Raw genomic sequence first — 70,993 nt, forward strand, 5'->3', positions numbered from 1 at the left:
ATGCAACAACTTGGATGAATCTCAACACTTTGTGAAATTTTGAAAAAAACAAACTGAAAAAAGGCATTCTCAAAAAGTCACATACAGTATAATTCTATTATATAACATCCTCAAAATGACAAAATTATAAAAATGGGAAACGCATCAGAGTGTCGCTGGGTGAGAATGCGGGCGCGGTGTGACTGTAAAGTAGAAGCATGAGGGAGATCTTGCGGGGGATGGGATGCTAACTCGTTCTCTATCTTGACTGCAATCTCGGCTACAAGAGCCAACACAACATGGCAGGGACCCCCTACTTCTCTGTACTAACTTCCTATGGATCTATAAGTATTTAAACGTGAAAAAGGTTGTAGAGTCGTTTTGTGTCTTACTTCTCAACTAAACTGTGAGCCCTTCATGCCCAAGCCTCAAGTGGGAGGGGGCCTCCGACTCCTCACACGGCCATGTTCACGGTAGGCTCTTATCAAATGCTTGTTCAGGGTAACGATCCTGGTGTTATGTGGACACAGCTCTGGAATGTCCTGCAGCCAAACCTTTCCAAAAATGTCCCATCTTTCTCCCAGGAAACCAGTCTGGCCTCTGGGAAGGACCCTTCTTTGTCCAGGGAAGAAAGGTGAGAAGACGGGGAGGCTGGCGGTGGCAGCCACATGCTATCCCACTAGGGGGCAGCAGAGGATGGAGAACCATTCCGAGCTCCGCGCTGGCAGCCTGTCCCACCCAGGAGTCCTCTGCCCACACAAAGGGCTGCAAGTGCAAAACCAGTTTGAACAGCCCCCGTGTTTGGGAAAGAGAGAAGCCCTCCCAAGCAGGGGTCTCCGACCTGGGGAGTAAAGAAGGGGAAGAAGCATTGAGGTGGGCTCTGTAAGTCATCCCATGCCTTCCCTTCTTCCACGCCATCTGGGGCTGCAGGAGCTCCCACTCAGTACCTCACACTCAGGAATGAGGCTTCTCCACCAGCCTGAACCTCGGCGAGGGGACAGAAACCCCTGACAAACCTCCCCATCCCCCCCACCTCCCCCACCCCCCCCTCCCCCCCCCCCCCGCACACACACACACACTCACCCCCCACCCCCCGGGGAGCATGCAGCATGCAGGACAGACCAGAGTGGAACGCGTCTCAACCTGCAGACCATGGGCCCGTCTGAAATGGGCTCACATGGGACGAGGAGAAAGGACCTTGAAACATTCCCAGGGACAGATCTGGAAGCTTGGCGCTGAAAACATTTTCTGGATGAGTCTTCAGGGCCCAAGGGAGACAGGGCTTCCTAGAATGCAAAGCCAATGTTTTCCTCTCCAAGAGAGAGTGTGAGAGTAAATCACTGCCTCTTACTAGCTCTATGTTCTTAGACAAAATGCACTGCCTCCCTTGGCCCCAACTTCCTCCTCTGTCTAATGAGGGGAATGGTTGTGCTCTCTCCCGAAGTTACTCTGATGGTTAAAGCAAGTGAAGGGCCTTGCACAGCTGTACCTGGCACCTGGCACCTGGCAAGCCATTACTAAGCCGGTTCCTGCGCCCCCTACCTTCCTTGGTTGGGTTCTGCATCTTGTACCGACCGAGCTGCAGTATCTTCCTTGGCCTCTGGTGGGCGGTGTGGGATCACGATGCCAGCTGAGCGTGCAACCAGATTTAATCTGGGGAAAAGAATTCGAAGCAACAGATTTGGAGCGTTGGAGACTGGGTCTTCCCTTTTGGAGTCTTCTTGCCCTCTCTGTCTCCGACACTCGGAAAAGGCCCAGGATAGGCAGGGCAAAGGCAGCAGGTGGGGTGGGGAGTCAGGAAGTGGAAACGCCTGAGATCCCAAGGCTAGGGCTCCAGGAGTCCTCCCCCTCAGCCCAGATTCCTGACCTGGCAGCGTCAGAGAGCCTTCCCACCATCCCATTCTGGCACCTGCCTGGAGGTCTGACCGCTGGTCTCCTGCGCCTGCTGGGGCAGTCCTGCCTACATGTGTTTATGTGACACTGTGGACTGGGACACATTGGAGATCTCGGTTAAGAAACTCACAAACCTGGAAACCATGACAAACGTGTTAAATTCTCTTTGTTTATCATTTAAAAGACACACAAACCAAGTTGTGTTAGTCCCTTTTTAAAAAAAAAAAAAAAAAAAAAACAACTCTCCAGTGGCTTCCCAATCACACCTAGCACATAATCCAAAACTCCCACCACCAAAGCTGGGCTGACTTCCCTTTACCGCCTTCCTCTCCCCTCGCTGTCAGGCTGCGCTCCAGGCCCCCTGGCACCTCCACCACGGACCGCCAGCTCCCTCTGCCTGGGGCCCTGTCCCTCCAGAAGTTTGCACGGCTCATTCCCTCACGTCATTCTGCCTCCTCCCAGAGAGGCCCTCTAACCAGCTTAACCTTCCTTTCACAGCACAGGGACTAAACGTCACACTGTGTGTCTGCGTTTCCTGGTGAGTGTGAGTGCCCCAGGGCCAGGCTCCGTGTCTCCTGTTTCTCTGTCGCTTAGTAGGAGCGCACTAAGTATTTGTTGGATGAATACATGACTTAACCTACAAAACGCAGAGGCTCGGGAAGGGCGTGATGGTGACAGGTCTTTGTACATGTAATTCAGTATATTCCCGTGCGCCGATTTTGTGCCCACGGCTCGGGCATCATCTCTTTATTCATTGTCGTACAGAGAAGGTGGTGGGAAATATATCTGATCCGGGCCCAAAATGCAGGCCGCAGGCGCTATCCACCCTCTTGCTGCTCTTCCCATTCCAGGAGCCGCAGGCAGCCCTGGTGCAGCGCAGAGCAAAGCGCCGCGGGCACCAGAGAGGCTCAGGGGGCGGCGGCCCCTCTGCACGGCCCCTGCCCGCTGAGCCTGGAGTCCCCGAGAAGCCCAGACGCGGAGAAATGCCCCTGTCCTCCTCCATCCCCATCCCCATCCCGGGCCGCGGCACCCGGTCCTGTCCCCCTGGGCGCCCGGCAGTCGGGGACTTGTGCCTGAGTTCAGCCTCGGCGGTTCGCGGCTGGAGTCACAGGACACGCGAAGGGAAGCACCGGCCTGAGGCACCGCGTTCCGCTGCAGAAGGTGAAGGACGAGAGGGGCCCGAGGCCCGCGGGAGTGGGTGTTGGCGAGCCCGGGGAGGGGACTCCGTGGAGAGACGACGCTCGCGGAGGGAAGATTCGCGGCAGGAGAGAGCGGAGAGCAGCCCGCTCCTGCACGACGCGGGCGGGGGCTCCTCCGCGAGTCCCCGCGGTTGTGAACACGAGTAACAAGTGTGCAATTACGTGTGCAACTGGCGTGTGCGCGTGGGCACTTACATGCTCCTGAAGAGGCCAGATGCGAGGATCTTCACTGTTCACACAAAGAACTCATAGACGGGGAAACATCTAAATGGGTGTGGGGGCCGTGTGGGGAGCCTGGAGGATTTGGGGAGCGATCCCGGCCGGGTGTGGGGCGCCGCGGCTCGGCTAGGGGACCCGCCAGGGCGCGAAGCGCGACGAGGGCGAGCGCCGGGGCCCGCTGCTCGCCCGTTCGCCGCAGAACTTTCCCCCTCCCTCCTCCCTCGCTCTGCCTCTCTCGGGGCGGTCTCCGGGGACTGTCTCTCACATCCATTCTCCTTTCCTCCTTGATTTATGCTGCAGAGTGGAACGACCTTCCCTGACCTCATTTTCATGACGGCGCGAGCACGCCCGGGGCCGGCGACGCACATTCCGGAGCAGGCGCGCCGCCGCGCACTCACACTCACACCGCCCCGCCGGCCGCCGGACCCCGCGGTCCCTCCTCCCCGCCGCCTCGGCCGCCGCTCCGGGCACCGGCGGGGCTGCGGACGCTCGCAGAGTAGAGCCTCATTAGCATCTTGCTTTGAATATCATTTGCATTTTATTCATTTCACGTCAAAACGCTCAGAACTCTCCCCAGCCCGCACCTCTCCCCAGAGCCTGAGAGTCGTGGGCCTCTAGCTCCAGCCTTCTCCCGGCGGGCCGCCCACTAGCTGGCTGCTCCCACCCCCACTCCCCGGCGCGTGGCCCCAACACCATTAACCACCCTCAGCCGCCCCCACAAGAGCCCGCCGCCTCCGAGCAAATTCCGGGCCCCCGCTAAGGGGTTCTGTGAACGGTCTCCTTTAGTCCTTACCACAACCCAAAGAACTAACCACTGCGCTGTACCCATTTGAGAATCGGGGAAACTGAGTCACAAAGACTACTTGCTGAAGGTCATGGAGCTTAAAAAAAAAAAGAGAGAGAGAGAGAGAGAGGAAGCGGAACTGAAATCCCAGGCCGCCGGGCGCCTAAGCGCAAAACTTAACCATTGCGCCGCCCGCCGCTCTCACGGTCAAAGCTAAGGTAACGGCGCCTGGAGAAAGTGTGCTTTCCTGCGAGGAGGAAAGTCGTTCTCTGCCCCACCGAGACCCTTCCCCCAACCCGGCCGCGGGGGAGCCTGGGCGCATTCCCTCTCGTCGGGCCGACCCCGGCCCTGACCCCTTCCCAGCGAGGGCTCGGCGGGTCCGGCCGCCGCGCTCTAGGGTCGTCTGTCGGCGCGGGCTAGTTAAGAAAAATAAACAACGTTCCAAATGGAGGCGATTTCTTTCAACCCGAGCCCCGCCGCCTGCCAGAGAAATGCAAACAGCGGGGGACGGCCCGAGTCGGCCCGGCCTCCGCGCCCGAGCTGCGGGTGGGAGGGCCGGGCCGCGGTAACCTGAGCCGCCGCGCCGACTCCCCGCGCGCTGTCCTCCGCCTGCCCCTTCGCCCCTGACCCCGACGGCGGCGCGCCCGGCTCGCGCCCGCCTTCCCCGGCGTCCCCCACGGGGCCAGGACCCCTGCGCGCCGTCCTGGGCTCTCCAAACTGCCCTCCCCCAGTGCTCGGCTCCGGCCCATTCCGACCCGCACCCGGGCAGCAACCCCCCGTCCAGTCCCGCTTCCTCGCGGCCACACGGCTCCCGTCAGCAACGTTCCCCAGGGGAGGCCGCGCGCCAGGCCTTGGTCCTGGGGTCATTAAACTCCAAGAGGGAAAAAAAAAATGGGCGTGGGGTGTCAGAAACCCGCCTAGCAAACTAGTGTCTAGTGCGTGACTGGGATGGGGGTCTGCTTTCAGATCTAGGCCGCCGCGGGCCCGGCGAAGCTGAAGGGGCAGCGCCTGTTGCAGCGGGTGCCCAGCCGGGAGGACCCACCCGGTGAGCCAAGTTTCTCTCTCGGAGCCAGGTTTCCCCCAGGTCATTCGCCTGGAAAAACCTGCGTACGGGGCCGCCAGGGGGAGCCGATGGGCGCGTGAGGATGACCCGCTCGCATCCAAGTACCGCTTGGAGGACACGCGTCTGGGCGTGAAGTCCACACACGGCAAAACTTCATCTTTATTGCTGCGCGAATGCCTTCAGGGAGACGCGGTGGCCGCTTGTGGTCGGGGACGCGGGAAGGTGTCTGGAACAGCCCCCAGGGCCGGGCGCGGGACTCAGAAGGAATCCCGTACCGGGCACTGTGGCCTCGCCGACTCGACCAGGAGGTCGCCGAGCCTCCGGCTTGACGGCCCCGCGGGTCAGAGTGATCCAGGGATTAGCCGGGCGTCACTCCTCTTGGGACCCGAGGCAGGCACCCTCCAGGCCCCCATCAGAGGGCCCGGGGTTTCCGGGCCTGGAGGGGAGGGGAGGAGCAGTGGCGCACCCGCTTCCTCCGAATTCTTTCATTTCAAAGCTGGGCAGCGCCAAGGGCGGAGGCGGGCAGCGGGGGGGATGCCCGAGAACGCTTCCGTCTGCTTCGTAAGAGTCGGGGACCCGTGAAGTCGGCGCCCGACGGACGTCTGGCTCCCTCTATCCCCGGTGCCTTTGGGCAGGACCGGCGGTCGGTCTGTCTTCGGTGCGGCGAACCTGCGTCCCTCTCCAGGCGGCCAGGCGGCCTCCCGGGAGCGGCGCTGACACACGTGCGCACTCGCGAACCACACACTCGCCCGCATTTCCAAGTCGGAGGGCGCCGGGGTCCCTCCACGCCGCTGCGGCGCGCGGCTGGTTGGCTGCGGCAGTTCAAACCCCTCTCGAGCTCCGGGTCTTGATTTTCCCCAGGTCCCGGACCCGAGCAGCCGCCAGTACGCGTTAGGTGTGCGGGGACGGCTCGCGGGCCTCCACCTGCCCCCCGCACACACGTATACACACCGCACTCGAGATTCCGTCTCACACTTCCGTGCAGGGGCGACATGTGACACCGAGAAAACCCTTCTTTCCTCGAGGATTCCCCATCTGGATTTTGAATGGGTATTTTTTCCCCTCGTTGTAGTGAAAGGGGAAGAGGAGTTTGCTTAGAGTGAAGTGGAGGGGGGGGGGGGTCGACATGAACAGCACCCGCCATCCCGCCCCGGCTTCCTAATTCGGTTCCTTTCCGCCCGCTGAAACCGAGCGATTCGGCCACCGAGCAAATCGGTGCCTTCGAAAAGGGCCACTTTGGAGGCGGGCGACAAGTCGGCGCGGCCGGAAGCCGTGCCTCTTCCCCAGCATCGCTCCCGCCGGCCCGGCCCGGAGACGCGACTGGAAAGAGCCCCCGAGGGAGCAGGTTTGAAAGCCCAGCTCCAAGTTCCCGGGCAGCGCTTGACAGGTCAGCCCCTCGCTCTCCTCCTTCCCCCACCCCCGCCCCCCTCCTGCCGCCCCCTCCTCCCCGCACCCCGACCCCGGGGCGAAGACGCGGCTGACAGTTAAATTGCGCGAAGTAGGCCGAGGGGGGAAAGGGACCGCGTCGCTAACGGCCCTGCAGACAAAGCGTCTCCCCGAGCCGAGCCGGGCGCAGCCGCGCGCAGACCTGTCAGCGCGTCTCCCGCGTTTGGGAGAGAGTTTGCAAAGTCATAATTATATCTCTTAACCTGTCTTGCTCTCTGCAGAAGAAGGTCCCATTATATTGAAATGAGATTATTAGCCATCAAATACTTTCTTTCTTGGGAGGTTTTTTTTTTTTTTTTTAATTCAAATACCTTAACAACTTGCCAATGCATTTTGATCAGATCTAGTTGGCGCCCCAGCCCGGCGCGGGAGCCGGGGCGGGAAGGCAGATGGTTGGGGAGGGAAGAGGGGGCGCCCCAAGAGTTGGCAAAGGAAGCAACCTCTCTGTTATCCTCCTCTTAGGTCTCACCTACCCGGTGGGGACCTGGAGGCCTGCGGAGAGGGTGTGCCACAAGGGAAGTTGGCTTGAGCAAGCCACTTCTCTCCAAATGAAGCTGAATTTCAGGCGGGAGGATGTGGACGGTGGGCGGAGACCGGGAGACGGAAGTTGGAGGGCCGCAGACGCAGGGGTGGGTCTGAGGCACCAGGTGAGGACCGAGGCCCGGGCTGGCAGTCGCCGGGCTTGGCTGTTTCCGCTGGAGGTTGGTTGGCTCAAGGCTCCCTCCAGGTTCCTGGTGGATGGAATTTCAGTGCGTAATAAATGGGGGTTAGCTCTACGCCCAAGGTCTGTCTGGTTTTACCAAAGATTGTGAGCCCCTTGAGGGGGAAGCCCATCTTGTTTCCAGACCTTGGAACTCCTGTCTCTACTGCCAGCAGAGCGCCCCCCCCCCCCCCACCTTTTCCCTGGACTGGGGGAGGGGGGATGTGAGGTAGAAGATTTTCCAGACTCTAATTGTAAAGCTCCTCACTTTGACTTCCCCTGGTGGGAGGAGCGGCCAGGCTTGTGTTTGCCTTGGCTTCAGCCCAGACTCAGGGAAAATGTAGGGAGCAAGACAGCTCCCCAGTTCCACCTCCCCCACACACACTCAGTTCTCCGGCTTTATATAGTCCTGGTGGGTCCGATCTGGACCAAGCTCCACCCCTCACCTTCCAGATGAGCATCTCTCTTCAGGTATTCAGAAAGCAAAATGGGGACCCAGCACCCAGAAACTTGGCTTCTAGGCCAAGCTAGAGCCCCACCACCTTGCACCGGAGCCTCCGTTTCTCCCGGTGCATAATGAAAGCCTTGGACTTGAGATCTGTATGGGCCCTCTCATCTCTGACATTATTCTCCTATAAAGAAGGCTCCTTGGGTAGGCGTGGTCATCTGGAAGATTCCTAGGAGGCCATACCCCCCCCCCCTCTCCTATCTCTTCAGAAAAGCAGTCGGGGGAGGGGGCAGTGGGAGCATTTTATTTAAAAGCTTCCAAATACAAAAGCTGGCGGAGGGGGGGGGGCGGAATTGCCGCTGGGCAGTGTCTACCTAAGCTGAAGCATGCTCGCCTGTGACCCAGCAGTTCCATAGGCAGGCATTACCCCAACAGAAATGGGAACTGTGTCCCCCGAGGACACGTGCTAACGTTCACAGCGGAGCTCTGCACAGGAGCCCCAAACCGGAACCTACCCGGTGCCCATTACCAATAGGATGGATAAAGGAACTGTGGTAGAATCACCCAACCGAATATTACAGAGGCAAGGGAAAGCGTGAACTATCGCTGCAGGCGGCAGCATGGATGATGCTCACAAGGTCAGGCAAAAGCAACCAGACACCAGGAACTACACACTCCACGGTCCCATTGAGTAAAAGTCCAAAAACAAGCAAAATGAAATCATAGCATTAGAAGGTGAGACGGTGGCTTCTTCAAGAGAGGGGGACTGGAAGGGAGGGAGGTTTCTGGGCCCAGGGTGATCTTCTGATTCTTAATCTGGTTACGCAAGTGTGTTCGGTTTGTGAAAATTCATGAGACCCGCACCTACGTTAAATGCATTTTGTGGATATCTATATATATAAAAGCCAAGCAACCTGAATGCCAGAACGACTGGAACAACCAGAATGACTGGTTGCTATGATGCCCACTGCGGCCAGCAAACCAACCAGCCTAATAGGGGGGCAGCACCTCCTGCCGGTGGGCCTGGCCCCTGATCGCCCCCCCCCCGCCCCCGCAATCGAGGGCAGGGCTAGCCAGCCAACCGCCCACAGCCCCTCCCCAGCACTGGCCCTGCCCGATCAGCCCCCATCAAGGGGGGGCCAGTCAGACCCCACCTGTGCACGAATTTGTGCACCAGGCCTCTAGTATATTATATTTAAGCCTCCACTTGGAAATTCCTTCTCCCCAGTTCTCAATTTCATGCACAGACTCACACATTCTAATGTCCCGAACTCGATTTTGGCAGGAAATCAATAACTAAAGTCATATTTGGTCCTCCGGCCCTGTACTCAGCACCATGGATCATTCATAAACGTACTTGAGTCCCTGCCCTTAAAGGGTTTGCAGTTGGGTTTGGGAACCGTCCAGTGGGCCAGTGAGTGGTTTGTGAGCCTGTGCGTCAGACGGCCTGGATTTGAATCCCAGATCCACCACTTGCCAGCTGTGTGACCTCAGACAGGCGATTTCACCTCTCTGGGCCCGAGTATCTGAAACATGGAGAGGACCACACAGGTGTTTACTCACAGGGCTGTTGTGGAGATTACATCAGATCGCCGTGCAACAGCGTGGGGGTCAGTGCTCCACTGATGCTGGACACTGTTCTCACCTGCGTGCGGCAGCCTGGGCCGCTCAGCGTTCAGAGGGAGATGAGCGTGAGCTGGGAGCGGCAGGAGGGCCTGCCGAGGGAGGGACAATGTAGTCTGGGAGAGGCTGATGGAAAGGGGGCTTTCGGAAGACGATGGGAGCAATGGTTCTCAGCCAGTGGCTGCTCCCCGTGAGGGGACACAAATGTCTGGAGACATTTCTGGTTGTCACAACTCGGGCTGGGCTGGCGGTGCTGCTACGATCTAGTAGGTGGAGGTCAGAGATGTTGCTAATCGTCCTGCACAGGGCAGCCCCACAAGCAAAGAACTATCCAGTCCAAAATGTCCGTGGTGCCAAGGTTAAAAAAACCTTGATCTGGAGGACAGCGAGGATTTGGTGGCAATGGCAAGGCTCTCCAGGAGAGAGGACGGTGAGTTCTGGAAGTCCCGATATGAACTGAGGGTGGGCGGCATTGGGGGGGGGGGGGGTGCCTGGAGGTGTCCCTGTTTCAGTCTTCATATCTCGGGCTGCAAGCTCCTCATTCACCTCCAATTTCAGAACGTACTAAGGATTAGAAGGCTCATCCTGGACCTGGATTTTTAAAAAATATATCTTCATTGATTTCAGAGAGGAAAGGAGAGGGAGAGAGAGAGAGAGAAACATCAATGATGAGAGAGAATCATTGATCAGCTGTCTCCTGCACGTCCCCTACTGGGGACCGAGCCCACAACCCAGGCATGTGGCCTTGACCAGAACTGAACCTGGGACCCTTCAGTCCCCAGGCTGGCGCTCTATCCACTGCAAAACCGGCTAGGGCTGGACCTGGACTTTTGCTGATCTCAGGAAACACTTGGATCAAGCAGAGTGGATTCTCATGCAAAGCTGATGTGGAATTTTCACTTTCTTTCACAACAGATGCCGTCAAACTAAAATGTAAGGAAGAATAAAAACCATTTTATCTGTGTATTCAGAATCACATGCAAGTTACCTTTACAGTTCAGTTTACTATATAGAAATCATTTGGGTGTGGAGGTTTGCGAGGCCACGAGCATCATGTCTGCCTTGAAACCACAACAGAGGGGGACCCCCAGGGTCTCAGGGGCTCAGAGGAGGAGGGACCTGTGCACCTTCTCGCAGTGCAGCTGGGAATGCAGACTCTGCCCTGGGGCTCTGTTCTTGATGCCCAGCATCAAGGGGAGAAAGGGTGACAGATATTGATTAAATAATTGAGAAGGGGAAAATATGACACTTGTTAAAAGTCAAAAGGAAAGTTGGCACTGAACTTCGGAAGTGCCCAAGAGAATTATGTGATTCTCCAGGGGCAAGTATAATTCTAGGCCCTAAAACCATGCTTCATAGCCATAGGGTTCTGGAAAAGAGGGATTTAACATTGATTAACCTAAACATTTCTTTCCTGAAGCCATTGCTATATGCCAGGCACTGTTCTAAACACTAGGGCTGCAGCAGTGAACAGCAGAGCAAAGCAAACCCTCATGGGGCATATACTATATACAGGGGGAGGAGGAGGATAAATAAAACAATGTAGCCCTAACCGGTTTGGCTGAGTGGATAGAGCGTCAGCCTGTGGACTCAAGGGTCCCGGGTTCGATTCTGGTCAAGAGCATGTACCTTGGTTGCAGGCACATCCACAGTAGGGGGTGTGCAGGAGGCAGCTGATCTATGTTTCTCTCTCATCGATGTTTCTAACTCTCTCTCCCTCTCCCTTCCTCTCTGTAAAAAAATCAATAAAATATATTTTTAAAAAACAACAATGTATAATGTTATACCAGACATTAAGTTGAGCATCTACTATGGGTTCATTGTTCCTTATAAATCTCCTCAATTTCATAAGAAACTAAGATAGAAATTCCTTCCCCCAATTTAAGATGGAGAAACTGGAGTTCAAAGAAGGTAAGTGACTCCCCCAAAGCAGACTGACCAATAAGTGGAAGACTCAGGATTTGGACTCAGGATGGCAAGATTTAACCAGTTCATGACAGAAAACACTAAATAACTTCTAGGGAACTTCCTTCCCTGGAGAAAGACTATCTACAAACAAGCGAAGCCCCCTGCAACCATCAGATTTAGTGATGAAGTAATGAAAGCATCCTCCTTGGGGTGAGGACAAGATACGGGCGTCCACTCTCAGCACTTCTATTCCACACCGCATGAGCCGTCTTAGCCCGGACACTGAGGCAAGAAAAGAAAGTCTCGCGGATTGGAAAGGGGAAACTCAAAATATTGTTTATTTTTTAAAAAATATATCTTCATTGATTTCAGAGAGGAAGGGAGAGGGAGAGAGAGATAGAAACATCAATGATGAGAGAGAATTATTGATCAGCTGCTTCCTGCATGCCCCCCACTGGGAATCGAGCCTGCAACCCAGGCATGTTCCCTTGGCTGGAATGGAACCCGGGACCCTTCAGTCTGCAGGCCGAGCTCTATCCACTGAGCCAAATCAGCTAGAGCTCAAAATATTGTTTATTTATGACATGGTGTTGTACAAAGAAAATCCAAAATAATCTACATACTGCTACAATAATATGTGTGCTTAGCCAAGTCACTGAATGAAAGTGATACACTCAGATAAGTTGCATCTCTCTATACCAGCAACAAAAAATAGAAGAAAAAAAACTTATAAAAAGCAATATGATAGGTTGGTAATAGATAAAGGGTATGGGGTTTCTTTTGAGGTGATAAAATGTTCTAAAATGGATTGTAATGATGGTTACACATATCTGTGAATATACTGAAAGCCGTTGAATTGTGCTCTTTAAATGGATGAATTGTATAGAACAGTGGTCGGCAAACTCATGAGTCAACAGAGCCAGAGATCAACAGTACAACGATTGAAATTTCTTTTGAGAGCTGAAAACCGACTTCTGCGCATGGGCCATGAAGTTTCAATCGCACTGTACGTGCGCGCCCGCACGTGGTATTTTGTGGAAGAGCCACACTCAAGGGGCCAAAGAGCCGCATGCAGCTCGCGAGCCGCAGTTTGCCGACCACTGGTATAGAATGTGAACTCTATCTCAAAGAAGCTGTTTTTATAAAAGCTGAAGGGTAGGTCTTGCAGAGGCTCCCCTTCCTATGCTACCCCATCACCAGTAATTAAAAATTCCTTATAAAAATACAAGTTACAAGAGCAGCAAGAACTATCTACTGTCCAGGAATAAATCGAATGAAAACTATGCAAGAACTCAGCACTGAAACTACAAGGCCTTATTGACAGAATTTAAAGACCTAAATAAACTGAGAGGCCATGTTCACAAACGGGAAGACCCATAATTTAATGATATTAGTTCCCAACAAACCTATCTACCCATTCAATATAATTCCAATCAGAATTCCATGAGGTTTATGGAAATAGAACTCAAGTGGATCTGACTCGATGGCCCACTGGGACTGGACACTATAGAAAAAAAACCAAGGTCACAGTAGCACACAGGGTTACAGGCAGCCATGCCTGAAAGACCTTCAAGACCCTTGATCATAAGACCAGGACCCTGGGAAACCCAATTGGAAGTAGAATAATATAAAACATGTTCTCAGTTAAAACAAACCCTTACCTTCCCATGTTTGCAGTAGACACAAGAGAAAAACCATAATTGACCAGATACATTTTTATTTAAACATGAATGGTAGAAAGGACTGGCGTTTATCACTTTCCCCAAGTGGTGTCATTGGGGACATGGCTCCCTGCCTGGGGAAACGGCTCCCTCCCCTTGGGATATAGGAGTGCAGGGATTTCTCTGGCAAGGGCTTGGAAAGTGGGTAAAGAAACCCCTGAGGCCACACACTCATGGGCACCAGCTTGCGTAGTGGCATGGCATTGCAGGAAGCTCTTGACTTGCCCTGAGGTAGCATCTGGGACATGGCCTTGGCCTTGGGCTCTGGAGAATTCTGGGAGGATTGAGCCCTGAAGACAATCGATGGAGTAGACGGTTGCTTCTTCCCTGATGGCAAGTTGGGGAGCATCTGAGAGGCAGGACGGGAGACTGGAAGGGGCCGGGGGTGCAGCACTGCCTTGGTCCTCAGGCTGCACCCACAGAGGCAGAGGTCAGAGGCATGGGATGCAACGAAGCAGGGCTCATTCCTTGATGAGTGAGAGAACAGAGCCCCCAGACTTTCCTCTGCCTCCCTTCTTGATTTCTTAGGGTGCCAGTCTTTCCTAAAAGGGAGAAAATTTAGATCAATTGAAATGAGACTCAGAAGGAAAGCAATAAATACAAGGACAGAGCTCCCCTGCCCTAATACAGTACACACTCTGCCTCTTTATGAGGACTTAGAGATGGATTCGACAACAGGGAATCTCTTCATTTTCTCTAAAGGGGGGAGAGAGGAGAGAGAGAGAGAGAGACAGAGAGGGGGGGGGGGGGGGGGGGTAAGGGAGCTGGTGGCTAGGAATATCAGTGAGCCAGAGGACTTTTTAGGAAAGGGAACAGAGAGTGAAGGACAAGGAGAAGAAGTCCGATTCCTTCAGACTGAAGGATTAATATAAGTGCTGCCAAAGCAAGCACATGGCTGGAGGATTAGAACACCCCCAAAATCCTCTCCCAACACACACCTCTAGTAGGGAATCAGTCAAACTCACTCTTTGGTACAGTTTGGCCTGAGAACTGAAATGCAAGAAAGTCCTGGGGGGAAAGGAAAGATGTAACTGGGGGGAGAGAGGGGTATTCTCTTTTCCCACCTTTTATGGTGTCTTTTTGAGTCCATGGGAGGCCATTTAGTATATATTATTGAAGGCCCCTGTCCCTACTATGATGTCACAAATGTGTTGCCACTAATAAGACCCATAGAACCCTGTGCTGAGTCACTGGGCTGTGGGCCAGTTATTAGGCCCCATGGTGGTCCGACTGGGTGTCCCTGAGGCTTGCATACAATGCTGACGATTTGGGGGCCATTGAAGTCTCTTGAGCAAGTGCCCAACCGTTTCAAAATAGTCACTTAAATAGCATGAAAGATGGATCAGGAGATCAACAGTGGACAGGACTGTCTACACCATTCTCAGGGCCCAGTACAAAATGAAAATGTGGGGACCCTGTTCAAAATTAAGTACAAACTCCAAGATGGTGACAGCAGAGCATTAAACCAGATGTGGGACCTTTCTAAGCTTGGGGCCTTTTTTAAAGCAAGAAACAGAAGCACAACTCACCTTCAATAGAAGTGGAAGGCATCAAAATCCCTGAAACACAATAAGAAACAAAGCAGATGGCAGAATGGCATATGGTATAGTGAAGAGGAGGAAAGTCAAGGAGAAGAAAACCTATTGGTTACACAAAGCCTAGGAGAGAGTCAGAAACGGCAGACACCACGTACTGCAGAAAGCCAAAGTGAGGCAGAGGGCTAGACACGGGGATTGCTTGAGACCCTGTATAAAGAAAAGATCAGTGAGACCACTCTTGGGACCCATCCACCCCTACAACCAGCCAGTTGCACCTCCCCAACCCTGCAGGAGACCTACACTTGTTCGGGGTTATGGAGTTATGAAACACGTGAATCAGGGAGGCTCCAAAATGGGAACATTCAGAGGCCCAGGAAACTCAAAGCAGAATCCACATGGTAAGGAACTCCCTAGATCCTTCCCCATTCAGCTCCAGACACCTGCACAGGACCCTCACCCAGGAGACAGGAGAAGCCTTCTTCTGCCAACACTGGCATTTGGAACTCCCAATAAAAACAGCCAGTGGCCCTGACTGGTTTGGCTCAGTGGATGGAGCGTCGGCCTGTGGACTCAAGGGTCCCAGGTTCGATTCCGGTCAAGGGCATGTACCTTGTTTGCAGGCACATCCCCAGTAGGGGGTGTGCAGGAGGCAGCTGATCTATGTTTCTCTCTCATTGATGTTTCTAACTCTCTGTCCCTCTCCCTTCCTCTCTGTAAAAAATCAATAAAATATATTTTAAAAAAACAAACAGCCGGTGTAGCTCAGTGGTTGAGTGTTGACCTATGAACCAGAAGGTCAGAGCAAATGCCCAGGTTGTGGGCTCAATCTCCAGTGTGGGGCATGCAGGAGGTAGCCAATCAATGATTCTCTCTCATCATTGATGTTTCTATATTTCTCTCTCTCCCCCTTCATCTCTGAAATCAATAAAATTATATTTTAAAAAAAACAAAAACAGCAAGCTGGCCACCTGATCAAAACACACCAGTCCATAAGCCCACCCATGCACTTCCAATCAGAAACATCCAAGAGTAATTAAATATTTGAGGAAAGACTCAAACATTAAAGAAAAAAAATAAAAGAAGAAGGGGAGAACTCAGAGAAAAGAGAAAATTATAGAAAACAACTATTTTTTTCAAATGATAATTCATAGCTTCAGAAAGATAACAATATATTACATTCATGAAACAAAAAACAAGATGCAATGTTTTAAAAAATAAAAAGGAACAGAGAGCAAATTAAAAATGGTTGTGACAGTGTAAAAATCAGCAGCAGGGTTGACAATAAAGTCGATGAAATCTCCTAGAAAGTAGAACAAAAAAGATAAAGTGAGAGATAATAAGCCAGAATAGATAAGAAAAGTACAGGATTTGTCCAGAGGATCAAAACTGACTCCTAGGAGAAAAATAATGAAAGAACTAAAGGAAGAGGAAATTGTAGCAGATTATATTTTCCAAAGATGGCTGCAACATCTCTTATCCCATATACTTTTCTAGAACTTGGCCATGCCCCCATCAGGAGATGGTGTCTAACTCATTTACTCTTGAATCTGGAAAGACTTTTTAGACTATTCATCAGTACAGTGTAGTGTAAGGCAGACTATGCGACTTCTAAAGCTAGGTCATTAAAGGCAGCACTCCTGCTTTGCTTTCCAGAAAAATTGCCCTGGAGCTCTGAGCCACCATGTAACCAGCCACCGGATTGCCTAAGGCTGCCATACTGTGAGGAAGCCCAAACTAGGCCATGTGGAGAGATCACACAGGATACCCTGAGGAGAAAGAGATGCCTCGTAACTTCCCAGCTGCTGCAGTCCCTTCTGTCCCAGCTCCAGCTACCATCTATCTGACTACCCTCTCATGAGAGAAAATCACCTTGCTGAGCTTTTCCCAGATCCATGGAAGGTTATAAAGTAACTGTTGTGGGTTTAGGTCAGTAAGTTTGGGGGTGATTTGTGACACAGCAATAGCTAACCAGAATATTGCCTAAGAGATAAACTGTCGTCTGATGAAAAATATGAGTTGCCAGATTTTAAAAGGCCCATTGAGGATCCAGCATAATTAATGGAGAAAAGACCCATGCTAGGGTACAGTATGTAAAATTTCAGAAAAGAAGGATGAAGTAAAAATCCTAAAAAAAAAATTTTTTTTGTAATGGTGGGAATGAAGGTTATATCAAGTAGGGAAATAATGCAGAACAAATATCAGAATGGCACTGAACTTCTCAAAAGTAACAACAAAAATACAAATCAATGGATCAATTTCTTTGCATTTCTTTGCATTAGGTAGGATATGTTCTGGTAACAACAAATTCCAAAGTTAACACAACAGAAGAGATAAGAAAAGTAAAGGATTTGTCCAGAGGATCAAAACTGACTCCTAGGAGAAAAATAATGAAAGAACTAAAGGAAGAGGAAATTGTAGCAGATTATATTTTCCAAAGATGGCTGCAACATCTCTTATCCCATACACTTAATAGTCCTGGATGGATGTTCATGTAATAGGCAGACTCTTGTCCATGGGACCCAGGCTCCTTCCACATTGTGGCTCAGCCTGCCTGTTGAAGCCCGTGAACCCCTTTTCAGATTATTTTAAAATATATAAAACTCAAGTAGGAAAAATCAAACCAATTCCATGAACAGGCAGATATCAAAATATAAAAAGACAATTTTTATATAGTGACACATATGTGTTTCTGTATTAATTCAATAGCTAACAAGACTACATGTAAAGCATAGGTGATCTAAAGTTACATTTACTCTTTAAAGACATGTCAGTGTGAAGACTGACTACACTTGTGGCCTTCATACTTCTCAATATTAATAAAAGTTAAGATTTCTTGTTTGAATCATTCAGCTTTACAAATCTTTAGTCAACAATGAAAACCGTTCGCCTCCTAACATATATTAACTGACCAACAAATGCAGGAATCACTGGAAAGCAGCATATATATCTGGCTCACCCATGTGAGACTGTGTGACTTCATTTGGTAGCTGAATGCCTCGTCTGCTCAGCATTGGCCAGATCTGTTGCATGTCTGTCAACAGGAAGACTGCAATTATGTGCAACCTAGTAGCCGGTCTAATAACCACTGTAATTCCCGAGTAGTGATGGATGTAATGATATTTTGAGGTATCTGCAATGACTGTAATGTGATATGAAAATATCTATGATTTCTACAGTCGACAAAGTCACGGGTTACTACTGTGGTTTGTTATCTGCATTCGTAATGGAAAGAAATGCTAAATTTCAGTTCAAGGTTAGGGAAAATATATAGTCTTCCATCCAAATTCATACGATCCCCTGAACTTGGATCCATGGACCCCAGGTTAGGACACTTGCTCTGGAGCCTTCCTGTCATATCTGCAGCCAGCCAGTAGAAAGGGAAAGAGCTCAGAAGAAGCCTGCACAGGGGAAGTCCTTATGGGCCAAGCCCCAAAGTGGCACACACTGTTTCCATTCACATTCCACTGAGAGAATTCAGCCACATGGCTATGTCGCCCGGCAAGGGAGACTGGAAACATAACCTTGTCTGTGTGCTCAGGAGGAAGAGAAGACAGATTGCATGCCCAGATAGCAGTCTCTTCCATGGTCAATGCAGGGGGTGTGGCCTTCCTGCCACTCAGAGCACACGCAGTCCCCTTCCCAGGAGGTCAGAGCAAAGCCCACCCAGCTTCTGCCTTCTGCTCGCGGTCCAGTCCTCTAGTGATGTGCAGTCTTTTCCATCAAACGGATGGAATTTCTCTCGGTCCAAACACTTAGGCACTGGGTCCCACGCTCCAACCCTGCACACACCCAAAATATAGGATAATTGCAATAAAGATTCAGAAACACAGGCAGCCGTGGGCCATCACAATGATGGAGCCCTGCTGGGATTCCCGGCCTTGGCAATGGAGGAGGTTACCTCACAGGACTCAGTAACTTCTCTCTAGGAGGAACTTCCATTGTCTTCCATGATCCTCTCTCTGCCCTCTGGGAAAATTTCCCTTGTCTGTTATCTCCTGTGGCCACACTTAAAGTGGTTATTGGGAAGATTTCCTTTTTTTTTTTTTTTTTTGGGGGGGGGGGGGGGTGTCCAAGTGTTTTAAAGTTGTTGTTTTTAGGCCACGGTTGTGGTTTCCTTGGAATTTAATTTCTTCCTTCAAATAGATTTCCAATCTACTTGCTTCCCATTGGCTACATGTATCAGTGACCACATTCCAAGTTCCCTGGTTATGGCTCTTAAATTTGTTTGCTTGTTTGTTTGTTTGTTTGTTTGTTTTCTGCTTCTTTGGCCCCTGCAGATCCCTATATGTCAAACTAACAACGCCGCCTGTAGCAAAGGGCTGTTGGAGAGCCAACACCCTTAACCTGGTCTTACAGCAGAGAGGAGTCCCTTTGTTTAACTGAAATGACTTCCCTGTCTTCGGTCTTCGGGACTCCAAGGTGTATTCAGTCTCATCACCTCCTCTGGGTGGGAGGGGTGGAGGGTGGCGGGTTCAGAAATGGTTTCTTCAACCCTTAATCTCTATGTGCAAACAGCCCAGTGCTTTCCTGAGCTCACCTTTTCCTGGTTAAGTGAAGTGAGCATCTGACAATAAACAAACCCTGCCTGTCTGCCTCCCAGTCTCTTCCACTATAGGCACAGTCTTGGTAGGATACTCAGTTACCTCTGGTATCACTTTTACCAAATGCTTTTGTCCCAGTAAAGCAGGTATCTCCAACTCTCCATCCCATTGTATCTGCTTTCTCACCACCTACTCCTAGCCAGTGCCCCTTATTTTAGTTTTTATGATGACATCACCCCACTCCTAGAATCGATTTCTGTGTTAGAGCAGGTTTAGACGGCATAATAGGTAGACCCTAACATTTCACTGGTTTAACCAATGGGTGTTTATTTTTAGCTCACACAACATGCTTGGGTGGGTTGTTCAGGGCAGAGCAGTTTTCCGTGCGATTATTCCGGAACTGGCATTCTTTTCACCTCATGGCTCTGCAAACCCCTAGAATTTCGTTTTCATTGTCTCCATTCATCTTGGCAGACGGGAAGGGGGCCATGGAGGAGCATGCATAGGAGGATTTGAATGGGCCAGGTCTGGAATGTCAATTTCCATTAAAGGGAAGTTAATCACTATGGACAAACTTTACTGGAAAGGAAGCTGGAAATCGTCATCTAATTGTATGCCCAAGATTTTAGTAGACAGCAAGTAATCTCTGCCATGGTTATGTTCAACCTAGGCTTCTAGAGCCACCCAAGTTATCAGTCACATATGTGATGCTAAAAGACAGTTTCAGATATACAAAATCTCAAAAATACATCTTCCAATGACTCTCTCTCAGAAAGCCACTAGAGGAATTAAATCAAAAGAAGAAGAAGGAGGAGGAGAAAGAGGAGGAGAAGAAGGAGGAGGAGGAAGAGGAGGAGAAGGAGGAGGAGGAGGAGGAGGAGGGAAGATGGGATCCAGAAAACAAGGAATGACAATTGTATAGACCTAGGAAGCCTTTAGTCCATATCAGAGCAGAAGTTGGAGGGCTCGGAAAAGCTGATAAATTATATAACAGTGTGATAGAGTAAAAAAATAAAATAAGGTACATCTTGTAGAAAATTGTTGAAGGATGGGGAAAATTTAGAATATCAACGAAAACAAAATGTTTTAAAATGAAATAGTTACCAAATTTAGGAAAATATTTTTACTATAAAAGATAATTCATCATAAAACATTATTAGCTCAGCAGTGAGCAATCCTGGCATAACTATAAAATTGAAACCAATGATGACGGACGTAACCAAAAATTGAGATGTAATTAGGAGGGTTTGGAAAAGGGATATCAGAGAGCTAAACTCCTCAGAATGAGATTTATATTCATCAGGATGGACTACGTTATTCCATAGTGACTATCCCAAAATCTAATTGGCATAATATAACAGAAGTTTATGTCTTACAATACACTCCTCACCTGGGTTGCCAGTGTGAGAAATGGCTCACCTGTCTGAATTTCAAATGACAGACTGGGAAACAGAAGCATGGCGAAAATGAGACTTTTAATAACACTCTTGAGAGCAGGCGTCCATTGTACGGCACACACGTGGAGCAGGGAACATAGCCTATTTATTTAGTCCCTCCTCCGGTTCCTCATTGGCTGAGTACTATTTGGTCACCTGTTTCCTAATACGTAGCTTAGGTCTTGCTGTCTCCCATTGGGCCATTTAAAACATTGGGCTGAGACCTTTCTAGCTGTCTTCACCTCCCCTGTTTAGCTGAGGCAGATGCTACATCCACCAAATTGGCCCTCGGGCGCAGTTCTTTGTTCCTACATCCTCTTCCCTCCGCCCCTTGTTCTGCTTGCCCTGGGGAAATTCAGCAAATTCCTTCAGAAGCCAACATGCTGGAGATGGATCACAGAGGTCCATTTCTGACAACAGTGGTCCTGCTCCATACGGTCATTCAGGGACTCAGTCAGAGGTTTTGTGTCACCTTGAAGCTACACCATCCAGAGCATCTGTCATCTTCAGTCCCATGGTAGGGAAGAAAGATTAGAGAAGCATGTTTGAGCTTTCACTGTCTCAGGAGTGATACTCATCACTTCCTCTTACAAGTTCACTGGCCGGAAACCGTCAACGTGTCCCGGTCTCACCAGTAGGAGGCTGAGAAGTACAGTCTTCCATGGGCTCTGAAGGGGAGAAGGATTGGCAATGTTCACTGTTTACAAAACAAGCTAAGATGAATGAATCAAGACACAGCATGAGAATCATATTATTTTTAAATATGGAAGTAAATACCAGAACATGTTGAAAAGCTACCAGACAAAGCACAAAAGTTCGAGAGTGGTGCCTCCGGTGAGCCGGGCAGGTAGCCAGCACAGGGGGTGAAGCAGGGCGAGGCGCGGGAGGCTGCTGGGTTGTGTTGCAAGCTTTTTCGCATTGTTTGACTTTTTAAACTCTCTGCATGCGTTGTTTTTATTAAATTATATACAACTTGTTTTTTTAAGCTGGTTGAAAAATAAAGACTGGAGCCAGGAAGAGGGTCACAAACATGCCCTCCGTTACCCCATCTGGAATCATAACGGAGGTCACTGTTGGACACTGGGCAGTGGTTTGCAGAACCTCCATCCTCCCCGGCTGCTCCAAGGCTACCAGGTGGACCTGCTTCCCTGGGGCTCTCTACCAACGTTCACCCCCACTCCCATGTCCAAAGGTTCTTCTCTTGGTGAAGACGAATACAAAATACCAGGTGAAAAGCTCTCACGCATTCTCATCTATCAGTAAAACCCCTCGGCCCAAGGTTTTTCAATTTGTCCTGACAATTTCTTCTCTTTAATTTTCGTTCTGAAAACTTACATGAGGGATCTTCCCTAGGAGGAGTTTCTATTCCCCCCTTTTTGTCCTTGTGACACACTCTTCTTTATAAATGTTCTGTTGACACCAAGGCTTTCCAGGACACTCCTCTGCCAGTCCTGGGGATGTCTCCTCCTTCCACGCCGCCCGCCCCCACCACCACCACACAATGGCCTGATAGCATCTACGAGGTAACATTTCATCACACAGCACCCTTCATAACTTCCTTTTGTCTTCTTAGCTAAATATCTCGGGCCCTTTCCATTCTGTCCCATCCCCTTTTCCACCCAGATCCTTCCCTGCCTCCACACTGCCCATGCTCCAGCCACACCCCTCTACTGGCCCTTTCCAGGAACCTTGGGGCTCCCTTCCTGGAATGCCCTTCACCTGCTGGGTGCATCTCACTCAGATTAGGGAACCTTCCCAGATTCCTGGCAGAGGTGGAGGAAGGGGAAAAAATGGGTGGTGTGAGTTCAACACGCACTTAGTAATTCTAACATTGGGAAAGTCACTCAGCTTCTCAGAGCTTCCGTTTCTCAGCTGAAATGTCGGTCTGGGTCACCTTTAACATCTCCTTCAGGTCTATTACTAGCCATGCTCCCTATCTCCTCACCATGAAAGCTACATTGAATTATAACTTAGTTTTTAAGAGCATAGTTTCTGGACTAGAGCCAAACAAACTGGGTTCAAATCCCAGCTCTACTACTTACTAGCTGTGCGATCTTGAACAAATTACTAAACCTCTCTGTGCCTTATTTTCTCACTATTTATTTATTTTTTTAAAAATGTTTTTATTGATTTCAGAGAGGAAGGGAAAGGGAGAGAGAGATAGAAACATCAATGATGACAAAGAATCATTGATTGGTTGCCCCCTGCATGCCCCCTCCTGGGAATTGAGCCCACAACTTGGGCATGTGCCCTTAACCGGAACCAAATCCAGGACCCTTCAGTCAGCAGGCCGACACTCTATCCACTTAGCCAAACCGGCTAGGGCCTCACTATTTAATGGGAGATAATAATAGTGGTTTTCATAGGGTTGTGAAAATTAAATTATATATAATTTATATACATATATATTAGAGCATATATGTTACATATATGAATATATCGTGATATACATTAAGTGCTCTCTAACAGCTCTAATAAGCCTTACTAATTATTATCATCAGTCTCCAACACCAAACTCAGCAATTTGAGGAACGGGCCCACATCCCCTTTCTCTCTAAATCCTCAATGCCTAAGACTTTGCCCAGAATGTATTAAAAACTCAATTTTTCCCCCAAAGAAAGGACAAAATTGGATAAACTGCAACTGTATCATTTGAATTAGGTTTCAAGAGCTTCGCCCAACGTCCTTGAACTGTCTTCCCTTTCCACCAAACATGCCTGGCTTTTCACTCAACGTTGAGAGACTTGAGGGTAGAGATGAGGAGAGGAGCAGAGCTTGTCTTAAGCTTCTGCAGGCCAGTCCCTAGCCCTGAGACCTCCATAGGTGTAAACATCTAGGGATTTAAGAGACTGAAGAAAATGCGTCTTGGAGGGCTGGGAGTGGCTGAACAGCTAGCACAGCCAGGAGCTCCCGGGAGACCAAGCGTGCACCGCTCTGTGGGAGACCCAGGGAGACTGGCCCTCCCTGCCATGTACAAAAGTCAGGCTGCACCTGTACTCCAGGCCACTACCTGGAGATGGAGGACACTAGGGAGGGAGGGCGGGGCGGGAGGGAGAAAGGCTCCCGGACAGCCTGGCAAGCATTGCCCAGGCAGAGGTGGTAAAAGCCATAGAAGTACAGGTCAGAATCAAAGAGAATGGGAGTCAATGGGGAGAGAGGAGGGCTGGGAATTGGTGAGAGGACCCAGGGAAGGCACGGGGAGGGGGCAGGTCTCAGGAAAGGCTGGGGCTTAGGTGAGTAATCCCGACTGAGACAGGCACCTCTGCCCATTATATCTGTTGCAGGTTATTTAATCAAGAGCTGCCAAAGTGACTGCAATTTCATTGCTAATGTACCAGCGTCTCACTGGTATCTGCATCTTAACCTCGTTGCTGGGGCTCCGAAGGCCCTTCCCACCCGCTCCCAGCCCGATGTCGCCCTGCAGCCACTGGGGCAGAGCGTCCCATTTTGCTAGAATGTCACCCATTTATCAAAGGACAGAATTAGCACCCCACCCCCACCCCATTCGTCAGGCAGAGCCTTCTTCTTTCTAATTTCAACTTGGCAATGGCTCCATCATTAACCTACAGAAATATCCTCCCCGGTCTCCCGCACACCATGCTGCTTCCCCCATGTTTTCCCGCAGTTCACTCCGGATTCTCTTTTTCTCCGGGGCTGTGAAGCTTACAACTTCTTCCATCTTCAGATCTTTATATGTGGATAGAAGAAATCCCTTTCCCCATTCCTATCTGACGAGGAATGGGAGTGCAGGGGCGGCAATGGCGAGTGAGGGCGAAGGGGCCGCTCTCCAGGACAAGGGAAGACTGGGAGCCATTTTGAAGGAACATCCAGAAGGCAAGGAGGGAGTGGCAGGAGCTTTGAGCTCAGAGTCAAGAAACCTGGGGCCAGGACCTCATTCTGTCACTCACTCAACCGTTGACCTTGGGAAAGTCAACTTCTCTCTGGACCTCAGTTTCCCTGCCTGAAAAGAGAGGGGTGGATAAGATCAGGGGTTTGAGGACTCAGGAAACCCCTGAGGTCAGCAGGCCACCCAAATGAGTGGTGGTGGCCAATTGGGAGGTACATGTCCAACTAAAGGCATTCAAATGTTTGAAAATCCAGATTCCTCTGCCAAAATAAGATCTGCTGGACAAACGAGGCCCAAGAAGCATCAGTTTGCTGCCTCCAGAGAGTCCTCCAAGGCCCTTTCCGCTGTGACATTCTGCCATCTAATCGTCTGCACAAACAGGACCCTCTTGCAAGTGCATTAAGTAGATAGGCATGAATTCAGGAAACAGGCCTCCTGCCCACCCCTCCCCACCCCTAGAACACAACTGATTTACTGTCTGCAATTCCTTGGGGGGAAAAATTGGCTGGTTAAACTATGTCCACAAATTATTTGACACCCCTCCCTTCAAAAATTGAACCTAACTCCCTTCCCCTTGTGTGTAGGTTGGGCTTAGTTATTGTTTCTAACAAATAGAAAATGTTGGGCGTGATAGCATGGGACTTCTGAGACTAAGTCATAAAAGGCATCATAGCTTCCTCTTCCTTTTCTTCCTTCTCTCTCTCTCTCTCTCTCTCTCTCTCTCTCTCTCTCTCTCTCTCTCCTCACTCTCTCTGGAGGAAGCCAGTTGTCATGTCATGAGGACAAAGAGCAACCCTATGGAGAGGCCCACGTGGTAAGAACTGAGGCCCCCTGCCGACAGCCTTGTGAGGAGCCATCCTGGAAGTGGGCCCTCCAGCCCCGGACAAGCCTTCAGATGACTGTAGCCCTGGCCGACAGCGTAACTGCGAGCTCATGAGACCTTCATCCACAATGACCCACTGAGTCAGTCACTCAAATTCCTGACCCACACAAATTGTGATATAATAACTACTTGTTGTTTTAAACTGCTAAGTTTGGGAGTAATTTGTAACATAGCAATAGATGATAAATACTTTAAGAAACAAAATCCCCACTCTACCGTGAGACATAAGACATAAATCCACATACCTAGGGGAGAGCAAAAGACCACCAGTGGGCACCAAGAGTGAGGAGAAGAGAGGAAAGGTGTGCTACAGGAGCTGAAGACAAGTTCTGCTGGCTTTATAATTTGTTCTAACCCAAACACTGGAATTATCAGAAGTAAATTAATTATTAGTAACGAGGTGTTGAGCTGCATCATAAATTATCACTCAGCTCCACCTAACTTACACTGCCTGCTGGACCCCTTAACTCAGATGTCACCTCAACCTTAACCCATCCCGGTCTCAGCCATTTCTACCCACCCCCACCCCCGCCCTCAGTCTCCATGTCTCAACCCTATAAACCAGGGCACCAACTATGTGTCTAGGGCCTAAGGCAAAGAGTGAGCCACCTCAAGCTCCAACTTCACCCCAAGCCGTAGATTTCACGTGAACTATTTCACCAGTTTAATAACAGCAAAGAAGATAGGGAGAGAAGTGGTTCTCTAAATTTTCAAGAATACTTCTCTTTCTTCAAGGACATGCATATCTGTCTTCCCACATGTTCTGGTTATCTACTACTATGTAACAAGCCACCCTAAGACTCACAGGTTTAAAACAACGCAATCCTTTATTTTGCTCATTAATCTAGAGTTTGCATGAGCCTCACAGGACAGCTCCTCTCTGCTTCAAAATATCTGGAGTCCCAGCTGGGAGGAGCCTTATGGCTGGAGGCTGGACAGCTGGAGGCTGGCCCGAAAGGTATGCTGAAGCTGGCTGGTACCAGCCTGCAACAGCCATTTGTTAAATATTCAGAAAGTTTTGCAAGCCAGTTATTATACCATTCGTAGCTTGACATTAGCCCTGGTGGGAGTAGTTACAACCAGAAATCAACAACCACTATAAACCAGGGTACCTTTTTTTTTTTTTTTATGAGAGCAGGTTTATCAGCATACCACCACTGTTAGCCAGAGATCCACCCATCTCTCTCTCCCCACCACACAGCCGGCCAGCGTGGACTCCTTCACACCCTGGAAATCTCAGGATAATCAGGCTTCTTACGGGTGGTTGGCTTCCTTCAGAGGAGTGTCCCAAAAGATCCAATCAGAAGCTACACAAGGCTGCCTAAGCCCTAGCCTCAGAAGTCCCAGAATGTCACCTCTCTCACATTCTCTTGGTTATGCAAATCACTACTACCAACCAGATTCAAGGAAAGAGATTAGACTCCGCCTTTCTATGGGAGGAGCAGCAAGAGGGTGTGGCCATCTTTAGTCTATGGCTGCATAGCAAGGGAGACTTGGGTATAGCAGAAGGCTACTGAACTAGACATCGGAAGAATCAAGTCCAATCCCTACTTCTACATGTTTGCCTTCAGCAAGTCTTTTAATTTTCTTGAACCTCCTTTTCTTTGCATATTAAACTAAAAGGAAAAAGAGAGAGAGAAAGGAGCAGCAATAACTTTTATTCTGTCTCCTCAAGGTTTTCATTGGGAGCAAGTAAGATCATTTTAACATACCTTCATATAACATAGTGCCATCAAAACTTAAGGTTTTATTGCAATTGTTTTTTTCATATATGTACTTTAATTAGGATGACCACATAATTCATAGTTCAAACCAGGACACTTCGCAGAGTGACAGGGAGTGCTGTTAAAAATTATGTAACTGATAGGCCTGGCCGTGGTTAGAGCATTGGCCTGCACACCGGCGGGTATCTGGTTTGATTTCCAGCCAAGGGCATGTACCTGGGTTGCAGGTCCGATCCTGCCCCTGGTCAGGGTACATGTGGGAGGCAACCAATCGATGTGTCTCTGTCATATCAATGTTTGTCTCTCTCCATCCCCTCTCTGCTCCTCCCTCCTCCCTTCCACTCTCTCTAAAATCAATGGAAAAAATATCCTCCCTCCTTGGGTGAGGATTAAAAAATAATGATAATTAAAATTATGTAACAGGTGGAATTAAAACTGCCCCCAGCAAACCAGCTTGCACGGTCACCCAGCAATGATAAGTGAGCCAGTTTTCAGAGAAGAAACTGAGTAATGTGATCAGGGCCACCTTTCCCAGTGGTGAGCATTTAGTAGGTAGAAAATAAGGAAACATTCTGGGAAGAATTTAGCAAGTCAGAGAGCCGGCTGAAAACCTTTGATGGAATAAAGCAGACTATAAATAGATATCTAAAGTAAAAATGAAATTCAGAAATCTCTTTTTTCCTCAACTTCAAATCCTTTCTCTATTCCCAGTGTTAAGCAGACTATCAGGTCTCCTATTCAACTCCTTGTTCTCACCCCCATCCAGTCATTTCTCCCCTGTGTTCCCCTCTCCCAGAGAATCCTATCAAGAATGCACAATTTCTCACCCTGGCCAGTAGCTCAGTTGGTCAGTGTGTCATCCTGATACGCAAAGGTTTGCAGGTTTGATCCCTGGTCAGGGCACATACAAAAATCAACCAATGCATGCATAAGCATAAATAAGTGGAACAACATATCTGTCCCCCTCTCTCTCTCAAGCCAATAACTTAAAAAAAAAAAAAAATGAACGCACAATTTCTTGTATCATTCCCTGGCATAAACCCTTTAATGAGTCTTCCTCACCTACTATTAACTCCAAGCATGGAACAAGCTTGCTGTGGTCTGGCCCTCCTCCGACCTCTCTCTCCAGCCTCCTCTCCTGCCTCCTCTGACCTCACACTTTATTTACATTCTAGAAATTCCAAAGAACTTTTATCTCTTGGCATGCAGCGGTGGGGTTTATGCTGTGATGTCTCTCTCTGCCATCCTTTCAGCCTGGAATGTTCTTTTTGTTTATTTTGCCTCTGCAGCCACTCAGGGGTCAGCTCCTCAAGGAGGTCTTTCTAGATGCCCAAGGCCAGGGACAATGCCCCTCACCCCCACCCCCAGTGCAAACATCCTGGGTACACCTCTGGCCTTGGAATCCTGGGATGGTTAAGGATACAGACTTGAGGCCCAGACTTCCTGGGGTCCAATCCCAATTGATCTTGGGTAAAGGATTTAAACAAGTTTTCCTATCTGTAAAATGGGTTTAACAGGACTCGCCTCTTGGGATTGTTATGAAGATTAACTGTGTTATTATAATACATGCATCACTTAATACAGTGCCCGGCACATAGAAAGTACTCAGTGCATAGCAGTCATCCTCTTTGGATGTGGCCAGCATCTGGCACCCATGGGTCTGACTCCCATCTGCATCCTGGAAGATTCTATAAGTGTTGGCTGAAATGAACCAAGTTTGGAAGCTCCTGGAGAACTTCAGGGAGACTTGCTGCTCCAGGGGGGAAAGACTAGAAGTCAGTAAGTGGCAAAAAGACAGAAGAAGGTGGAGGAGGAGGAGGAAGAGGAGGAGGAGGAGGAGGAGGAGGAGGAGGAGGAGGAGGAGGAGGAGGAAAGAGAAAAGAAGAAAGGAGGAGAAAGGGGAATGAGGGGGAGGGGGAACCAAAGAAAGACTAGAGGTTGAGAGTGGGCTAATATAATAGGGAGACCCTGAAACCTCATTCTCTCCTGGGAATGGGGTGACGGCCATAGGAAAATGGCCTGCCCTTTGCACAAAGCCAGGCTCCTCCTCCTTCAGAATCCCTAGGAAAACTCAGCTCTGGCCTCTCTGGCTCTGCTGCCCTGGCCTTTTCGCTGTTTGTCCTCCTCCCAGCCTGTTCCTCAGGTGGCTCTCCTCGGACACCCCGCCTCCAGGACAGCGCATAAGCCCTAACCACAGAAGGAGACGAACTGCGAACTGCGTAAAGCCCCACGCTTTTGTCTTCTCACCCTAAATCGGGGGCCGGGGGGTGGGGGTGGGGGTGGGGTTGGTTGGAGGTTTTTCCCTCCAATTTCAACTTCCCTTTCCCTGGCCTCACATTTCTAAATACACCCAAATGAAGATTTTATGAGCAAAACAAGTTATACATAAACCATTTCTACATTCCTAAACTGACAAAGTGATTTAACTTTGGAAAGGGCACTTAAAGTCTAAGTATTACATAGGCTTCTAAATTTCCTCAAATTTCCACTTTAGAAAAAGAAAGGATTTTGAACCGCCCCAGAACTCCCAGACATTGTCCTGCTCTGGGCCGACCCTGAGCACAGGCTGTGTCCATGAGGCGGCCTGTCCCTGCAGGAGCGCCCAGGCGCTGAGGAGGCCAAGGCCTCACCTGGCCCTTGGCGTCCAGACACTACAGCTACGCCCCACACCCCACACCCGGTGCCCACCTTCAACCTCTGTGTGAAGAAGCGGGCACAGCAGCTGGAGTCTCCTCTGCAGAGTCCAGCTCCCAGAGGCTAAACATCTGGGCAGCTGCCAGGGGCTCAGCTCCTCCAGCTCTTCTCCAGTTTAGTGACCTGAATGCCCCTCTCTCCCCAGTCTTCTTGGCACAAAACTGGCTGCCTTGTGGGGAAATGACACCCCGTAAAGGGCTCCCCTGGGTCAAGGGAGAGCATGAGAGAAGCCAGTCGCTCGCCCAGGGTCCTGTTCCAAAAGCTCTTGAATCCAGGGGTGGGGCCAGAATGAGAGGGTGACAGCTGGTCCTGACCTCACAATTGATGACAGGAGATGGTCAGTCAGGGGGTGAAATGGGGACCAAGCAGGCAGGACTAGACGTGGGTGTCACAGTCGTCCCTCCCGCTTCCCCCGCTGTGATTTGGGCATGAGAGGCCTTTGGATGAGAGGCTTGGAGCTCTAGAGAGCCTCCTTCCTGGGTCTGAACCTGGCTCTCCCACCCGCTGGCTGTGTCCTTGGGTAAACTTCCTACCCCAAGCCTACATCCTCACCTACAAATGGGGATGATAATAACAGTGCCATACAGTGGTTTTACTGTGGGGATGAAATACAAAAGGACACAATCTAGAGCTTGACATACAGGAAGTGCTCAGTAAATGTTGCAACCATTACTGTGATTCCCAAGGTGTGGGATCCCCTGGAACAACAAGGACCAGCCGCTAAGCCAGCACCTGCCTTCCCACCACACCACTGCCCCTATCGCCGAGGCAGGTGTCCGGTCCGCTCCATCTCACCAGCGCCTCCAGAAATTCAGGCGGACCTTCCCGCTGGCCACCCCCCGGCCCCATCCAGGACCCCCAGTCTCACCAGCACCAGGTACCCACCCTGTCTCCTTGCCCCCTTCCACCCTGGCTCAGAGAGAGAATTCTGGCCAGGACCCCAGAGACATCCCCCCAACTCCCCAACTCCAAGAAAGGGGGGTCCAACAAGGCAGAGCAGTAATGAGATGGAAGATTTGGGCTAATCCTGGGCCAAATGAGGGTCTAATTCGCGCTGTAAAAATCTGTCAGCTGCTAGTTAACAGTTCCTCTGGCCCTGCGCTGGGGGGAAGGGGCGGCCTCTGCCTGCAGGAGCCTTTGGGCCTGTACCTAGGGTGTTGTTTTTCTCCCTTTTCCTTGTTTTTTCGCTTTTTTGGAATGTGAATATAAACTTTATGGAGGGCCTGGTCTCTGTTCACACTGGGTGCTAATCGCCCACAGCTGAAGGCTGAGGTGCGCAGGAAGGCAGGCGGAGCCGCCCAGAAGGCTGCGGACCGAGGGCGAGGGCGGGGAGGGCCGGCGGAGGGGCCCAGGAGGCAGTGGACGGATATTTAATATTGAATTTGCGCTTTTTTTTTTTTTAATGTGGAAACTTTTAGACACAAACCGGCCCCTGTGTTTAAGTCATTAAAACATCTTTAAGTATTTTCTGGTTTGAGTTTGCTCTGCAGCCGTCCTGGTTCCTGGAATGTATTTTATTTTTCTTTTAAGTCGGTGAAAGCAGAGGAGGAGGGGGGTGGCAAGGGGAAAAGTGCATTTCCAACAGATTTTTCTTTTTCTTGTTCCTGGGGTGGGGAAGAGGGGGAGAAGGAGAGAACAGGGCTCCCTGTGTCTGATCCTTAATCCCCAGGAAGCCGGCTCGGCCTCTTAGGGCCCGTGCAGTGCACTTGCTGACACCCGCCGCACATGGCATTCTCCGCCCGCCCGCCCCGGACCGGGGAGTCGCTACCCGCCGGGTTTAACGTCGCCAGGGCCTTGGGGAGCGCAGGGCGTAGCGCAGCGACGAGCGCATCCTGGCTGCGCATTTGGCCGGGCGCCCCGGGGAGGCAGGCTGGGGTCCCCGAGGTGTCCCGCGGCCCAGCAAAGGGACCCGGCCACCTCTCCGCCCTGGCGCAGGGCGGGATCTCACCCGCTTCCGCTTGGCACCCCGGCCCTGCGTCTGCCTGGCCGCCCGGGCTGGCGCCACACGTGGCGGGGTGGTGGCTAATGCTGCTTCCGAAGCTGGGGACAGAAGCGCGCGGCCGGCCGGCCGGAGGGGACGCCCGCAGCGCTCCGCGCGGCTCCCTTGACCTCAAGGCGAAGGCCTCACGGCCGCGGCGTCTTAAAGGAGGAGCCGGGACTCCGGTTCCGGGCCGCCCGGCCTGAGCTGGACTCAGAAGAGCCAGGGCCCAGAGACCGCGCGGCTTCTCCGCACAGATGCGGTGTTTTCCGCCGAGGCGCCCAGGCCAGGAGCGCGGCTGGGACTGCACTGGGGTCCCCGGGCCACGTCTGCCAAGTAGGACCGTGCCCTTGGCACTGCGCCGTCCTCATGACTGGGCCGGAGGATTGGCAGCCCCGGGGCGGCCCGACACCTGCCGCATTGGAGTCCCGTCACCGTCATCGGTCCCAGTCCCAGCGCCACTCCCCCTCTTCTGGGACCCCTTGCCCTGCTGAATCTGCGTTTCCGGCTGGACAATGGGGTGGGAGGAATGGTCAGTTTTCCAAAAGGGCTTCTTTTTTCACAAGATGGGAAAATAGGATGCAGGTGCATCTAAGAGATGCAAATTGGGCTGGCCGTCTGCAGGGAGTGGTGTTGGGGGGCGGGGAGAGACCTCAGGGAAACGCTTCATCTGGGAAAGTGCTCGTCAGGTGACCCGCCTCCTCCCCTGTGACCAAGAGGCCGCCGCAGGGCGCCGATGGCCAGGCTACCTGCTCCCGAGGCCCCCCATCCCCGCCTCGCGGAAGCCCTCCCTGACTCTCAGCAGGCCAGGCTGGGAAGACGAGCCTGGAACGGGGTTGTTTCTCCTTCCCCACCGCAGTCTTGCAGGTGCTTCGTGGGCCCAGAGGGAGCCCGCGCACGTGCAGGCACAGACAGAGGCGCCCGGGCGCCATCCCCCCCGGGCAGTGCGCGGCGGGATCGCAGAGCGGGGCCGCGCGGAGCGAAGGGACGCTTTTCGCGAGTCCCGCTGCGTGCCCTTGGGCCTCCGGGTACGGCGGTGCCAGCCGTCCCTGGGGACGCAGTTCTAGCCTGCAAATGGGTGGGCGCTGGCAGTAATTTTGCTCTGAAAATTGGTGCCACAGAACAGCTGAGAGCTGGCAGGGCCGGCGCCCCCGCAGTTCAGCATCTGTCAGTCGGCATTAAGATATGCAAAGCCGAGGCGTCTGCGCAGCCGCCGCTGCCGCCTCTCTGCCTGGTGCGTAATTGGTGTCAACTGTTTGATTGCGATAATTGTTACTGTCTGGGGAAGTGGCTCCCAGCCCGATGGGACACAGCCCGGTCTGCAGGCAGCTGGGCCCGCATCTCGCCCCTGGGCGCCTCCGTGACCCCTCGTTCTTCTGCCTATTGCGCCCAGAGACCTGCAGGCCTGGGACTCCGCGGGTCTCCCCATCCCCCTCCCTTCCCCTGAGAGGGAGGCTGGAGCTGGGCGCAGCAAATCTGTTCCCCTCACCCCACCAACACAACCTGCCTCTCCTCACGGAGGAAGTGGGAACAGGCAGGCTTAGGCCTGCGTAATTCTCACCACCACCACCGCCCCCCCCCCCCCAATAGTTACAAGAGCAATTAGCTTCTGCCATTATCTTGGCTGACCCTCACCGAATCCTGTGAAGTAGGAATTATTACAACCTACTTTAGGATCCAGACTCAGGGCGCTGGGTCGCGAACCCTCCATGGGCCTCTGTCATGTATCTGGCAAGTGGCAGAACCAGCGGGAGATGCTAGAACTTGCTTCCCCAAAGCCCTAACCCGCTTTCTCATCCAACAGATGGGCAGGCTCGGCAGCCCAGTACATTTGGGAGTTTGTAGTCCATTCACGAGGCAGCTGATTGTGGGTGTGTGGGGCTATGGAGGCAGGGCCATGTGGGGGGAGCCCTGTTAGCCTTCCAGCCTCCTACTGTTTCTTACAGTCTTGGCAAAGGAAAGTGGCCGTCCAGGGCTTCCAGGGCAGGATTCTCACATTTGGGCGGACAGGTTTTGCTGCAGGCAGTTCTATGCATTATTGCAGCATGCCTGGCCTCTACCCACCAGACGTTGGTATCACACACACACACACACACACACACACACACTCACACACACCTCTTCCCAGTAGTGAGAACCAAAAATGCCTCCAGAAGTTGCCACACGTCCCCAGGGAGGAGGGAGACAAATGGCCCTGGTTGGAACCACTGGTTCCAATTGGGCCTTCATGGTGTCAGGAGCCAGGTGTCTGGCAAGTGAGCCCCGTTCAATTCGGTACTGAAAAATTTCCATGTGACCAGAGACTATAGGAGGACACTAGGCCCGAGCTTGTAGGGGCTGCGCAGATGGTTAAAGAGCCCCCCTGCTCTCAGAGCTTAGGTTGGTGGTTCCCCCCAGGGAGTTTGCAGCCAGCCAGCCTGGGTTCGACTCTCAGTGCCATTTCCTAACCAAGGGAATATCTGTGCCTCAGTTTCCCCATCTGTCAAATGGAAACAATAATAGTAACTATCTCACAGACTTATAATGAGGATTAAATGAGCTAATGCTCAAAGTGTTTATAACATGCCGGATACACTGTATAGTAAGCATTCAATAAGCATTTGACAAATAAAATAAATAGAAATAAAGCCCTTACTGTCTGTGTATGGGGACAGGGAAGGGGTGGGGGATGGGGAAGGGTTTCTTTGGTGTCTGCAAATGAGTACAGTACAGGGCAGGATGAGGTAAGGGTTAAGCAGAGGCCGGACTCTGCCCGGAGGCAGGTGGCCCTGGAGCAGTCAGGAGGCTAGGTCTTCAGAGAGAGGAAGGGACTCACTGGGTCCACGTGCACTAGGAGCTCCGCCCAGGTACGTCACCAGGTAAGACAAAGCATGTTTTGCCTGTATGAAGGATAGGACAGGGAAGCTATGCTCCTAAGGGCAGCCCGCTTGAAAGCCTAAATAAAGAAAGTTTTTTCTGACCCTGTGGCCGTTTAAAATGACCCCCTATCCTCTGAATGTCTGCGACATCGCCAGTTCTACTTATCTATAATGCTAATTAGACTGGACGTCCTTCTGGATTTCCTCTCAGACAATCTTCTGATGAAGCTGGGGCTGTAAGGGAAGCCCGGGTCCCAGGTGCCAGAGGGAAGTTGGTGCCAGCAGCTGGGGGAAGGAAGGCCTACTGTTGCACAAATTTCGTGCATCGGGCCTCTAGTTTTATAGATAATCAAATAAGGCCTTGTGCTGTCATTCCTCTTAGCTACCGACTTTGTGCCAGGAATAGGAAGCACTTTATAGTTATTATAGAAAATAATTATTTTAGAATGATTATACCCTTTGTTGTTGTTATTATTATTACTAGAGGCCCATTGCACGAAAATTCATGCAATAGGCCTTCCTTCCCCTGGCTTCCCCTGGCTGCCGGCACCGGTTTTCCTCCGGCACCCGGGACCCAGGCCTTCGCTCCAGCCGCAGCAGAGAAGCCAAGCCTCTTCAGTCTTCAGTCTTCGCTCCGTGCCTGAGTATGCAAATTAACCTGCAATCTTTGTTGGGTTAATTTGCATACTCACTACTGATTGGCTGGTGGGCGTCACGGAGGTATGGTCAATTTCATCTTTCTCTTTTATTAGTATAGATCATATTTATTATGCACCAGACTACATGTTAATCACTATGTGCACCATTTCTTTTTTTTAAAATATATTTTATTGATTTTTTACAGAGAGGAAGGGAGAGGGATAGAGGTTGGAAACATCGATGAGAGAGAAACATCGATTAGCTGCCTCCTGCACACCCCCTACTGGGGATGTGCCCGCAACCAAGGTACATGCCCTTGACAGGAATCGAACCTGGGACCCTTCAGTCCACAGGCCGATGCTCTATCCACCAAGCCAAACTGGTTAGGGGCTATGTGCACCATTTCGTTCAACCCTCACAAAACTCTATATGTCCATCGTGTAGAGGTTAAGAGCATGGGCTTTGGAGTTTGAATCCAGCTCTATAAACCGGATATATGCAGCCCCTCAGTTTCCTCATCTATAAAATGGGTTTAACCCTTTGCACTCGCTTGCTTTCTTCTCGATTCCTGCTACCGATGCTAACCGTGTCGAGTCACACTCGACATCCGAGTGCAAAAGGTTAATAAAATCTACCACCCAAGATAGTTGTGAATATCAAATGAGCTAATGGATGTGAAGTACTAGACACAATGCCTAGACCATGGTATAGGTACCATTAGAGCAAGCATGCTAAACTCGTGGCCCACGGGCTGCATGCAGCCCACAATGAATATTTTTGCAGCCCAGCCAATATAATGGTATGTAAGAAACGTTTTAATAAAAATTTCATAACTTAATTTTTACAATATTCTATTATACATAATCCTATCTAATATAAAGGGAATATGCTAATTGACCCTCACGCCGTCACAAAATGACAGCACCTACAGCCAATAAAGATGGAATATGCTAATTGTTGCCCCGCCCTCAAAGATGGCAGTGCCCAGAGCCAATAAGGGGGGAATATGCTTATTGACTACCACACCCTCAAAGATGATGGCACCCACAGCCACAAGATGGCGGCGCCCCGTCCCCTCAGCCCTCCAGCTGCCCAGGGCCGGCCCAAGGTGCAGGCAAGCCTGGGATGGCAGCTGCCCAGCCACCCAGGGCCGCCTGAGGCTCAGGTAACCAGGGCCGGCCAAGCTTGCACTGCCGGCAGTGGCAGCAGCAGAGGTGTGATGGGGCGTCGCCTTCCCCTGATCGCCGGGTTGCCTCCCACCCCTGAGGGCTCCCAGACTGTGAGAGAGGGAAGGCCGGGCTGAGGGACCCCCCCTCCAGTGCATGAATTTTCATGCACCAGGCCTCTATTTATTAATAACGAACTACAACGTTTGCTAATGACTGATTACTATAATCGTGTTGCATTCATTTCCCTTACACGCCTTACATGTGCACCATTTCTCTCCACTAATACTAGCAGCGAATATTTTAGCAGCCGATTGCCACATCATTCGTCTTGGACTGACTTGTTTGGTGTGCGCAACAGGAAATATTTCGCTTTCAGAGAACAAGAAAAATAGGTTTATTTGCATTACGCTTATTAATTTGTGCAGTTATTCAGTGTCTGGTAAGTTAATGTTCAAGAAAAAATATTAATTTTCATTTAAATGTTCTATTAATTTGTGCTAACGATTACGCATTTATTTCAGCCCTTTGTAGTCAGCATGTCGCTATCGAAATAAACCTACGTTTCTATGAAAATTGACGGTTTTGTTTTTTTTGTGGCCCACATAAACTTAAACCTTGTTTATTTGGCCCGTGTTAGCCTTTGAGTTTGACATGCTTGCATCAGACATTTGCTAGGCTCTTTACATTTATTAAGTAACAACGACAACAATGCTTCTGATGATGATTAAAACGCATTGCTGTTTACCTCTGTTTTCTTGCCTGGATTGGGATGGGTTTGGATCAAAGGTTTCTGAACTGTGGGGCTGTGAATGTACAAACCCCAGCGAAGAAATAGGGGTGGGGGTGGTGGATAGTGGGAGCAGTCTGCCTTGGGTGCAGGCAACAAAAGAGTTCATTGTCTGTAGAGAACTTTAAAACAATAATAAAATTGACTAAAAGTCCATCTGCTTCCTTCTTATCAGCATGCACCAGAAATTCTGTGTCAGTGATAAAAAATATATATATGACTACCCCGCCCTCTGCCCCCCACCCCCGCAAAAAAAAATCTGTGGTACTATGTTCTAAGCAATCATTGTGGTTACTGTTAAGTTTCAATAATATATACATGAGTTTCAAATGAGTGCATCTCTGTTACTTATCCTTTCATAAAGATTGTACGTTGTGTGGCAGTTTATTTGAAGAATTCTCGTGTATACAGTCAGCCGGGAAGACACAGAACCCGCTACACTTCATTTCCAGAGCAAGTTTGTAACAACCCAGGGGCCTGGCTTCAGTAGTCCCACACATCCCTGCGTGCAAACAGTAGGTTCGAACATAAACAAGCGCCCACAGTGGCTGCAAAGACAAAGAAACAGACTCCAGCCCCCTCGGTCCTGCCATTCTCTATGCAAATCACCCTCTGGAACTCGCAGAGCCCACTTTTGGGGCGCTTTCCGTCATGTGTTTCCTTTTCCCCTCCCCCCCCAAACACATCGGCATCATTTCAAGCTATTGATTATTTTTGTCTTTTCTGTACTTTAATATTTCCCGTCTTTATTACTTATTTACTGGTATAATTTTACAAGGTTAGAGAACATTTTAACGGTCTGGTTTTCTTTTTTTGGCCACTATTATTATTTGTTTGTTATGTATCGTTAAGGCTATAATGTTATCCTATGGGTCATGTTCAAAATGGCTCCTGAGTGTCCGCTGGTCTGACAAGGGCCCCACGAGGCTACCACTGACCAGATGCTCCTGGCTGCCCACCAGGCCCTGGCACCCCTCCAGCCGCTGGGGCAGGCCCACAGCCCAGTGGCAGCAGGGACCTGCCCTCCCAGGACTCCTTCCCTGCTGGTCCCTCCCACGGCAGCCGGCCCCAGCCCGCTCTCCAGTCTCAGCGGTGACTGGGCAGGAAGGGCTCAGAGAAGCTCATGCATGCCTGACCTCTGGGGCAGGCACCCTAAGTCACAGCCTCCCAGCAGGACCTGAGAGAGCATCCTGTTCAGGTCCTGGGCATGTTGGGGAAGCCGAACCCCAGAGAGCCGTGGCGCCTGGCCCGAGGTCACCCGCTAGCTCGTGGGTCAGGGTAGAACTAGAACTCAGCACTCTGGGCCCCCAGGCAGGTGCCCCTCCTGACCCCACTCAGCCTCAGCCGCACGAGGCTGTGCTGGCCGTGGGACTGGAGCAGTAGAGGCAGCCTCGGCCTTTTCTGGCCAGGAGGGCTGTCCTGGGCCCCTTTCTGAGACCAGAATAGCCAACCCCCCCCCTCGCCTGCCTCTCCCTCCTTCCTGTGCCCCCAGTGTGAGCTGGGAACAGGACCAGTGTGTGATGGAATTCTCCAGAAGGGGTCCATGTGACCTGCAGCCCAGAGGCACTGGCCTTTCCCTGAGGAGCTGGGATTGGCCAACCCAACCTCAGGGCCTTGCCTGGACTAAGGAGGGGTGGAGCGGGGCAGAGGGCAGTGGGACCCAGCACGCCAGGCTGCCCTCCTCTTCAGGAAAAGGAAATCGAGGGCCCCTCGCAGCACAGCCTCTCCTGAGTTCCACTTCCAGGAAGCCCCTCCCCCACCGGTTCTGCGGCTGCCACACGGGCTGCTCCCATTTCAACCAGCACCAGATCCATTAATAGCATCAATTTTATTTGCACCAGCCCTGCCTCCCTCCCCACTCCCCAGGGGCACTCGATCCAGAATGCCAGGCCCTGCTTCCTTCTCTCCCGGAGCACAGAGCACGTTGACTCCCTCCCCGGGCGCCCGGGGAGTTGGCAGGATAATAACCTGCGAGAGGAAAACTCTTTCTCCCTGCCTTCTAATCTGCAGCGCTCGCCAAATTAGAAAAGGCATCGGAAGCCCATCGGGCCAGGGGTGTCATACCATTAACCCCGGCGGCCTCCTGCTGGTGCAGGCAACTGGGGCGATGTTTCAGGGCCCCCAACCTCTCCAGCCCCTGCCTGTAACAGGACCGGGACCCACCCCACCCACATTTCCCCACCACCCATCCCCGCCTCCATCCGTTGCCATGAAACCCCGCTCCCACCCCCACTGTCAGTATCTTCGTCTGCACCCCCACCCTGTCCGTGGGCATGGATAGCCAGAAGGGCCCTTGGACCCCAGTCCGAGCCCTCACTTCACAAATGAGAAAACAGAACGGGGACACCCTGTCCCTCCTTTAGGACCTAGCTCGGCGGCTCTTCCTGCGTCGTCCGTTCAGCAGTGATGGACAGCTGCTCTGCGCCAGGCCCCATGCTAGGCCCTGGGGAGAGAGCAGTGAGCTGAACAGACACAGCCCCAGCCTGGAGGTGCTCCTGGGTGGCTTCTCCCAGGAGACTGCCCTCATCCCCGAGGCCGGGCGAGGGGCCCCCTCCCCCCATCCCCAGGCTTACTTGTCTGCCTCCCCACCAGGCCAGGCTCGTCCTGCAGCAGGGACCACGTCTCCTTCTTCCCTGTGTCCTCAGCACCTGGCTGGGAGCCTGGCACACTTAGACATCCAATACATCTGAACCGAAGGGTCATGGCCCAGGCACTAGCGCTAAGGTACTATCATCATCCTCATTTCAGAGGAGGAAACTGGGACCCAGAGCGGTTAAGTGACTCGCCCAAGGTACCCAGCGAGCCAGGGATTCGAACCCAGCCGCCTGGCTCCAAGCCCCAGCTCCCAGCACCTTCCAGAGGAGAGGAAGGCAGGGCGATGCCGGGCTTCTCCGGGCACCTGCTCCCACGCGTCAGGGTCAGAAACGTCTCCTTCTCCCTGACGCAAACTCTGCACCCGCAGAGGCCTCCTGTGCTCGCTTTCCTGGCCTCTGAGGGCCTGGAGCGTGCAGACAGCTCCTGACTTCGGACAATCTCTCACTAAGCGCAGGAACCATGGGCCTCACCTCCCTGCCCAGGAGTCCGTCATCCCAAGTCCTACCCCCGCGGCCCCCCACCCGGAAGGCCTGCCTGTGCCTGCAGCACCAGCCGTGCAGGAAAGGGTCCGGGCCACCCTGCTACCCCGCAGTGTGGCACAGCCTGGCCCTCTCTAATGGCCAAGGGCTGGGCCCGTAGCAGGAGCTGAGCAATGTTGGCTGGTGGCTGGCTGGCGGCGGTTGAGTGCGCAGGCAGGACTGAGTTCCAGCCCCAGCCCTGCTTCAATGTGCTAGTGCAGTGGTCGGCAAACTCATTAGGCAACAGAGCCAAATATCAACAGTACAACGACTGAAATTTCTTTTGAGAGCCACATTTTTTAAACTTAAACTATATAGGTAGGTACATTGTTATTAACTTAATTAGGGTACGTGGTATTTTGTGGAAGAGCCACACTCAAGGGGCCAAAGAGCCGCATGTGGCTCGCGAGCCGCGGTTTGCCGACCACTGTGCTTTGGCTCTACAGCAGTGGTTCTCAACCTGTGGGTCGCGACCCACAGATTGAGAACCGCTAGCAGGGTCGCCTAAGACCATCGGAAAACACAGATATTTACATGACGATTCATAACAGTAGCAAACTTACAGTTATGAAGTAGCAACGAAAATAATTTTATGGTTGGGGGTCACCACAACATGAGGAACTGTATTAAAGGGTCGCGGCGTTAGGAAGGTTGAGAACCACTGGACTGGATGGTCTCTGTAAAGTTCCTCCGTAAAATCCCCGGTTCAACTGTAAACCTGTTCCCTTTACAGGTCAGTGTCCCCAGGATCCCGTCCTCGATCCTGGGTGAGGTTTGTCCGCTGAGATAGGTGATCAGGTGAAGAGTGTCGGCTGAATGCCCTGGAGGGGACGGGTCATCTTCAGGGAGGACTCGGGCAGCCTCTGGGAAGGACCTCTCGGTGGAAGCTGGGAGGTGGGAACCGGGGATAACACTGCGCCCCTGCTGTGCGCCTGCTAGGCTGTGGGGCCCCGACATCTGCTCTTGTATTCCGGGCGCACAGCCTCCCTGAAGTGAGTGTCCTTGTGTCCATTTTACAGATGAGGGAACTGAGGCTCCTCTTCAAGGTCATAGCGCCTCTGACATCTGAGAGGGGAGTGAGGCGGGTCTGCCTGGCTCCAAAGGTCAGCTCTGCCCAGGGCACAGAGCCCTGGTCTGCATCTGCCGGACCGTGCCCTGTCCCTGCTCTGTGTGCATGGGGCTCCCAGGCCCTCACCTACCTGGAGAGCCACAGCCGCGTGCGCATGAGTGTGTGTGTGTGTGTGTGTGTGTGTGTGTGTGAGAGAGAGAGAGAGAGAGAGAGAGAGAGAGAGAGAGCGCGCGAAAGTGAGCTGGTGGAGATCAGAACCCAAAGGGGGGGCGGGGTGGATAGGGGAAAGAGCAGAGGGAAGGAGTCCGTATGCAGTGAAAGGAGGGTGCCGATAATAACAATAATAATAACAAGGCCAACACAAACCTTGCCTTTTTTTTCCAAGCCCACTGTGAGCTGGAGCAGGGCTGAGGGGATTAATCTCTTAAAAAATAAGTGCCGTGTGCGGAGACAGGCAGTGATTAAGGTTTTAACTGATCAGTCTGCATCTGACAGTGAACCAGCTATTATCTTAACGGAATCAAACGAACATTCAAAGCCCCGCTCAGCCCCAAACATGAAAGGAGATGTCATCTGCTGGCAGCTGGGAAGCCGCAGGGGGAGCCGAAGGGGAGAGGGACAGAGGGAAGGAGCAGGGAGAGCGAGGGAGAGGTGTCACAGGGCAGGGGGGGGCACAAAGGAAAAGAGGGAGGGATGGGCTTTGCAGTGCCCAGCTTGCTGCCCTGCTTCCTGGCCCCCGGCACCGGCACGGCTCACCAGGGTCCCGGGGCACAGGTGTGATGGGTGGTGTGGACCGCGTCCTAAAAGATGAAGATCGGACGGATGCAGGCAGAGGCCAGGGGTGGGACCAGGACTCAGGTCCCTCTCCTTCTCCCACAGTCGGGTATCTCAAAAGCTCAGTGCATTTTTCTTAATTAAATGAAACAAAGGGGATAAGGAAAAAGAAATGAGACAAACAGAGAGAGAGAGAGAGAGAGAACGCCTTTGGAAGGCACCTAGGTTCGTTTTCTCATTTAACTCTTCCAACAGCCCGCAACAGACATTATCAGGATCTTCACTGTGTGGACAAGGAAACCGGGGTCAGAGAGGTGAAGCCACTGGGGGCAGATTCCACGGCTTGAAAGAGGTGGATGTGGCGTTTGAACCCAGGCCTCTCTGGCTCCAGCTTCTCTGCGTTTTCACCAGGAAGGGATAGGAGAACAGAGACAAAACCAGGAAGCACAGGGTAAACCAGAGAGGCGCTTGCACTTCCATCAGAGGCACAGATGCTCGGGGGCGCCGGAGGGCCTTGCAGTGTGGGCCTCCTCGGGGCCCTGGGGCCTGGACCACGGCCTGGTGCTCACTGCTGTCCATTGTTTGTTAGAGGAGTGGCAGAGGGAGGGCAAGTCTGGGCTGAGGCAAGATGGAGAGCTCCCTGGTCTGTTACCCGACCCCAGTCCTGCTCAGGTTCCAACCCCAGGAAAGGCCTTGGCCCAGGAAGTGAGCCTCGGGCCCCTTGTCATCAGGACCCCACCCCCCACCCCCGCTGCAACACACACACACTGACCGCCTGGAGGAGGGACCCACGGTCCGTGGCTGCATATGAGTGGCCACGCTTGGGGGAGAGGAACAGAGACAGCAATGGGGGAGGGGGGAGGAAGGGGAATTTAGAAAGGGAGAACAAAGGAAAATATCTGAAAAATCAGAAGTGTTGACCATGCAGGGGCCCTGCACATGGGACAACTTACTTGCTAATGTGGAGGTGACTCTCTAACCCCATGTCCCTTCACCTCTTACTGACTCACCCCCTTGAGGTGACATCTGTTTCTCAAAGAAAACAGACATATGGTCCTCCCTCTTCCCTCTTGTCACACACACACACACACACACACACACACACACACACACAAACACAAACACACTCGCACACAATCTCTCGCACACACAAACCACAGATACACACTCTGACACACACACAGTCTCTCTCACACACACTCACACGGAGAGCAGTGCTGGGGTCCTGCTCAGTCTGCCTCTTCGGGGGAAGTGGGATACAGTCCTGGTTTGGGCCACAGCCTCCCCGCCCCCAAGATTGCCCCTTTGGGTCCAGGCCACGTGGTGAGACCAGGTGGATCCAGTCCATTCTCTGGGTGGACGGGCCCTGTGCTTCCCCTTCCCCGGATGCAGCCTTCTCACCTGGCCCGGAAGAGAGGAGCCGGGGCAGCAGCCAGCAGCCAGGCACAGGGGCGGAGTGGGCAGGAGGCCGGGTGCCCCAGCCCTGCAGTGATTCCTTCTCCAGGCGGCCGATCGCTGCCCTCTCCCTCGGCCTCCACAGGCGGGGAACCTTGGCAGTCCTCTCCGGAGCCCCCTCTGTCTTTAATCCACCTGCACACCACGGCCACGGCCAGGGGTCTCTTTCAAACACACAGCCCAGATGGCATCCCTCCCTTGTTAGAAACCGTTAAGGGTCAAGGCCAGACAACTATACCTGGGCTTGCAGGTCTCCCGAAGCGGGCCCCACGCCCTCTCTGCCTCTCCGCCTGTGCTAAGCCATGCTTGCTGTCCCTGAGCAGGACACACACCCTCACCTTCCTGCATTACACATGCAGTCCCCGTGCGCGCCCCCGGGAGACCTCCGTCCCCCCTCTCCACCTAGCTGGTCTCGCCCCTACGGGATAATGAGGTTAACTCGATGAGGACTCAGTCACATGGCAAACACTGTGGCCCCCTTTTTTAAAAATATATTTTTATTGATTTCAGAGAGGAAGGTATAGGGAGAGAGATAGAAACATCAATGATGAGAGAGAATCATTGATTGGCTGCTTCCTGCACGCCCCCTACTAGGGATCAAGCCCACAACCTGAGCATGTGCCTTTGACCAGAATCGAACCCAGGACCCTTCAGTCTGCAGGCCAACACTCTATCCACTGAGCCAAACCAGCTAGGACAACACTGTGACCCTTTATAGGAAGTGAGTCATTTGCTCTTCACTTGAGCTTTGTGAGATAGATACATGTTACAGAAAGGAAACTGAGGCAAAGAGAGGCCAAGCATCTTGCCAGGTCACAAAGGACATCCACAAAGTGACAGAGCAAAGACCTGAAAACAGGGAGTTTGGCTCAGAGCCTGTGCTGAGCCACCAGGCTGCCCCGCCCTCGGAGGACACCCCCTCCTGGCCACCCAGCCCCCACGTCCAATCTCTTCGTCCTCCAGCTTCCTCAAGTGTGCTATCTGTACCTCTCAGGGGCTCCTTAATTACACAATGCCTTGAATTAGTACTGTGATCTCTGCGTGTGTTAATTTTATCTCATGAACTAGGTTATTTATTATCAGGAGTATAAACTGTTTTTGCCATTACTCTTGTGCCCCACCCCACCAGTTACCTAGCACAGCGCTAGCCAGATGGGTTAGAAGTAAAAACAGCCCCAACTAACACGCAGTGAGTGCTTGCTATGTGCCAGGCACTGTTCTAAGCACTTTCCATGGATGGATGGATTTATTTTTCACAGGGGAGAGCACAGATGGAAAATTAGAAAGGTCAAGTAATGTTCTTGCTCAAGGTCACACAGACAGCGGTGGGTTAAAGATGGCTGCGAATTCTGGTGTTTATTTCCCTTCCCCTGGAATTTAACCAACAGGGTGCAGCAGTAGTGAGGCCTGCGTCTTAAGAAGGCCTGGAGGCTCCCACTTCGGTGCCTCTGGGAGCTCTGAGATACTGTATGAGAAGGCTGGTTATCCAGCTGGAGGGATCACGTGGAGAGAAGTCACGAGGGGCCGTGGAGCGCAAGAGGCCCAGCCATCCCAGCATCTGGGTCAGTCCTCCAAGTGACTGCAGCCCCAGCCACCATGGACTGCAACTACAAGACTAGAAGAACCGCCACGCTGAGCCCAGCCAGCCCACACGCTAGGACGCATAGTACAATGCTTGTGTTAAGCCACTAGGCTTTGGGGTGGTTCATTACACAGCAGCAGGTAGGTCCTGCTATTACCCCCATCTTTCAGAGGAAGAAATTGATGAAGGGCCATAAAGGTTTGCATGATTTACTTGTCCAAGGTCATGTGGCTTTGTAAGTGGAGTGTGGCAGCTGAGGTTAGGGCCCAGGTCTGTGCAATTCAGCGCTTGGGGAGAATGAGTTGCTATAATGATAAACGCTCAGCAACGGGAGGCAACAGGTTGTCTCGAACTAGGTGTCTGGACACAGACCCCAACCAGCTGTACTCTGGAGTACAGAGCAGGGGGTCACGGAGAAGACAGGAGTCTGAACACCACCCCAACCTTCCACCCCGCCCCCTCACACACACTCATCGAGCTGCTCATTGATCTGATTTCTCTGTACAACTTCCACAGAAGCTTTTCTTTGAAAACTGCATTCTGGTTTAAAAACCACTGGACCAAATCATCTCTAAGGCCCCATTCTAGCTCTGACATTCCAGGAGTCCATGAATGAAGGATGGGAGTGAATGGATGGGTGGATAGTCAGACTTCGTGGTTCTGTCTCTGGGTGAATGATGTGGGGGTGCACAGGGAGGGAACGAATCCAGAAGCACCGAGTGACTTGGCATGCAGGGGTGCTCTGGTCTCCAGCCTAGGTGCTGGGGACCTGTAGGGATGAGAAGGGTCGGCCTGGATGGGGCTGGGGCTGGCAGGCAGCTGGGTGCCTGGGGAGACAGTGGCATCAAGGGTAAGCACATGGACTCTGGTGTGGGTTTGAATTCCAGCTCTGCCCTTTACTAGGTGCTGACCTTTGACACTGTTTTTAGCTGCTCTAAGCCTCAACCTTCTCATCAGTAAAATAGAAATGATGTAGCACCCATCTCACAGGGCCATCCTGGGGCAAGTGAGAGAATGCGGGTGAAGAGTGTAAATCAGTGCTTGGCACTTGGGGACCACCAAGACACGATCGCTGTGGCTTCGTTGGGGACACCCAGAGTGACTTGCATAACTAACCCCAGGAGGCCCAGAAAGGTGACACGAGGTGGAAGAACACACGGAATGTGTGTTTGGGGATGGCAAGTGGGAGAGTCAAGCAGAACCCGAGGCTGATGGGGGCTGGGGACATGCAGAGACAGCAGGGACATGCGGCAGGTACCCAGATCCCTCCAGGCCACAGGAGCTGGGGCCAAGCAGGACAGGGCAGTAGGTTGCAGAGGAGAGGGTGTTGGGGCTAGGACAGGGCTGCCGAGCTAATGGGGGTGTGAGTGAGGTCACCCAGGGGAGGGAGCCACTTGGAAAGGCTGGGGATGAATCTGGAAGGCTCAGGTGCCATCCCACTCTAAGGTCTACCAGGAGAGAGTCATCCCTTCGGCTTGTCCAAGGTCATGCGGCTGTGTAAGTGGAGCGTGGCAGCTGAGGGCAGGGCCCAGGTCTGTGCAGTTCAGCGCTGGGGGAGAATGAGTTGCTGTCGTGATAAACGCTCAGGCCCCCAGTGAAAGGCGAATAGAATCCAGAAAGGATCTGCCACCTCGTGGGCAGTGAGGCCAGGCACAGAGGGGAACGGGACGGGTCAGAGACAGTGCTCCTCTGTGGCCAAAAGCAGACTCTGGAGCCGGACACGAGGGTTTGGAATGCAGAGTCTGCTGTTAACTGGCCGCGTGACCTTGGGCACAACCTCGCTGTGCAAGTGTTGTGGCGGTCGTCGTGGTTCCTGATGTCACGGTACTTGAAGTCTACCTGGACAGATGCTCCGAAAACGTTGGCCCACATGTAGGTGGCGGATGACACACCCACTCCCAAGGAGGGGTCCGTGACTTGAGCTGGAGCTAAAGGGATGTCCATGTGTGTTCTCCGGGAGGTGTTCATGAACCAGGAAATGCCAGCTGGGTTGGGAGAGATTGTGGGGAAGGCATTCGGGAAGAGGAGGGCCTGGAGACAGACATGCAAGAGGAGGTGGTGGGCTCATGGGGTCAGGCTTAAGGCTGGAGGGCCCTGGGGAGCCAAGCGCCTTGAATGGAGGTGGAGACGTTTGAAGCATCCAGCCACATCCATGTCCTCTGGGCTGAGGCGGGGAGGGGGCGGGAAGATGGGTCGGGGGACTCACAGGTGCCCCAGCCCAGGCTGTGTCCGTGCCCACAGCCCCTGCCAGCTGCCCCAGCCTCGCTGGGTCCCCAGGGTCAGGCCATTACAGGGTGAGATTTATCATGGGCAGGTGTGCTTCAAGACGGTATATTATCCAGGATTATGAACTGTAACAGGATAATCTCTCTAATGTAATTCAAGCTCTCGACATGGCTTATGGCTCCTTAATGTACCTCAGACTGAAGAATTACAAGAACATTCCCCCCCCCCCCCCAAGCTTCCCATGTGCCTTCCCTCCCTTCTCTGTCAACCTCTAAGTGATTTAGGCAATTGCCTGAAGCCAGAGCTTGGCATTTAGTCATAATTCAGTGCAGTTCAGTAAACATGATGGGCAAGGAGCTTTGCCTGCCTGCCCTTTGCCCCCCAAGGCCTCTCTTTCCTCCTCCATCCAAATCCACCCCCCAGGGAGCATCTGGGTGCAGGACCATCCAGGAGCCTCAGGGCCTGGGACTCACCCCAAGGCACGATTCGGGCACCAAGGCTTAAGCTGCCAGCTTTGGGTTTGGGGTTCCATCATCCAGCCTGATACTCCCCTGGACTTCACACCCTCCAGACTGAAAAAAAGATAACCCAGAGCCACAGAATAAGGTGGGCGTGAGGGGTCTTAGGAATGCTCTGGTTTCTGGTCCTGTGACCCAGGTCTGTAAACTCAGGCCCCTCAGGGAAACACTCAGATCTAGCCACACCCCTGAACGTTTCACCAAGCTTTCCTTTCTATAGTTTTGCTCCCTCTGAAAAATAACAACCTTCCCCAGAGAACTGGATATCACTCCTGTAACCCAACCCCTTTCACTGTACAGTGATGATCTTGTAACCCAGATGGGTCTTTCCTAATAATAGGTTGGGTTTACTGAGCACTTACTATGTGCCAGGTATTTTCCTAAGTACTTTACATGACTCACTCACTTAATGCTTCCGACACTCTTTGAGTAGGTGCTGTTATTCCCCATTTTATCGATAAGAAAACCGAGGCTCGGAGAGGCGAAGTCAAGGCCACAGATCATCAAGTGGGGAGGCTGGGATGTGAACCCAGGCAGCCTGGCTCCAAGCCTGGGCTCCCACCACTGCTCCACACTGCGTAGGGTCACACAGCCCTTGAACCCAGGGTGTCCTCCCTCCACTGAGCACCCTATGATGTAGCAGTGGGCCGGGGCAACAGGGCTCCTAGACAACATCAGTCCATCTGCACAGAGCTCATCTTTGCTTTCCAATCCCCGGGGCGAGCAGAAATCCAGGCCTCCCCTCAGCGAGCCAGTGGGGAGCTATTCATAAGCCCCTCAGCTCAGTGCAGCAAGCAGCCCCTCTTCCTCAGCTGAACTCTTTGTGCCCATCCCCCCCTCTCCCTCCCCTGCCCCTTAAACACGGAGCCAAGGCCTCCTGGCTGCCAGGATCCAAGGAAGGCAGGAGAAATCTCCGTGCTGTCGGAGGGGACCACAGGTTGGGAAAGAGTTCCTCCTAAAACCAGCTCCATAAAAACAAGACAGCAGGTCACGGGCACATAATGGCATCTCTCAGCGCCCTCTGTAGACACTGCACTGGTCCTTCTCTAACGTTCTTCTTGACCTTGGCAAGTCGCTTGGTCCTTTGGTGACTCATTGTTCTCATCTCTGAAGCGGGCTAATAATAGCAGCAAGGACTAAATTAGAAAATGCAGGTTTAAAAAAAACTTCGGAGAAAGCACTCCATACTTGCAGCTGTAGCACACACACCCACACGCTCACCCCTCTGCTGAGGAGGTCATGTAGTTGTGGATTTGGTGTGTCCCCATCCTCATCCCGGCACCCAGACCCCAGTAAAGACAGAAAGTCCCAGGGAGTTGTCTCCCCCTGATCTCTGGGTCCAGAATGGGTTAGCTCTGACGTTACACCAGCAACTCTGGATGCAGTCTCTGGCATTTGGGGATCTTCCCCTGGGCGGGGCTGCTACATGGTCAAAGGCCCTCAGGGGGACGCTACCAGATGTAGAGGGAGTTGGCAGTCTAGATTGTTTGTTCACTGAGTTGTACAAATGCATGTGATACTTGGTGTAATGGAGTGAGCACCAGCGTAGGAGTGTATGAACATCTGAGTCATGGTCCCACCTCTAATTTCCTTCACGGAACCTCAGTTTCTTCATCTGTAAAATGGGGTGTGGGAAGAGGTCCCAGGTACCTTCCCATCTAACATTGTGTTTTAGAATTTACTTTCTTGGAAGGTTTGCCCAGTTTCTTTCCCAGGTCTTTATATTCTTCCTCTTCTGGCCTCTTCCTGCTCCCCCCCCCCCTTTTTTTAAATATATTTTTATTGATTTCAGAGAGGAAGGGAGAGGGAAAGGTAGAAATATCAATGATAAGAGAGAATCATTGATCAGCTGCCTCCTGCAGGCCCCCTACTGGGGACTAAGCCCGCAACCTAGGCATGTGGCCTTGACCGGAATCGAACCTGGGACCGTTCAGTCTGCAGGCCAAGGCTCTATCCCCTGAGCCAAACGGGCTAGGGCCTGCTCCTTTTTTGTGGTCAACCTCACCCCATCTCTTCTTGCTCAGAGACCTGTTATTCCAGGACAGGCCACAAGGGGGAGCCTTCATTTGGATGCGGGGGTCAGGAAGGAAGCAAACACAAGCATAAGGCTAGGCAGGGAGTTGGCCAGTCCCAAGGTACCAGGAGGTCCGGATTGAAACAGAAGGTTGGGGGGCCTAGGCTGGAGCTCTATGCTACAAAGACTGTACTCTAAGCTCTTGAAGGACTGAGACCTTGCTTTATGTTATTTTTCTGTCCCTCTGTCATACACTTTTAAGTGCATATGCTGAGATTATCTCATTTGTCCCTCAATCTAAGCCATGACTCATGCGGGGCAGGTGGAATCTGTCACCTCTACAGTTAGGAGAACTGAGGCTCACTCAGAGAGGTTCCAGGCTCACCTAGAGTCACACAGCCAACCAGGGCACAGCTGTTAATGGCCCAAGTCTCTTGACCCCTGGCCCCATCTCACTCTGCATGCCCCTGCCCCCCCTTCCCCGGGGCCTTGTGCCAAGCTGGGCTTAGGAGGGGCTTTCAGAGATGCTTCACGAATGAATGAGGGGCCTTCTGGACTAGGGTGCAGCCTCCCTGGGGTAGCCTTCTCTGCCTTGCGCAGGGCGGCACAGACAGAGCGAGCTGACACGTTGACTCAGCTCCCGGCGCCTCACTCTCACCTTCCAGAATCCCTGCACTCGTGCCCCGCCAAGAGCTCTGCCCGCCTTTCTTTGTCTTTGAGTCTTGCTCAGGCAGGTCACCTCCTCCAGGAGATCTCCTTTGACGTGCTCTCCCATGGTGGGAAAAGTTGGGACCATTCCCCTGTTTGCTCCCAAATAAGTTGCCCGGTAAACACATTAATCATTGTGTTCAATTTATTAGATGCTGGTCTGAGCTTCTCCAGAGTGGGACCTGGGTCTCATTCATCTGGGACTCCCAGTGCCTATCAAAACCTCCATCAACCTTCAAAGGTTCATCTCAGGTTCTCCCCTCAACAGCATTATGTGCCTCTGCCTGGGGGCCTTTGTGTGAAGATGGGTGATTGCTTAGTGATCTCCTCCCCTCTTACCTCTCCTGACCACTGAAGTGTCAGGAAAGGTGACAATTCCATATTTTTGAGAGCCTTCAGGACCCTCCTAGCCTACTTTCCACCCCTCTGAGGGAGCAGGAAAGAGCCACCAGCTCTCCACGCCTCGTGGGGATATTTTATAACCGGAATCCCTCAGCTCGACCTCTCCAAGTGACCAACAGCCTTCTGGTCCGAGGAGAGCGGTCCATGGGAGAGCAAGGAGGGGCAGCGCCTTCTATGGAGGGGGCTCCTCTTCCATCCCCTCCCAAGCAAGCCTGGCCTCAGGTCTCTCTTCCCACAAAACCCAGCCTACACGTCCCAGCCCCTTCCCCTCCCCCACCCCCCCCCAACAGGTGAGTTGTAGAAGGCCTGGGGCCTGGCATTTAGCAGGGAAGGTGTGTAAGGAGCCATGGATTCTCACAGTGGAGGAGGACTTTCATCGGATCCAACTCAGTTGTACAGGTGAGGAAAGTAGGTCCTGGGAAGGGAAGTAACTTGTTCATTCTGCATTTACCCGTTCATTCAACACATACTTACTGAGTGCCTGCTCTGTGGGAAGCCTTCTTCTAAGGCTAAGACTTGTTTAAAAAAAATTCTGCCTTGGTGGGGGGCGGGGCGGGCTGGGGGCTGGGGGCTGGGGAGAGGTCAATGGCAGGGGGAGGAGACATGTAATATATATGTAATACTTTAAACAATAAAGAATTTAAAAATAATAAATAAATAAAAACGTCTGCCTTCATAGCACCTACAATCTGCTGGGAGGAGACAGGCAAACAAATCAGCAGGTAAGCATGTTACATGTCAGATGGTGACAAATGCTACTGAGAAAAGTAAAGCAGGGGGCAGGAGAGGAGCAGCCAGCCTGTGGGTATTAAGAGGGGGCGGGCGAGTGGGGGGGTAGAGAAAACCTTAGCAAAGTAAGAAGAGGAAGCAGTGTAGGAATCTGGGGAAAGGTTACTCCAGGCAGAGGGAATAATGGCGAGTGTGAAGGCCCTGAGCAGAAGCGTGCTGCCCTGCCTGTGGAGCCCTGAGGAGGCCCGTGTGGCTGGAGTAGAGTGAGGGGAGAAGACGGGGAGGGAAGGGCAGAGAGGGGATCAGATCATCCAGGGCCTGGAAGGACCTTTTCTCTGAGTGAGATGGGCAGCCATTAATAGATGTTGAGGGACATGATCTGACTTTTGTTTAAAAAGATAACCCTGCCTGCCCTAACCGGTTTGGCTCAGTGGATAGAGCGTAGGCCTTCGGACTCAAGGGTCCCAGGTTCGATTCTGGTCAAGGGCGTGTATCTTGGTTGCAGACACATACCCAGTGGGGAGTGTGCAGGAGGCGGCTGATTGATGCTTCTCTCTCATCTATGTTTCTAGTTCTCTATCCCTCTCCCTTCCTCTCTGTAAAAAAATCAATAAAAAAAAATTGTTTTAAAAAAGATAACCCTGCCTGCTCTATAGACAACAGATGCAGGGGGATAGGGATGCAGAGGTGTGACACAATATTCCAAGCAAGAGCAGATGGTGGCTTGGGAACAGTGGGGGGTGTTGGGGAGAGTAGCAAATTCTGGACATATTTTGAAGGTAAACAAGATTTGCCAAGGTATTTGACTGAAAGATGACAGAAAAAGAGAAAAGTTGAGATTTTCTTCCAGGGCAACTGGAAAGGCAAAGTCGCCCCTGTCTGAGATGGGGAGGACTGAAAGGAGCAGGCGGGGTGGGGTGGGGCGGGGAGGGGGATCAGCATCTCAAAGCTGGCCTGGTTGAATGTGAGATGCCTGCTAGGTCCCATGGGAGTAGGAAACAGGATTTACAGGTCTGCGGGTCAGGAGCGAGATTACGGTAGAGCTAAGACAACAAAAACAAAATCTCCATTCTCCCGACTCCCAGTAGAGCTCCTTCCACAGGACCCAGGACGGAGAGGACTCTCGGGTGGGTTGGAGAAGTTCAATACCTGCGCTCAAAACCTGGGGCGCAAGGAGAGGAAATACGGTAATCTGCGCACACGCCCCCAGCCCCAGCCACCCGGCCCGGGAGGGGGGCAGGTTCGGGGAGGGGGCCGCGCCTGCACCGGGAGGGCTATCTCCGGGCGCTCGGGCGAGGCCGGGACCGGCCAGGGCTGGCACGCAGCAGGGGCGGAGCAGGGGCTGCCGGCTCCGGGGCGGATCTTCTCTGAGGTCTGGGTTTCTTCTCTCGGCAACCGTCTTGACTCGTTTCCTTGGGCCACCGTCAGATATTTATTTAACCTCGCAGTTCAGCCTCTCAGGGGCCGGCCGGGAGGGATGGAGGCAGGGCGAGGGGAGGCTGGTGGAGATGGGGAGCCAGAGGGGAAACCTTCCTTCCCTCCGCACAGACCGTGGCTGTCTCGCTTACTCGTGGAGTCCTGGTCCCCCAGACCGTGGGGGTCAGCCAAGCCCTTGGCTTCCAGGAATCATGCCGGTCCACTCCCATCGACTTGGGGACGAGGAAACCAGGGAGGAGCCACTTGTCCAAGGTCCTCGAGCGAGGCGTGAGTCCAGGCGGTGCCAGGCTCCCAGTCTCTGGGGTCCCCCATTCCTTGTCCATCAAATGAGCACCCCGGCCCCACGGTGCCAGGGGAGTCGACAGACTGACTTCTGGGGGGAGCCCCAACGTTTGTTCACCAGCCTTGTGACTTAGGGCCAAACATCTCAGCCCTCTGAGCTCCGTTTTTTGGTCTGAAAAGGAGTCCGCACTCTTACCTGCCTTCCTGGTCTGCTTGAGGACAGATAATGACAACTAGATACACCCGCTGCAGCTGCCCAGCCAGGGAGCCCGGCCCTGTCCTGGCGCCTGCCCGGGCCTGCTGTTCTCCCAGCTCTGCACACCAGCGTGCGTCTAGCCAGGAAGGACGAGGGTTAGAGGGGGGGCGAGGGGAGGCCAGAAAGGAACCCCCACGCCCCAAGTCACGGCCCCCACCACTGGCCCAGAGGTCGGTGCTGGGGACACCGGGGAAGGGAAGCTGGGAGGCAGGGGAACAGAAATACCCGCTAGGAGGCCCCACGTCCCCTCCCCCAGGCCGGCCCCGGGGCAGGTGAAGAGGGGACCGGGCTCCGCTCCAGGTGGCAGGGCAGCGGCGGGGTGGGGAGAGGCAACAATAGCACTTTTATTTGGGACTGTTTGGTTCTGAGCGGGTGGGCGGAGGAGGAGGAGGCCGACGGGGCTACAGGGGAGGGGGGTGGTCAGCGGCATCTGGCTGCACACCTGCTCCCGCTTAACCCTGTGCGCGCTGGGCTGGGGCTGGGGCTGGGGCAGGGGCAGGGGCTGGGGCTGGAGCTGGGGCAGGGGCAGGGGCTGAGGCTGGGGCAGGGGCAGGGGCTGGGCTGGGCTGAGGCTGGGGCAGGGGCTGGGGCTAGGCTGGGCAGGGGCTGGGGCTGGAGCTGGGGCAGGGGCAGGGGCTGAGGCTGGGGCAGGGGCAGGGCTGAGGCTGGGGCAGGGGCAGGGGCTGGGGCTGGAGCTGGGGCTGGGGCAGGGGCTGAGGCTAGGGCAGGGGCTGGGGCTGGAGCTGGGGCAGGGGCAGGGGCTGAGGCTGGGGCAGGGGCTGGGGCTGGGGCTGGGGCTGGGGCAGGGGCTGGGGCTGAGGCTGGGGCAGGGGCTGGGGCTGGAGCTGGGCAGGGGCTGGGGCTGAGGCTGGGCAGGGGCTGGGGCAGGGGCAGGGGCTGGGGCTGGAGCTGGGGCAGGGGCTGGGGCTGAGGCTGGGGCAGGGGCTGGGGCTGGGGCTGGGGCTGGGGCTGGGGCTGGGGCATGGGCAGGGCCAGGGCCAGGGGCAGGGGCTGGGGCAGGGGCTGGGGCTGGGCGCCCAGCGGGGAAGGCGGGCGGAGCGCCCAGGACCTGACCCAGGCAAGGGAGTGGGCGGCTGCGAGGATGGCCAGGCCGGGGGTCTCTGGTGCCAGGGAATAAGGATCCCTGGCGGGACAATGGGGATGTCTCTGTACCCTTGGCTGTGCCCCCCTCGACCTGCATCGGCCTCTTAGGCGCAGCCCGCAGCCCTGGAGTCGGCCTCCAGCCGCCAGCGCGTCTCGGGCGGGAGAGGGAAGGTGAGGGGGGCTCTAGGGCCTCGGCGCGGATTCCCCGCCGCCCTCGGGCCGTTCCGGGAAGCCGGCCTTCCGGAGGCGGCGCGGCGGCCACGGCCGTGCCAAGGGCGCAGGGCGCGGGCCAGGCCCAGCGGGCGGCCGCGGGGCGGGGGAACGAGCGCGGGGCGCGCCCTCTCGCGCTAAACGCTTCCAGGCGCGGCGCTGCAGGTGAGCCTGGCGCCGGGCGCACCCCACCCCGGGCCCGGCCTCGCCGACGCTCCCTGCCGGCCGGGCGCCCGGCCGTCGATCCCGCGCTGCACCTGCCCGCGCCGGGACCCCTGCCCGCCCGCCCGCGGCACCCCCGCCGCTCCTCCGGGCCCGGGGCTGGCGCGCTCGCCCGCCGCACAATCGGAGCTTGTTTGTGGGCGGAGGAGCCGCGCCTGGTGCGGCGGCCCCGCGCCAGCCCACTGATCCCGTAAAATATTATTTGTGTTTAAAAATTCCAGTAATTGGCTATGCAGCCGCTTTTTCCGAGCCTGGTGCCAAACGCAGTAAAATCGCAGTCCGGCTGGAGTTATTTTCATCATGCAAATTCCCATTTCTGTAAATAGGGGTGAAGCCCCCGCGAGGAGCTGGGCTGGAATCGGAGAAGGAACGCCGAGGGGAGCGTTCCTGGGTCCGGGAGCTGGTCACACCGGGTCCGGGCGGCTGGTCCAGTCAACCCCCTCCCCGTTGCTTCACCTCGGCGACCAGCGCCAGGGCTCTGCCGGGCACAATCCCTGGTTTCCTTCCTTCCCCTTCCCTTTCCTCATCTTCATAACCACACCATCAAGTCACCAAATTGTCCTTCTTTTCTCTTTATTTTTTTACATCACAGAAGCAAACTGAGGCCTAGAGGGAGAGGGGCTTGCCCAAGGTCCCCCAGCAAGTCTGTGCTGCAGCCCTCGGGCGGCAGGGCTCCGGTGAGGAGGCTGGTGCGAGGCCCAGGCAGCCGGCACAGAGAGCCCAGGGCCTGCTGGGACCTTGCTGTGGGCACAATAAGGGGAGGACTTCGGCCCTCTCCAAACAGTCACACTTCCTGTCCCCAGGAGCAGGGAGCCGCCTGGAGAGGAGGAGGAGGGAGTCCTTGCCAGGCCCTGGAAACCCTGAGTAATGGCCCGGGAGCCTCTGCGGCTCCACCCAGCGAGGGCTGCTGTCTGCAGAGGGAGCAAAACCGCACGAGTGGGAGGATCGGATTTGTTAAGCAGATGTGGAAAGGGAGCCCAGATTGTGAAGCTGGAGGAGAGTTGGGGCTCAGGAAAGAGCAAGCCATAGCATATTATTTGAAACATAATATTGTATCATATATATCATCGCTAAACGTTATTGAGCACTGACTGTGTGACAGGCACAGCTTCACGTGTCTCGTTTGATCCCCACAAGAGTAGGAAGTGGGTTCTCATATTATACCTACTTTCCAGATGAAAATACTGAGGCGCCAGGAGATTAAGTCATTTGCCCAAGTGAAGCCCTTTCTCTGGGGATTTTTGTGACTAGAAGACCTCGAGTTTTCCTTCTTTTCTTCACCAACTGCATGTTTTCATACCAGCCCAGTCTCTTCCTGCCTTCCTTCATTCCCCCCTGCCAGCCTGACCCCTGTAGGTGATCTCCTTCCCCAGGATGCTGGATGGTCCTCCCCACTCCTATTCTCAATCTTCCCCCTCCCCTCCTCTCCCCTCCCCTCTCCCTCCCCGTCCCCAAGCGGAGGACTATCTGCATAGGTAACCTCTATGTGGTGCTACACTTAAGCCACCAATTCAGGCAGGTTAAAGGCAAACAGGTTATAAAGCTCTTTGCATAAAAACAACAAAACTTCTTTTCCTAGAAAAGTGGTTGTGTGCTTAGTAGTGCATCTTCCATACACACACACACACACACACACACACCCCAAAAACAGGAGTCCAGGTTGTGGTCTGAAAGAAGCCAGACATTCCAGGTGGTTGGGGATTATTTTACAGCAGAATGGGCAGCGGTGAGGCATGGAGCTTCCTGTCAGTACAAAAGTCTCAGCACAGACTGAGGTCCCCTGTGGGGAACAAAGTCACGCGGTGCCAGACGCATTCCTGGGTGCCCTGCTTATGTGCTCCAGGATCCATTCCAGCCCCGGGATTCCAGCTCCATTACTGTACAAACACGGGTCCTGCTTGGGATCAAATTGAATTCAGAGTTAGAGTGTACGTTTCTTGTCAGTTTCTGAGTAGAAACAGCATCAAGGTGGCTGGCATCCAGGGGAGAAGGAGAAAGGACCCTCAGGGGGCCGGGTGGGAGGACGGTGACCAGCTTCCTGGGTGGGGAGCAATGCATGGTGGTGGTGGTGGTGGTGGTGAGAAAGGAGAGACAAAATGGAAAACAGTCTCTAGTGGATTCTGGGCACCTGAAGCGTGAAGACTCCAGAAGGGGAAGTATAGAGAAAGCCAGTACTCGGGGTCCCAGGAGTCTAGCCGGGACTCTGAAGGTCTCCTTGCCCTTGGAGCTCATCTCAGCCCCCGGCATTTCCTCTCTTGGGCCTTGCTCTCTGCCCAAGTAGGGCCTTGAATGTGTTGTGTTCAGGGGAGGGCCCTCCTCCTCGCAGCATTGTGCGGCCTGGACACGGGTTTGGGGCCCAAGGCTATATGAAGGATGCTTTCCCTGCCCGCGCCTCTGCCCAACTCCGGGTCCTAATGTCCTCCTTCCCAGAACTCATCACAAAATCAAGAAGTGGGGTGACTGCATCATCACTTGGGCAGGAGAGAGCTCCCCCATGATCCTAAAGATAGGTCTGGCCCTCCAAGGCCAGACCATGGGCCTCCCTGTACCTCCAACACCTGCCACGCCCTTGGACAGCTGGCCCAATACCAATTTGTTCTCCGACGATGATCAGAACCCCCACCAAGAACTCACCTCTCAAAGGTCCTCTGCCCAGGAGGCCTCCCGCTGCCCAGGTGCACCTGACAACGCCTCACCCCGCCTTTCCTCAATAAATATTTGCGTTAGATTCGCAACAGTCGGCCTCTTTCTTCTGCCCCAAAAGAGAGAGGAAAGATACAACTCCAGGCACTTTCCGGAGCGTTATTTCATTTCATCTTGACGACAGCCTGCAATGTTGAAAATAGGCCAGATTTTGTAGATGGGAAAACTGAGGTGCAGAGAGGCTGCTACTTGCCGAAGTGGCAGGGCGAAGATTGCATCTCAGATCTGAGTCTGAAGGCCTTGTCCCTTTCTCTGCGCTGCACAGCCATATCCAGGAGGCAGATCAATGACAGGCCAATGAACAAGAGACGGGGAACTTGCAAGACCTTGAACTTTGTCGTTTGGAGCCCGCCTTCACCTGTCAGGTTTCCTTAAAGGACAGAGTGCCAGCTGCCCTCGTGGTCTCCCCCCGCCACCCCCCAACCTCACTTCCCCCATATGTTGCCCAGGCCAAGACAAGCAAGCGTTACCCCCACACACATAATTCTCCTGCCCAAGATCCGTAGGATGCAAAAAGTTTTTTTCTCCCTTAATCACCTCCTTCAAAACCCAGTCCACAGCCAATTGCAATATGTGGACCTAATTTGAATCCTGGTTTACATAAGCTGAGAGAAAGATTTGTGACACAATTGAAAATTTGAACACTGACTGGATATTTGTTGGATATATTACAGACTTAATTTTTTATGTATTTATCTTTTTAATCCTCACCCAACGATATGCATATTGATTTTAGAGAGTGGGGAGGGTAGTGAGGGAGAGAGAGCCGGGGGAGAGATGGGAGAGAACATGGATTGGTTGCCTTTTGTAGGTACCCCGACCAGGGGCTCAAACTCCAAACCTAGGTATGTGCCCTGACCAGGAACTGAACCTACCACCTTTCAGTAAATGGAGGACATTCCAACCAACTGAGCCACACCGGCCAGGGCCAGACTTTGTTCTTTAAATAACGAAGTTCCTTTTGGAAAGTTTTAGATTTATAGCAAAATTGAGACAAGAGTACAGTGAGTTGGCTCTGGACGGGTGGCTCGGTTGTTAGAGCATTGGCCCCATACACCAAGGTTGTGGGTTCGATCCCAGGTCTGGGCATATATATAAGAAGCAACCATAGACTCTCCCCTCCACCTACAACACCCAGTTTCCTCTGCTATTAACATCTTACATTTGCAGGATACATTTGTTACAATTAGTGAACCAACAATTTCGAGAAGCGCTGGCCAGGTATTCTGTGGCATGTCCCTCTAGTGGAATGTGATGCTTTTCTCATGATTCGATTGGGGTTAAGGGTTTGGGAGAGGAAGATCACAGAGGTAAAGTGCCATGTTCATCACATCACGTAAAGGGCGCATACCGTCAGCATGATTTGTGACTGTGGATGTTGACCTTGATCACCAGGCGGAGGTGGTGTTTGTCCGGTTCTCCACTGTCGAGTTCCTCTCCCCCCACCCTACCCCCCACCCTTCTCCATTCTGTCCTCTTTGGTAGAAAGGCACTCTGGCCAACCCTCACGTACAGGATGAGCAGTTCTGCTGCCTCCCCTTAAGGGCAGAGTGTCTACATCATTTGGAATTCATCTGCATGGGAGATTTCTCTCCCATTTATTTATTTAGTCAATTATTTAGTTCAGCGTGGACTTGGGGATATTTATTTTATACTTTGGGTAATAATCCAATACTACTATATTTATTTTGTTGCTCAAATTGTTCCAGCTTTGGCCACTGGGACCTATTTCAGTTGGCTCCTGTGTCCCTTTGACATACTCCCATCAGTGCGGGGTTTCTGTTTTTGCTTTTGTTTTGCTTCGTTTAAGCACTTCCATACTTGCTGGCGCTCTAGCAACGCCAAGTCCAGCTTGCATATTTCTCACTCCTGGTCCTGGAATCGGCCATGTCTCCAAGGAGCCCTGGTTTTCACTGGAGAATGTACTGGAGACCTAGATCTGGCTGCTAGGCATGCGCCTCGCTCCTGGGGTTAAAGACTTCGTTTTAATTTTTTACATGATAATGGTATTGAAGTTATTTTTAAAAGAGTCCTTATCTTTTTTAGATACATATGAAATATTTACAGCTGAAGTGACATGTCTGCAATTTGCTTCAAAATAATATGGGGAGAGCTGGGACAAGACTGGCCATGAATCACTCATGTGGAAGCCGGGGGATGGGGTACACAGCGGCTCTGTATAACATTGTCTGCTTTGGTGTACTTATATGTTTGAAACGTCTGGGCTAAAAACTGTAAGATAATAATAGCAAACTGAGTCCCGATCACCTCCTCCAGCAGCTGCTCTCCATTCCTCTCCTGGCCTGGTATCTGCTCCCCATCCCGCTGGCCTTCCATCCTCCCTGTCCCAGCCCAGCTCTGCAGGCGTCCTAGCCTCTGCCCACAGCTGCTCTCCTCAGAGCAGGGGGTGCTCAGCGCCAGAGCAGGAAAAGCTACCCCGCCCCCCCCCTCCCCCGCCGCCCGCCGCAGCCATGCCAGGGACCACAGCAGGGCAGACCCCGTGCCAGGCATTCTCCCAGGTGCAGTCTCAGGGTGCTCCTCCCATACAGCCCTGGGAAGTGGGCATTACTCTTACCCTGAGTTTACAGATGAGGAAACTGAGGCTGAGAACCAAGGAACAACCCTGCCACATGGCTCCCTACAGGCCCTCTCTGAACCCACTCTAGGAAGAGGACACCCAGGGTGCTAAGGGGCCTCCATGGGCCTCTCCAGCCTTCTCCCCATCCGGCACCAGCGCTGAGCCCTCTGGACCGCATCCCTCCATTCTCTGTCCTCGGCTTCCCGTTGGGTTCAGCCGATGGAGGCACAGCAGAAGGTGGGAGGATGGAAGAGAGAAGTGGGGTGTTGGTTCCCCCAGTGTTGTCCCTGCTGTGCAGGTTTGGCAGTGGCTGCGTCGGCCACTGAAGGGCCCGGCCCTGCGGCAGCCTTGCCGACAGCACCAGCACCCACTGACTTAGGGACCCGCCTCCCCTCCCTTGCCATCCCAGGTGCTGACTGCTCCCACTCAGCATCTGGCATCTGCATCCCTGTTGACCCTCTGCACGAAATGCCCCTGGAAGGGGTCTCCACGGATGGGGTACAGCCGGCTCCCCTGAAGAAGGCTCCGGCCTAAGCCGGTGGTCAGAGAAAGACACCAGGTTGCCGCTGTGAAGAAGAGACACACAGAAGGGTCCAGAGCCCAGGGCGGCCGGCAGAGGGGACTTTGGTTCCGAGCTGAGGTCTTTTAATTAAATAAATGTGCTGGGGTTCTGTCTTCTCCCTTCTATGCTGCTCCCCCAGGATCCTCTGTCACTGAACGGCTTTTATTTCCCTTTATCCCGCTCTCTGCCCCATTTCCAACCTGTCTGCCTGAGCGTCTGTCTCATCCTTTGTCATCTTACCTGTGGGTACCAGGCCTTCTCCCAGCGTCTTTGTGTGCATCCCTGCCTCATAGCCCCGTCTGTCTGTGTGTCCTCCCTCCTCACCCGGCTCTTCCTCTCTGTCTCCATTTCTGCCCTCTCCGCCTCTATTTCTGTCTGCATCTACCACTGCCGTTACCTTTTTGATCTATCTCTGTTTCTAGCTTTCTGCCCTATTTTGTCCTGTTTCTCTCTCTCTCTCTCTCTCTCTCTCTCTCTCTCTCTCTCTCTCTCTCTCTCTCTCCCCCCTTTGGGCCTGCCTCTGCCTGGGGGTTTCTTTGTGGCCTGAACATAAGGTGCTGTATCAGGCAGGGTCCCAGCAGGAAACCAGATTTCCCAGCCCCCCCCCCCCCCGCCCCGCCCCCCGCAGTTGATGCAAATGAAGGAAGGAATCTTTCCAGAGCTAAGGGGAGGACCTAGGAGTGTTGAGGCCCAGAGATTAGCAACACAACACAGATGCCATTAGCAACCTAGGCCTGGGGGGTCAGGGGAGCAAAAGCACTGGATGAGTCACGAAGGCGGCAGCCTGGAGGCCCTGTAGGAGCTGCTGTCTTGGAGAGATGTAGCCACGCCAGAGTCCAGGAGGAGTCTCTCCTCCCACCCAGCCCTGCGGCTACTCCCATTGGGCGAACCCACAGGAAGCCCGAGCAGAGCAGAGTCAGAGCAAACTGGGCTACGGGTGAGGCCGAAGCAGGATAAGCAGCATACTGGGTGCCCTCCTCACTGGAGTGAAGGTGTGATGGCTGGACCTTGAGCCATCCCTGGCGGAGCAAACCCTTGGTCGCCAACCTCCAGGGCAAGCCCCTAATTCCCTCCTGATCTCCAAGCTGAGTTCAGAGGTCCCCGCCCTGCTCTGACGGCCAAGGCCAGTGTTCCTCAAAGCTCCGGGGAAGGGATGCCGTGACCATGTGCCCTGCCCCCCAGGCAGTCCCCGTTCCGCTAGCTTACCAGTTAGGGTTAGGTTTTTGCAAGAGTCAGAAAATCCAAGATAACAGTTGTTTGTAAAAGATAAAGTCTATTTCTCTCACCCATATAGACATCCCATCTATAGGAAGCTCGGAATCAGGTGGGCAGGGTCACAAAGTCATTTGAGATCCAGGCTCCTTCTATTCTATTGCCCTGTCTTCCTCGGTACATAGCTTCCACCTTATGACACAAAAGGGCTTCTCAAGCTCCAGCCATCACACCTTCACTCCAGTGAACAGGAAAAAAAAAAAACACACACACACACACACACCTCAAGGAAGGGTCTCCTCCCATTTAAGATTTCTTGGAAGCCCCACACACTTTCATTGACATAGCACAAGCCAGAACCCTGCCTCTGGGCCATGCTGCGATGCAGAGGAGACTGGGAAGTACAGTCTTTATTCTGGGTGTGAGCCTGTGCAACAAAGGAGTTGAGGATTCCATTCCTAAGGAAGAGAATGAGAACAGGTATTGGGGCCAACTGCTAGCAGTTTCTGCACAACTGGAATGGTTGGTGCTGCGGGATTCGGAGATGCCGAGGAAGCAGAGGGGAGAGGGTGCCCGTAGCAACATTTAAGGAAAAGAAAAACACACAACTCCATCCCTCTTTACTCTCCTCCTCACACAGTCCGCCTTCCCAACAGCTGCGTCTAGAGCGAGCTCCCCTCCCTGCTGCCCCGCCCGCCCGGTGCACAGTCCTCACTAACACACGCTGCCAAAACCATCGCCGTGCGGCCAAGACCCACAGCCATTCCTCTGTCCTTAACTTCCTCCACTCTCAGCAGCCTTTCACATGATGGAGGCACCTGGCCCTGAAGCCGCCTCCTCTCCTGAATCCCCATGGCCCTCTCCTCGGCCCGTCCACCTCCCAGGCCGGGCCTCTGCCCGCTGCTCTCACTGGCCTCTCTCTAGCTCTGAACAGTGGGCTTCCTCCGGGCCAGGCCAGACCCCTGGCCTCTCCTCTGTATACACTTGTCCAGGGGGTCTCACCCAGGACCGCGGGTTCACAGATCCATTGCTTAAGGCCCGAACGTATTTTTTTTATAGCGAAGGTGGAAATTTATTGAAGAACAAGTACAGACTCCCACGTGGGGAGGGGGAAAGAGTCCCCGAGGCCCTAACACTTTTATCTCCAGCCCTCACTTTCCCTCCTGATTCATTTCCCCAGCTTCTCACCTCCCGTCCTCACAGAACCGAACAGCGCCCCAGTGTTCCTCCCACACCTCCTCCCGCAGGCTTCCCACTCAGGAAGCGCTGCCGCATCCGCCAAAACACTCCAGCCCGAAGCTCCGGGCCCCTTTGATCTCTCTCTCCTCACCCTCACCCTCCGCTCCAACCCTCCAGCCAGTCCCGCTCGGTCACATCCATCCTACCTTGCCATGTTCACTGCCACCACCGAGGCCGGTCTGTCTCCCTCCAGCCGACCTCTGCTCAGCCTCCACAGGCCGGCTCTCACCCTTACCCTCACCCATCCCTCCTTCTCAGAGCCGCACGGACAATCCTGGAGCATTGATCAGATGGTGTCCCCCTTCTCTTCCCAACCACCCCCAGTGCACTGACGAGAAAATCTCAGCCCCTCACCAAGGCCAAGCGTCCTATACACACCGTCCGCCTTTCGCCCCCCCCCCCCCCCCACTGCACCCACCTCCCTACCCTCCTTGAGTTCTCCGTACACCTCACCACTCTTTTCTTTTTCTTTCTTTTTTCTTCTTCTTCTTCTTCTTCTTTTTTTTTTTTCCAGGTCTGCAGACAGGCCAGCCTTTCCTGCCCATCACCTCTGCACCCTCTCCCTCCCACTGCTGTGCTCCTCTCCAGCTCCTGCTCATCCTGCAGGTCCACCTCCCCCCACCCCCAGCCGTGCCCTCAGAGAACTACCCATCTTAACTCCTTGTTCATTTTCTTTGCAATTATTTTGCAGTTGTTTTATGTGTCCATGCACTTTCTTTTTGTCCATGTCGCTCCACTAAAATGTAAGCACCATGAGAGCAGGACATGTGGCCATCTCCTCCACACAACTGGTCCAGCTTGCTCTGGAGCGCCTCCCATCTGGCCACCTCTGTCTTCTCTCTCCCTCTGCTCTCCCCAGGCATGCCCTCACCCCTCTCTCCACCCACACACACTCACTCACTCACTCACTCACTCACTCACTCACCAACAAGCCTGGAACAAAGCATCCTTCATAAAGCACCTACTACGTGCCAGGTGTGTGCCTCCTCCTCACAACCAACCCCAGAGGGTAGATTAGACTCTTTTCCAAATGAAAAGCCATAGCTCAAAGAGCTAAACCATTTGCCCATGACCGCACTAGGGGTAAAGTTGGATTCTAATCCAGGGCAGTCTGATTCACTTCACCCGGACCAGGCTAGCAGGTGGGATGGGAGAAGGTTTTTAGGCCCTCCCTCCCTGCAGCATGCTCACCCCACCCTGATCCCCATCTTGCCCTTCAACCCTGTGGGTTCACCAGAAGCAGGAGGTCAGGAAACAGGACTCTGAAAGGTAGACATTCTGGGAGGGTAAGGTCCAGGCGATGGTATGTGGGGGCTGAGGCTTGGTTTTGGGTAGGGACAGACCACCGGCTTCAGGAGTGTGTGAAAGGAGGGGGTGACAAAAGGAAAAGATAGGCAGAGAGGTCAATGGGGAGGTTTAAGCCCCCCAACTTCTGAATGCCTCTGTCTCCTGGCCTTGCCTATCACACAGCTCTGCTCAGGAGGTTTGCAATTGCCTGGGGCAGGGGAGGGAGATGACCATTGCCCACTCCACCCATTTGCCCACAGTCCCCACACAGCCTACCTGAGAGGCACAGGTTAGCTGAGCTGAGATGGGAAGAGGCTCTGTAGGAGGTACAGCAGTGTGTGTGTGGGGGGGGGGGGGGCCAGAAAGGGGGTAGGGGGGCCAGGATGGGGGAGGCCTGACCCAGCTGCCTGACAGATGAGAGGGACAACTGCCAGGAGAAATGCCCCATCTCCCCCTGACAACCCCCCTTCCCCCACACACACACACCAGTTTGTGCAGAAGGGAGGTGAGAGAGCCCTGTGGCAGGAGCCCCTTTACACTGCCAGCTTTAGCCTCCAGTCCCCAGGCCTTCCAGAAACTCATCTCCTTCCTTGGACCTTGGGCCTGGAGGGTAGAGACGTAGGAGGTGTGGATGCCCCCTCCCCAGGAGCCACACTGATGAGGTTCAGTGGGGGCTGGAGGCAGACCTTGCCCCAATTTCACACCCTGGTCCCAGCCCAGCCTGAGGGAGGAGCCACCAGCACCAAGGGGCCAGGTCCGGTTGGTCCCGGCTTCCCCCGGAGCATTCCTATCTGCTAGGCCCCTCCCCTGTCCTGGGTGGGTTCGCTGCCCACCCCCACACCAGCTCTGTGCTCCCCCTTCCTTTTGCAGACACCTTCTCCCCCTGTGCATGAGGGGAAAGGTCATGCATGGACAATGGACTCAGAAATCGTTCAAATCCTGACCTTGCTTCTCAGTAGCTGGGTGGCCTTGGGCAAGTGACTTAGCCTTTCAGGGCCTCAGCTTTCCTGTCTCTAAAAAGGTCTCTTAAAACCATAAGCATAAAAACGAGATTGACCTCATGCTGTCTTAGTGAATGTGCCAAAGGCACCTCTCACACATTCTCCACAGGGTTGTCTGTATTCCAAGGGGAAACCTCAGCGAGCTTCCTGGAGGAGGTGGCTGGGGAGGCCTGCGGAGCCGGTGGGGCGCTGTGAGTGCGCGGGCCCGTCGGGACCTCTCCCACCCTCCCCAAACACGCATCTCCCACCCCGTCTCTTGTCCCTCTCGGCCCAGGGCAAGGTTTGGGCCGCACCTCCCGGGTCGTTCCACCTCCCAGGCCCCCCCTGACCCACCCCAGTGCGGGCTGGTCTCCCCTTGGGGGGCCGGGGCCAAGAATGGGCGCGTCAACTGGGCAAATTAACACGTAGGAAAACACCCCGGCACCTGGAGAAACAGGAGCTGGGGCCGGGGGAGGGCGGCCGGGGCCTTGGATGTCAGAACCCGAACGGAGCGATAATTCACCCGAGTGTCCGCGGCCTCCCGCCCGCGCCGCTCCCCACCCGGCCTCAGCCTCCGGTTTCAAAGGCGGACAAACAGCACACTGTGCTGGGCCCGGCTCCCTCGGTAAATCTTCCTGTCTTCAACTCCGTGTAACCTGAGCCCGCAGAGCTGACCCTCCCTCGGAGGCCTGACGGGCACTGGAGAGGGGGAAAGCGGTGGGGGGTGGAGGAGGAGGAGGAGGAGGAGGAGGGTAGAAAGAGGAGAGGGGGAGGGGAGGGGAAGGGGGAAGAGGAGGGGGAAGAGGACTCGGACCGGTCCCACTGGGGCCTCAGCCCTCCGCATTCCTTCTGCGTTGGGCAGCCTCTGGGTCCCCCACCTCCCGCCAGCTGCCCCCTTCCCTCCACTTAGGGGATGGGGGCCTGGGGGGCAGATGTTGCTTTAGGAAGCCTTTGCTTTCACATGCACCACAGCTTTGGGATATGTTTACGATTCTGGATGCTTCTGAGCTTGAGCAGAGCATATGTGTGAGAGGGGACAGGGAGGCGGTATGAGCTCACACCTCAGCATGTGGGAAAGTCATGGTGCTTGAGTTGGGAGCAGACAGAGATGGGGGGTCCTCCTCCTGCTCCTGTCGCCCCAGGGGGAGGTCAAGTAACCAGGGAGGCGCCTCCCACAGGCACCTCAGACCTGAGACGGGGGCTGAAGGCATCCTGCCTGCCCAGGGCCGGCCTGCACAGCTCCCGGGCTGGGGAGGCCTGGGAGTGTGGCCTTGAGGACAGAGTGCCGTCCCCTCCTGGGGGCCTCCCTGGAGAGCGGTGGTGTGGCCTCTGTTGGGACTTCCCGTGGAAGGCCCTGCCTGGAGGCCCGGATGGAGTGGGATCTCACAGCTCTCAGAGCTCAGGCCTCCTGGAAGGCCGAGGACATTTAATCCGCAAGGAGCTGACTGGGTGGGGAAGGAGTCAAGATTTGGTAGGTGGGGGCGAGGGTAGGGGCAGAGGTGAAGGGCGTGGGGCTGCAGCTGAGTCAGGGAAAAGAGAGTCAGAGTGAGATGTCAGGGTGAAGAAATAGTTATGAAACAGAAATAGTGCAGCCGCAGGCCTCACATGAGGGGAGGACATAGGATTCAGCGGGGGACCGGGCTGGGACAAGCATAATGGTCAGTAGGGAGTTCATTCATGGCGATGTCACGGAACTCATATTATCTGAGCGCCTCCCATGTGCCGGGCACCACCCCACCTGCTGGAGAGGCACAGCAGTGAGCACAACACAAACCTGCCCCCGCCGAGCCTACAGGCCAGGGGTGAGGCAGGTAAGACTGAAAGCGGACAAATGCCATGCTCGGAGTTGGTAAGTGCTGTAGAGAGAGCTGGGAAGGGGGACAGGCAGTGGCAGGGCATGTGTTGCAATCTTGAAATGGCCTCACTGAGAAGGTGACATTTGTGTCAAAACCTCGAGGAGGCAGGGAAGCAAGCCAAGCAGGTATCTTGGTGAAGGGCATTCTGAGCAGAGGGAACAGCCAGGGCGCCGTCTCTGTGTAAGTGCACCCCATGCCTGCAGGCCAGCTCAGGACATGGGTGAGGGGGGAGACGGGGGGGGGGGGGGGGGAGAGGAGTGTGGCCTGAGGGGGGACGGGGGAAGAATGGGGAGGGAGGGGAGGCCAGAATGGTGACAGATCCAGGTCTTCCGAGTAATGGGGACGCAGAGGCGTGTAGGAGGAGGCCAGCTCGCAGGAGGAAATGGATGGGGGCGACCACGCTGGGGCAAATGAAGCAGGTCTGCTCTTGAGAGAGCTCCTGGCCAGGAGAGCCTCTGGCTGGGCTGGGGCATCGGATTTGGGGGCCTCTCCCAGCTTCATCCAGTGTCTCCTCTCCAAAGCGTGAGACCCCACTTCACTTGGAGCTTGTCTTCAAGAACTTTGTCACCTACCCCCCCCCCCGCTTTGTTTGCTAATAAAAGGATGGAGAGGGGGGCCTGTCTGCCTTCGAATCCAGCCTTCTTCCCCTCCTCCTGCTTCCTCTCGCTCTCCCTCTCTCTCCCTGAGAGCTGATGCAGTTAATTGGAGCGTCTTGAAAGTGCACATTAACACACACAGAGCCAAGGAGACGTCTTGGCAGCGAAATATCATTATCACTTCTTGAGCTCCAGCCAAAATCCCCTCGCGGTCAAAACACAATTCTTTAAACCAAACAATTAAAGATTTGTGCAAGAGTGGCTGCCATGAGGTATCAGGCTGGGAGCTGCTGCCCCTGCCAGTGTCAGCAGGTTAGCAACCTGCTCCCCGCTCCCAGCCAGGTGATGGGCTGGGCAACTCCCGGGAAGGAGGAGAGACAGCCGGCCCATGGCCAAGGCCTGGCCACCAGGAACAACCTGCCCTGTCCCCAAACCCAGACAGCCACAAGTTTGAGATCCCAGAAAACATGGCAGGCCCATCCCAGTCCACCACCATCCCTCATCAGGAGATGGGATTCACCATAGTCCTTATAGTTACCCCGGACTCAGCCAGCAAGGGACCTAGCCCTTTCCAGAAGGCCCGAGATTCTGAAATGCCAGGCCCCCAACCTTTTTTATTGCTGGCTCCTACCCACCCATCTTCAGAAGCCCCAGGCCCAGGGATAAGAAACATTGGGCATCACAGCGCCCCTTGTGGCGGGGGCTTTTCACTCTGGAATTACTAATGTGGTGCTCAGGTCGCAAGGCTAAGTTCCTCTGATTCCTGGCCCTCTGTGCCATCACTTTATCCCAGAGCCCTTTCTCCTTCCTGGACGCCCACCCCTCCAGCTCAGCACTGTAACACCGGTCACACACAGGCCATGCACACCCCCCAGACCTCAGCGAGGACCCTGTGTGTGGGCATGGGGTGAAGTCTGGGCTGCCTAGCTCACCGGTGCGTTGCCGAGTAACCGTGGTGATCTCAAGCAAGTCCCCACCTCTGTCTGGGCCTCAGTTCCCGGGGCTATACTACATGATTTGGGCTTGATATTGAAGATTCCAGTTCAAAAATGTAGTTGGTCTGTGATTATGTACCAATTGTAAGGGACATGGGTGTGTTCAGGCAGTAGGCTCAGAGAGCCCTCTCTCACACGTGGGAAAGTTCCTCTGTGCTGTGCATTTCTGAAAATCAGTTCAATCAGACACTTGCCATGCCCTGGGCAAGGGAAGTCGGGGGGACCAGGAGTGGTCCCTCTGTCTCCAGCTGTGTTGTAGTGTTCTCTCTAAACTGCCAAGAAAGCTTGAGTCTGGTGAAGCAAACATTCTGGAGCCAGACACTACCTGGGTTCAATCCTGGCTCCCCACTCACCAGCTGTGTGACCTTGGGCAAGATGCTTAACCGCTCTGTGCCACGGTTTCCCCATTTCTAAGAGCTGATATGAATATGAAATGAGTTAAAACATGGAAACCAGAGCAGTGCCTGGTCCATAGAAAGCACTCGAAAGCACTGGTCCATATAAAAATAGCGGCTATTTTTATTCCTGTGGCTTTTCTAGTAGGAACCCATGACGGCTTATCTGTAAAGATGGCCTCTCAATTAACCATGCTTCCCCGAACTCATACTCTTGCGTTGACCCCTCTCATATTAAATCTGGGACAGCCCAGGGTCACCAATAGAATGTGGCAAACGTGACATTGTGTGACTTACAAGGCTAGATCAGAAAACGCTTCTCTGCCTGGGCCTCTGGGTAGGATCGCTGTCAGGCGTCATGTAAGAAGTTCAAATACCCTTTGGCCCACCATGCTGTGAGGAAGCCCACGCTACCACGTGGAGCAGCCGCGAGGAGAGAAAGAAAGAGAGGCTTAGCCAAGCACCCAGCTGAGATGCTAGACACGGGAGTGAAGACGATGCCTGGACATCCCACCCTATCCAGCCTTCAGTTGACCCCAGTCTCAGCTGCCACTTGATTGAACCCCACGAAAGACCCCAAGCAAGAACGCCTAACTGAACCCAGTCAGCCCACAGAACTGAGACAGATAATAAGTTTTCATTTTAAGCAGCTAAGCTTGGGGTGGTTTGTTTCAAGGAATGGACCTTAGAGTCAGAGTGGGTCAGAGTTGGAAGGAAGCTTGGTGGTCCTAATTTGAATTGAGTCCTAATCAGATCATGATGTCACCTGCCTTCCCTTAATTCCACGATGGCTTCCTCTCACATTGTGAATAAAACCCAAAGTCCCCTCCAAGTCCTTACAAGCACTGTGCTCACTGTCCCTCTGACCACATTGTTCTTCCCCTGCTCCGGCCCAGGCACTCTGGCCTGGTCATTCCCTGAACCTGCCAAAGAGGCCCCCGCCTCAGGGCCTTTGCTTGTGCTGCCCCCTCACTTTCTCACAGCTCACTCCTTCACTTCATTCAGGTCCCTGCTCACATGTCACGCCTTTGCGGGGGGGGGGGGGCCTTTCTTAAAATAGTACCCCCCCTCCAGATCTTCTAATATCCCTCTCTCTCCCCGTCCCTGCTTTATTTTCCCTCAGGTGACTCATTGCTACCTGACATTATACTGTGCATTTATTTCTGCATTCACTTACTGTCTCTCTCCATCCCACTAGAATGGGAGCTCCATGAGGGTAGGAATTTTGCTGGGTTGACCACTGAGCTTCAGGGCCTGACACATAGTAGGTCTCAATCAACACTTGCAGGATGAATGAAACTTCTGTATCCCAGGGAAGGGAACTGAGGCCTGGAGTGGGACAGCGACTTGCCCAAGGTCACACAGCTACTTAGCCTGACCTTGCCCCCGGGTTCTCTGCTCCCAGGTGTCCC

The 70,993-nt window shown here is 53.4% G+C and overlaps 1 long non-coding RNA gene across 2 annotated transcripts; it reads right to left on the reverse strand.

Annotated features, from left to right (window-relative positions):
• Positions 1–12,962: 12,962 nt before the first annotated feature.
• On the reverse strand, positions 12,963–29,915 carry LOC114228847 (uncharacterized). Of its 2 annotated transcripts, none has more exons than XR_008557255.1 (2): positions 29,641–29,915; positions 12,963–13,525 (listed from the first exon to the last, which is right to left on the reverse strand). It is a non-coding gene; the product is annotated as an uncharacterized LOC114228847 (long non-coding RNA). The 2 variants fall into 2 exon arrangements; XR_003614966.2 differs by lacking the exon at positions 29,641–29,915 and adding an exon at positions 14,048–14,244.
• Between the last annotated feature and the right edge of the window lie 41,078 nt (positions 29,916–70,993).

This window comes from Eptesicus fuscus, chromosome 10, assembly GCF_027574615.1.
Source record: "Eptesicus fuscus isolate TK198812 chromosome 10, DD_ASM_mEF_20220401, whole genome shotgun sequence".
NCBI lineage: Eukaryota > Metazoa > Chordata > Mammalia > Chiroptera > Vespertilionidae > Eptesicus > Eptesicus fuscus.